The 72089-nt window shown below is 38.8% G+C and overlaps 3 protein-coding genes across 5 annotated transcripts in view; 1 reads left to right on the forward strand and 2 right to left on the reverse strand.

The window, feature by feature from the left end:
• Nucleotides 1-5262, reverse strand: part of LOC121377612 (microfibril-associated glycoprotein 4-like) — a 9259-nt gene extending 3997 nt beyond the window's left edge. The window contains exons 1-2 of the mRNA XM_041505676.1: nucleotides 5106-5262; nucleotides 1744-1883 (exon numbers count right to left, since the gene is read on the reverse strand). Coding sequence (XP_041361610.1) covers nucleotides 1744-1883; nucleotides 5106-5250 — 285 coding nt within the window. The 5' untranslated portion in view covers nucleotides 5251-5262. The remainder of the gene's footprint in view (nucleotides 1-1743; nucleotides 1884-5105) is intronic.
• A 10225-nt stretch (nucleotides 5263-15487) lies between these two features.
• LOC121377255 (lipoyltransferase 1, mitochondrial-like) lies at nucleotides 15488-34338 on the reverse strand. 3 transcript variants are annotated; one of them, XM_041505174.1, is made up of 6 exons: nucleotides 34144-34338; nucleotides 29808-29958; nucleotides 28014-28558; nucleotides 25541-25648; nucleotides 23835-23969; nucleotides 15488-15930 (listed from the first exon to the last, which is right to left on the reverse strand). In XM_041505174.1, the coding sequence occupies exons 2-6, from the start codon at nucleotides 29833-29835 to the stop codon at nucleotides 15517-15519; spliced, it is 1230 nt and encodes a 409-aa protein (XP_041361108.1). In that variant the 5' UTR covers nucleotides 29836-29958; nucleotides 34144-34338; the 3' UTR covers nucleotides 15488-15516. The 3 variants fall into 3 exon arrangements, with proteins under 3 accessions (XP_041361108.1, XP_041361109.1, XP_041361110.1); XM_041505175.1 differs by lacking the exon at nucleotides 29808-29958; XM_041505176.1 differs by lacking the exons at nucleotides 29808-29958; nucleotides 34144-34338 and adding an exon at nucleotides 29740-29794.
• Nucleotides 34339-34588: 250 nt separating this feature from the next.
• Nucleotides 34589-45158, forward strand: LOC121377320 (coiled-coil domain-containing protein 43-like). The gene is made up of 5 exons (XM_041505261.1): nucleotides 34589-34762; nucleotides 40480-40570; nucleotides 41349-41484; nucleotides 42195-42247; nucleotides 44091-45158. The coding sequence occupies exons 1-5, from the start codon at nucleotides 34589-34591 to the stop codon at nucleotides 44279-44281; spliced, it is 645 nt and encodes a 214-aa protein (XP_041361195.1). The 3' UTR covers nucleotides 44282-45158.
• The last annotated feature ends 26931 nt before the right edge of the window (nucleotides 45159-72089 follow it).

Genomic DNA, 72089 nt, shown 5'->3' on the forward strand with positions numbered 1-72089 from the left:
ACGTCAAGATTCATCAAAAACATTCTTCCAGCTGATCGTATAACTTAAGCTTATTCGTTTTTCAGTTTTTCATATGATGACCTCGCTAAAATTGTATGTCGCTAATATGTCACTTATTTTAAGATCGCTAATATTTTATGATTTACAATATATATTTATTTATTTATTTATATTTTTCTTACACCCACCGCCAACAATGAATAAATATAAATATGAAACACAAGTAAAATAGGATCACAGCATTTCAAATCTTTGTAACACTGCACAGGAAATTAATAATAATTTAAAAATTAACATATTTTATATGAAATATAAATATTTTGTAACGGTAATACATGTACGTACATCTGTATGTGAGTTAGTAGAGTTAATGTTTATGTCTGTCAAATTCCTTTCTGTTTCATTTCTATTTTATTTCTATATTATTATTTATTATTATTACTTTTTAAAATTAATTCTTTCTTCTTTCTTTCTTTCTTTTCTTTCTTTATTTATTTATTTATACTTATTATCTTGTTTCTCGTATTTAGTCCCTCTTGTATACCCTAGCCTGGCAAAAACGATAACAGCTTTGTATTATTACATTTATAAACCATTGTGTTATTAATTATCAGGTTGTTTTTTTTACAGTTAAAGTTTGTTTTGTTTAATGACACCACTAGAGCACATTGATTTATTAATAATTGGCTATTGGATGTCAAACATTTGGTAATTTGACATATAGTCTCAGAGAAGAAACCCACTACATTTTTCCATTAGTAGCAAGGGATCCTTTATAGCCTGTGCACCATCCCACAGACAGAATAACACAGGCCAGGTCAGGTCAGATCAGAACAAGTTGTTGTAGCACACGCCTGCTATGTGCGCATGTGTCAACTTTCTCCGGTATATCCGTCCAGGGCAGGAAAAAGTTTGGGGTGGGTGGAAGAGGGGGTCGTCCGTGATGGAAATGAGGGTAGCACATAACACGGCCTATATTTACTCACTCCTACATTCTCAGCTTCGCGGCTTGTTTACCTCGCATTCATGCAGGATGGTTTGACTTCTTTTAGCTTAGTTTTAAAGTAAGTTCTTTTTTATGTTTTAAGATTATTTTATTAAATTTAAATAAATATATATTATTATTATTCGCTGAGCTAGCTTAGTAATTATTTTTTTATCTAATGTTACGTTATATTTAGGCCTAATATTAGTAAGGTTTTTTTTATTTTATTTATATTGTTTTTCTTATATTTTTTACACATATACTTAAGTAACTTTTCGTCTTTCTTAGTTGTACATTATCCAGGTAAATTCCTTTGATGTATTCAGATTGTGTTTGCCATTGGTTTATCTATTTATTCGTTCATTATTATTTTGTTCTTTGTTTTATTCATGGTTTATCCTTAATTATATGCATATTATATTCTATTCCACCTCCCCACACTTCTTTTACCTCAATCATATGGTAGGTTTAGTGTTACCTTACTTTTAATCTTTGACCAGTAGTTTGTTCTGCAGTTTTTTAGCTGAGTTTTACTCATTTCTCGATGGCTTGATGTTTTATCTTACGTTACTTTATTTGTAGGTCCTTTTCTTATATAGACTTAAGTATATTATTTATTATTTTAGTTACAGCTTTAACTCTGTTTCTGTTAGTGGTTTTATGTGCGTGTGAAAATTTGAATCAAAGAGGGATATATGACCTTTAAAGGAGGCTTCTTACTTTTTTAAATATATATATACATAGGCGCACACGCTTACCAACCATCCTCCGCCATCAGAGGTTAGGTCACAATACACGCTGATTGGATCCTTCCCGTCACGTGGATAAACTGTGTACACTCCATTGTTTGTTTTACCTAAGATCTTTATGTCTGCACAGTCTGTCGGTGCTGGTGCTCCTTTGAAAGGGAGAACATGAAAGACTATTACATATTATCTATCTTACTGGGAGTTGTTTCAAAACATTTCTAATAAACAAAAGCGAATTGGATACGGTTTTAAACAACGAGTTTTTAGATAAATGTCATGAAACGAACACGAGTTTCGGATTTTATTTCTTAATTAACCTAAAATAAATCCACGTTAAAAGAAATTTAATCGTCTTTTTCAACAACAATTAATTATTCGTCACAGGGAAATCAGTTTTCAAATGTAGCTTTGGCGTACGAATTTTCACCGTGATATGTGATACAAAAAAACAAAACAAAAGAAACAACAACAACACCTCAAGGTCCTCATAGGGTGTATACCACCAAATCAAATTCAATAGACGACAATACTAACACATGTTGCTAAAACTGCTACAGTCAGTTTTTTAATTAACATAAACACCATGGATATAAATACTACCACCCCTCAAACCTGGACAAACAATCCCAGATAGCCGAGGTTCTTGCCCAGGACAGCGTGCTTGAACCTTAATTAGATATAAGCACGAAAATAAGTCGAAACGCAATGAAAGTTTCATGATTACCAATGCATCCGATTGTATTTGAAAAAAAAAAACGAAGTATTTTAAACAGTACCTATAAAAAATAAAAATAAATAAAAATTAAAAAAACAAACAAAAAACCCCCACGGATATGAAGTGCAAATACGATAAAATATCTAAAACGAATTGAATAGGAAGCTAAATAATGATGACACAATGTACTCTCATTGAGTGTAAGTGAGAATTTAACGGCGTTCGATTGGTTTCGTTTTGGGGTTGTTGTTTTTGTTTGTTTGTTTTTGTGTGTGGGGTTGTTGTTGTTGTTGTTTTTTTTTTGTTGTTTTTTTTTTGGGGGGGGGGGTTGAGGATCGCTTTGTCAGATATGTTTGCACAGCAGTATTATTAAATAAATGTTAATTTAATAATTAAAATTTAATAAAGATAATTTTATTCAAATTATTTTTTAAAAAGTCTATGGTGAAGTGAATTTTCTGGAAAAATTCCATCTGAAGAAATAATTTAGTTCACCAAGGTAAACATCTACGGTCAGTTTTTTAACATTTTGACATTTATTGGACCTCCGATGTTTACAAGTTTAACAGCAAAAACAAGCGTGCGTTTTTCGCCCAGATTTCTGGCGGAATCGATACAACCATGGAATTAATTATTTCGTGGCGAAATATGAGATGTACCAATAAACATAAACACTTACTGTATACAGAAAACTTCCCGAGTTACGTTTTACGCATAAATAGACAGTTTGTCCAAATAGTAATCCTGCATTAATCCAATTTCCAGTTACGAACAAAATCTCTAATATTCCCGCCAGCCATTATAAGCACATTAAAAATATGATTGAAAACTGTTGGCGGAATAGGATTATTTTTTACAATTATTCGTCTCAGGTTCACGAGTGTCTTCCACAATATACGATATTTAATGGAATATCACGTTTAATAACAATAATAATATAAAATAAATAATAAATAAACTAATTAATTAATATTATTAATAATAAAAACTAAATAATATCATAAAATTAATTAATACTTAATTGATATATAATAATATAATAATAAATTACTGAATAATATTAGTAATTATAATAAATAAATAAATAAATAACAATAAATAAATTATTGATTTAATAATAATTATAACAATAATAATAAATTAGTTTAATTGTTAACTAAATGAAAACGTGCTTTTTTCATGTATAATTTTTTTCCACACACACCACACACCACACACTCACACTATTATAATCAAATATGTTTTAGGTTGGGGGTTGTGCAGGTTAATTAAGAAATATTTATAATAATATAAAACTGAATAAAAAACCTTGAAATAATTATGTTCTAATAATCAGTAAATATAACTTTAAAAAAAATTAAAACAAAAAAGAGCAAAAATTAATAATAAATAAATAAATAAAACCCTTAAAATAACTAATGACCTGCAATAATAATTAAACACAGATTTAGAAAAAAGAAAACGAGAAAAACGTCTGAAACACATGTAACTAATGGCCTGTAATAATAATATTAAGAACAATTCTAAAGGAAATAATAAGTTTTAAAAAAGTAAATAAATGAAAGCCTTAAAATAAGTAATGATCTGTACTGACAATAATTATTTTTTTAAAATAAAAATAATATATATTTTTTAAAATTATTATTCCCATTTTTATTGACATGATATCCACACACAGATGTATACAGTACATATGATAAAAAGATCCACATGAAAAAAAAACCGAAGTAGCAAAAGAGATATTTAGCTAAGATCGAATATATATGACTGACAATCAGACATACATGTATGAAAAAATCAAAAGGAGACTAAGGACATAATAAGTATCAAAAAAAGAAGAGAAGAAATACAATCTAGGTTTTAAATATATTGTGACAAATTGACCAAAATTTGGTGAATTTATCATAGTTGCACGCGGAAAAAGCCGCTGCTTTTGTAACATAAATAGTACTCCGTCAACTCTTTAAAAATAAAAATAATAATAATAAAATAAAAAATAAAAAATAATGGCATAAATATTAATAATGCATATAATGCAACCCACACAAAGCATATATATAGAAACAAAAATAACAAAATGAATAATCAGTTCCATTCAGTTCCGAAATATTTCTTTTTATTGGCTGTACGTAAAATGTTTGATACGAATAATTGTTGTTCCGCCATATTTTCATTTCGCATTTTCGATGTGCCAGGATAAAAATAACTTTTAAATGTGAAAATGTGTCATCTTCAAACTTCTAATCCTGGAAAGGTTACCAAAGGTATTGTAATTAATATTTTAGTCTAAAATTTATTAAAATATGTTGTTGTATGTGTTGAGGCTCTTAAATAAAGCACATATCCCTGATTTTATTCAATCGTGATTGCAAACGGAAAATCCGATCCAATGAATAAACGTTACGGCACAGCAATAAACATCACAGTAATAAATATCGTGCCGGAGACGTTTATCTTGATGAACTAGAAATAATTATATCATAATGTTACGTGTTTTCGATAGCGAAAGATATTGTGAAAAATTAGAAAATGTTAATTTTTTTTTAATTTTTTTTTAAATAGACCATTCAATGGTGTGCTTTTTTCGACAAAAACCCATGAAATAGCCTCTATAGAATATATTACAAGCGATGGTATTATGTCTATGTAACCATACCTCCCAAGTATCGTTTCTCGTCCGTGCCTGGAACACCTTGTATAAATAGACTCAACAGGGTGAGTAATACGCCTAGAGTCATCTCCCTTCCTCTTGTAGCGTCAGCGTTATAGTGATAGAAGCTAACAAACACTGTACTCATCATTAGCCGAACTCCTCGATTTATACGCAGTTTGTGAAACACTCCTGCGCAGCTGTTCCCTATATCACACTAGCATGTCCCAGTCGTTCGTTTGTAGAGTTGTTAAAATGTTATATCAATAAACGGATCTCGCACCCAGCTTTGCTGACGTTCAATCTAATTAAAAAGGGTTAGCTCCACTTTTGACATTTATTGGACCCGATGTTTACATCTAACAGCAAAAACAAGCGTGCAGTTTCCGCCCAGATTTCAGGCGGAATCGATACAACCATGGAATTAATTATTTCGTGGCGAAATATGAGATGTACCAATGCCTTACTGTAGTTCCCGACCTTTCATTCGACAACAGTCAAACCTTAATTTTCTTGAAAAAATCTCGATGCCGGCCATGATTTGAAATGTGATTGAAAACTTTGGTGGAATCGGATTATTTTTATTATTATTCGTCTCGGGTTCACGAGTTTATTCCACGATATTTAATGGAATATCACGTTTTATAATAATAAATAAATAAACTAATTAATGAATAATATTTTTTAAAAATCAATTAATTGATAATAAATTAATAATAACAATTAAATTTAACTGAATAAAACTCCTAAAATAACTAATGACCAGTAATTATAGCTAAAAAAAAGAAATGAAATTAAAACAAAAAAGAAGAGAAAAAAAAGAAGAAAAAAAAACACATGTAAGCAATGGCCTGTAATAATAATATTTAAAAACAATTACTAAAGGAAATAATAATTTTAAATAAATGAAGGCCCTTAAAATAAGTAATGACCTGTACTAACAATCATTATTTTTTTAATAATAATAAAAAAGAATAATACACCCCAAAACTTTAATGTGATAATATTATTTATAATGCAACCCCACACAAAGCACATATGTAGAAACAAAAATTTTTTAATAATCAATTCCATTCAGTTCCGCAATATTTCTTTTTACTGGTTGTACGTAAAAATGCTTCATACGAATAATTCTCGTTCCGCAAAATTTTCATTCCGCACGATGTGCCAGGATAAAAATAGCTTTCAATTGTTTAAATGTGTTTTCAAACATCTAATCCTGGAAAGGTTACCAAAGGTATTGTACTTAATATTTTTGTCTAAAATTTATTAAAATATGTTGTTGTACGTGTTGAGGCTCTTAAATAAAGCACATATGCCTGATTTTATTAAATCGTGATTGCAAATGGAAAATTCTATCCAATGGATAAACGTTACGGCCACAGCAATTCACAATAATAAATATCGTGCCGGATTTACTTGAGAACTACACTTTTATGTGCATCTTTTGGAGCTAATGCCAGTTGACCTTTCATTCGACAAATCAAACCTTACTTGAAAAATCATGCCAGTGATTTGAAAAGAATTTGAAAACATTCGGGATTATGCCGAGGGTATACAAAATGATTCGGGTGAATTACGAAGTATGCCGGAAACTAATTTTAATTTTTTTTAAAGAGACATTCCTGAGTTTGCTGCAATTTTTAAGATGTTATCGACTAACAGACTTTTTAACAATTACGATCGGATTCTAATCAATTGTGTACTAGGTTACAGTTCATTTTATTTCCTAAAATTTTTGTTTTCGTACGTACGAAATTATATGAAGACAAAATCCAGTTTGGGCTTCTTACAAATATTAAGACGACCGGAAACACATTGAATATACAGACACTGATATTCTAAACAAGAAAATATATTTAATATGTAAGTTTAATCGTAGAAATATTTTACTAGTCGGAAACACCTTACAATGCAGCAAACTCAGGAATGTCCCTTTGACAACACATTATCATATGAGATGAAAGAAAGAAAGAAAGAAATGTTTATACGGTTATATGGCGTCAGACATATGGTTAAGGACCATACAGATATTGAGAGAGGAAACCCGCTGTCGCCACTTCATGGGCTACTCTGTTTGATTAGCAGCAAGGGATCTTTTATATGCACCATCCCACAGACAGGGTAGTACATACCACGGCCTTTGATATGCCAGTCGTGATGCACTGGCTGGAACGAGAAATAGCGCAATGGGGCCACCGATGGGCATCGATCTCACACCGACCACAGTAAATGGTTACTATTATATAAAATGACTATTTTAACAACAGCGATAAGATGCAGCAAATAACCGACCATCACACCTTCAGGGATACTAGTACCCATTCAGTCCCGACATCTCTACTGTGCATCAATTAAGAAAGTATGACACTGCAAGGCATCTAATTGCCTCTGGGCAGGCTACGCTTGATATTTGTAGATTCACTTACTATGACAATACACCGCATGAAGTAGGAATTAAATAACTAAATGGAAAAAGAAAATAAACTTGTTGAGAACAGTTAATTTAATACATTAAAGGTGCATTTTTTTCTGAAAGAGCCGACATGTCAAAAGTTGATTTATAGTCAACTGTGAAGCACACATCCGTTAATTAGCAGTACAGACGGTAATACAAGAAACAATAAACGTTTTAAAGACTCTATATGTGGCAAGCAGAATTAGGCGCCGCTCTCCAAGAGAACTGAGATAGGATCCCTCAACATGTTAATGGACTTTTAATCAGGAGCACGCCACGTCGGATTCGAGCGTGCTTGGTGAACCGCGGGTGTTTTACCCGTCACTGGTGCAAATATTGAAAATGTCAAACTGACAAGCACCTCCGGACGTACCTCACTATCCTGGCTAGAATCTTTAATGCCAATCCCTTTTTACGTGAGTGCTTGTGTTTTACCATTAATTATTATTGCAATAAATATTAATACATCTCTGTTATATTGTGTTATATTTGAATATTCCCTACTTATTTTGACCAGTATATATTTTAGGATTTATATTAAGGTATTAACTAGTATATGGTATGTGTCAGTACGCAGTTTTTAACTAAATTGCAAACATCTTGTTATATTTTGCGATGTTATCGTTATATAATGTCTTATTGCAAATTGGTTTTATAGTTTATGTATACAGTTAACGATTTTCTTTAACATTGTGTATTGTATATCGTTTTGTTCTTATGTGCCGTGAGGCAAACGGAAATAAAGTGAATTCAAATTGCAACTTCCGTAAAGAAATGGACATTTGAATACGCATACGGATGTACGCAGATTGATATTTTAAGCAAAGAACTCCAAAGTATTTTATAAAATTATTGGTTAGATATTTTGAGGATGAAGTACCTTTAAGAATAGGTATAACTATTTCTATAGATCTCGTCCTCTTCATAGGCGTAAGGACTTCCGTTTTTGTAGGGGGGAGGGGGGCAGGCTGACTTTTGCCCGAATTAACCGAAAATGACCGGTTAATAACATTTATTCATATTAGCATTACTGCCAAACAGCTATATATAGGGTTGCAAATAGCCCGAGTACTCTGACTGTAAGAGAGCTAGACGGACATTTGGACATAAATACGGTCTTTATGTCCAACTGCCCGTCTAGCTCTCTTACAGTCAGAGTACTCGGGCTAGGTTTAAAACAAATCTCTGCGCATGTTAACATGGATTACAACTAATTTTGAGATGATAATGATAGAAAAAGGTCTCAGGTTAACAAATTGTGCTCACCCCTGCCACCCCCCCCCAACCCCCCCACACGCCCCCCCCCCCCACCTCCCCACCCCGGTCGACCCCCCTCACCGGTGGCTTTTTTTTCCAATATGCCTCCGAACCCCCTAACCCCAACCCTAAGCCCCCCCCCCCCCCCCCCCTCAAAATCCTGGCTACGGGCCTGCACCTTATTCGCTTGACTAACGCCCTCAACACTAATTATAGATCTCACTCCCGTTATAAACACAGACTGGTTTCTGGCAAGGAACGTAAATATATTTTATAGAAATATTGCTCAAATTAGTTTAAAGTACCTTTAATATTTTTGGTTTCACGTAGCATCCTGTTGGTTGTTCATACAGAAAGAGGTGTCACATTTCGTTACCACTTGCATCACCTGACATCAGCCATGACATCGATACCATCATACATATTCGCTTTAACACTTGGTACTCAGCGGCTCATAATTAACTTCCACTTGAAAGAATACGCAGATAGATGCATTTTAGATAACATTACAACTGACAACAGCCAGGATCGTAGTTAACTGTATTGTGTAGTAGCGGGTTAGGAAGAGGGGAGGTGAGGGGAGGGGAGTGGGGTGGTGGACGTATCCATGATATCGATTATTGACATATGCTGTAAAAAAAAAAAAAAAAAAAAAAAAAAAACCAAGATATACACTGCACGGTCTTTTTGCATCTCTGTAGAGTATACTACTAAATCAAATCCCATAGACAACAATAGTAATATGTCTGGGTAAAATTCCTACCTGCAGCGTATCAATCGACAGAAACACCACGGATATAAATACTACCACCTCTCAGCCTTAAAGTGAATGAGAAAAAAATAAGGGGGTAGCGTCTATGACTACCATAGTTCTGCACAAAAGTCGAGTACTTTTTCAAGCACAAGGTTACTTGACACAGTGGAAAACCTTTACTGGACAATATACAACCTTCGTACATCGCTCAAAACAGGTCTGCTACTCCAAGACTGGTTTACTAAAGCTCAGCTCAGATGCGACTGTTTGGCCATAATCATCATGTTACTCACGAAATACACACACACACACACAGACACACACACATATATACACACACAGACACACACATGCACACACACACACACAGACGCACACACAGACGTACACACACATACACACACACATACACATACATACACACACACATACATATTGGCTGGAGGAAGGTTTGACAACTCTAAATGTGGTTTAAACCATATTTATTGCCGTTCATAAAAAGTAGCCGTCTGGGGATCGGCCAACAGGCGTTAGCCTATATTATGACCTCTCCCAATATTTTACAATTTGAATATATTACAAGCAGTAAAATAAAACATGATTATAACTTGTTCCAAATTTACTAACAAAGAAGGAAATAGAAAGAAGAAAGGGTAAAGGAAGAAAAGGTAACGACGATGAAGAGGTCATCACCTTTAACAATTTTACATTATTCAGAATTAGATGTCAAAAGAGAGAGAACGAATGCGATTGGTTAATTAATCTCAAAACATTTGCTATTTATAATGAAGTTCTGGACAGAGTTGAATATAGCATTATCTTCTAGGAGTCAAAGATTTGGGTCATTAAATATTGTAAACTATTACAATTAAGATTATGGTAATCTGACAAATTGGTATTTTTAACTACTAGTATGTTGTATAGTGGACAAAAGCGTAAGAAGTGTTCAGCGTGTTCAATTAGGTGCCCACGAGCACAAGATGGATTGTCACTGACGTATCATGAGAATTGATGACCATTTAAGTTACTATTACCCAAACGGAGTCGGCTATGTAATAATATCTGCTGCATTCTATTACCAGTATAAAAGTAAGATGGTATAATCGGATCAAATTGTTTAATTTGAATTTTAAATCCATTTACTGATGAAGAATGCCTAATATCAGCTGATGTGTTGTTCCATAGTTTAACGGCGGACGGAAAGAAAAAAATTGAAAAGTTTTGTTCGACAAAAATATGTGTGTTGACTCATGTTCGGCGGTTGTGGGTGGCGGTGGGTGTTGATAGCCGTAGGGGTCCAAATGTGTAAAGACGGTATTGGCTTGGATATCGAGGTCTGCATGCAGGCGCGGATTCAGGTGCCGGGACCCAAGGGGCCCTTCCCGGCTATTTTTGGTGAAACAATATATATTACAGAATACACAAAAATGCAAAGTCATCCCGTCCACCTGTAAAGGACCTTTAAATTCTATTTTCAAAAACTACAACAGGTTTTGGGCCCCGTCTATTAAAAAGTCCTGAATCCGCGCCTGGTCTGGGTAGAATACATGTTGGGGTGAGAGGCATACTGACTGTGATAACTGGGTGGGTATGGTGTTGGGGTAGTGGGGCTGATTGGTTAGTGTTTGGTTGTCGGTAAAAACATACACCATTAATAAACAGTTTATCTTTCACTAATTTTGAATACTGCCCATCAGCCATGGCTTGACGTAAAATCGGGAAGAGTTCACGTCTCCGATCTGCCATCTCCTTTGGGTATTGCTTGTTCACGCCATACGCTGTTGTCGTGCAGTTTCAACGCAGCAGCCGAGCGTACTGAAGCTGTATTCTGACTGGCCGCGAGCGATGCGAGCGATTATTTTAAATCTGTCGCGTCGCACGCGTGCGGTTAGGATACGGCAATGGAAATCAATGATTTCTACAAATAATCGCACGCATCGTTCGCGTCCGGTTAGGATGTAGCTTTACTCTTTCTGTTTGTACCACTGGAAACATGCAACTATCGTGCGTGGGCGTATTCGGTGTGCATTTTGGACGATAATTTCTTCTTCAATTTCCAGCTTTTCCTTTATGAAATTTTCAAAGACCATTTCAACATTCTCATCCTATAGTTCAGAAAAACCAGTAAATAACAAATAGTTTTTCATACTTCTATGCTGAATGTCCAACACATTTAGTCTCAACACCTCATTCTGTAAATAAGGGCCTTGGTGGCGTCGTGGTTAGGCCATCGGTCTACAGACTGGTAGGTACTGGGTTCGGATCCCAGTCGAGGCATGGGATTTTTAATCCAGATATCGACTCCAAACCCTGAGTGAGTGCTCCGCAAGGCTCAATGGGTAGGAGTAAACCACTTGCACCGACCAGTGATCCATAACTGGTTCAACAAAGGCCATGGTTTGTGCTATCCTGTCTGTGGGAAGTGCAAATAAAAGATACCTTGCTGCTAATCGGAAAGAGTAGCCCATGTAGTGGCGACAGCGGGTTTCCTCTCAAAATCTGTGTGGTCCTTAACCATATGTCTGACGCCATATAACCGTAAATAAAATGTGTTGAGTGCGTCGTTAAATAAAACATTTCTGAAATGGTGAAATATTTTCAAATTGTTACTGGTTGTGTGTAAGGATCTGTTGACTGCCTGCAAAGTAATTATGGGTTTTTCACACTTTTATGTTAGTTTTGTTAAAATGACTTTCTGTTATTCTGTTATTATTTAATTATTCATCGTTCACATTCTAGGCAGCTGAGATGAAATATGCCCCTCATACATGAAGCAGTAGTACCATTAATGCCAAGGTGTCGGGATTTTTAAAATCAACACAATGTCATGACCTTAACTTGACCTCTGGTAACCTAACTATTACACCAATTTGTATGTATTATATATCAGTGTGTAGAGGGGTTTCATATAAATATTTTGAGTGCCAATTTGTATGTATTATATATCAGTGTGTAGAGGGTTTCATATAAACATTTTGAGTGCCAATTTGTGTGTATTATATATCAGTGTGTAGAGGGATTTCATATACACATTTTGAGTGCCAATTTGTGTGTATTATAGATCAGTGTGTAGAGGGGTTTCATATACACATTTTGAGTGCCAATGTGTGTGTGTATTATAGATCAGTGTGTAGAGGAGTTTCATATACACATTTTGAGTGCCAATTTGTGTGTATTATAGATCAGTGTGTAGAGGGGTTTCATATACACATTTTGAGTGCCAATGTGTGTGTATTATAGATCAGTGTGTAGAGGGGTTTCATATACACATTTTGAGTGCCAATTTGTGTGTATTATAGATCAGTGTGTAGAGGGGTTTCATATACACATTTTGAGTGCCAATGTGTGTGTATTATAGATCAGTGTGTAGAGGGGTTTCATATACACATTTTGAGTGCCATTATGATCAGTGTGTATTTCATAGATGCCAGTGTGTAGAGGTGTAGAGGGATTCATATACACATTTTGAGTGCCAATTTGTGTGTATTATAGATCAGTGTGTAGAGGGGTTTCATATACACATTTTGAGTGCCAATGTGTGTGTATTATAGATCAGTGTGTAGAGGGGTTTCATATACACATTTTGAGTGCCAATGTGTGTGTATTATAGATCAGTGTGTAGAGGGGTTTCATATACACATTTTGAGTGCCAATTTGTGTGTATTATAGATCAGTGTGTAGAGGGGTTTCATATACACATATTAGTTGCCAATTTGTGTGTATTATAGATCAGTGTGTAGAGGGGTTTCATATACACATTCTGAGTGCCAATTTGTGTGTATTATATATCAGTGTGTAGATGGGTTTCATATACACATTTTGAGTGCCAATTTGTTTGGCTATGTCCACCAAAAAGCTATTTCTTACAAACGTTTATCATCCTAATTCATTAACTACAGACATAGAGCTAATCAAAAATCAAAAACCGCCATGAGAATTCGCCCGACCAGGTGATACCAATTCGTTAAATTTCGGGGTCTGGCATATGGATTATGGTCCTCTATCAGTTTAAAGGAACATTCCTGTGTTTGCTGCATTGTAAGATGTTTCCGACTAATAAAATATTTTTACGATAAAACTTACTTATTAAATATATTTTCTTGTTTAGAATATCAGTGTCTGTATATTCAATTTTTTTTTTTGGTCGTCTTAATATTTGTAAGAAGCCCTACTTGAATATTGTCTTCAAATACTTTTGTACGTACGAAAAACAATATTTAGGAAATAAAATGAAATTTAATCTAGTACAAATATTAGAATGATCAGAAACATGTTTAATATACAGCGACTAATATTTTATGCAGAAAAATATATTTGATATGTAATTACAATCGTTAAGAAGTCTGTTAGTCGATAACATCTTAAAAATTGCAGCAAACTCAGGAATGTCCCTTTAAGGTTTAAAATGTATTACTGCACAAACATAAACACATGATTGGGGCAGGATGTATATCAAAGGCTGTGGTATGTGCTACCCTGTCTGTTGGATGGTGCATATAAAAGATCCTTTGCTTCTAATGGAAACATATAGCAGGTTTCCTCTCTAAGACTGTTTGTCAAAATTACTAAATGTTTGACATTCAATAGCACATAATTAATACATCAATGTGCTCTAGTGGTGTTGTTACACAAAACAAACTTTAACCACATGATTATGGGTTAGTGTGGGTGTGGCATTGACAAGCATAACTCGTCACATTGTACAATACTTTACCAACATAGGAAACAATTTGTTTAAAATCTGTTTTGTTTAACGACACCACTAGAGCACATTAATTTATTAAACATGGGATGTAAAATATTTGATAATTTTGACATATCGTCTTCTAGGAAACCCACTACATTTTTTCATTAGTAGCAACAAATCTTTTATATGCACCATTTGACAGACAGGATAGCACATACCACACTTTGACGTACCAGTCGTGGTGCACTGGCTGGAACGAGAAATAGCCCAATGGGCCCACTGACGAGCAGCGATCCCAAACCGACTGCATCAAACGAGTGCATCTTGTGACTACTATTTATGCAACACTGTTCTAGAATTGAATCAGTGGGGGTAGGGGTTGAGGCATTTTGAGACGTATAATAATAATTTTCCCACCCCAATCACCCATAAAATAAAATTTTAAAATTAAACCATGTACACTAAGCATAAACAGTCGACGATTAAGAAATCAATGTGCTCTAGTTGTGTCATTAAACAAAATAAACTTCCACCCTCTAATCCCAGGGACAGGGCAGCTGTACTTGATCTAATATCCCCCAACCCCCACCGATCGTGTTATGCACTTACAGACAGGATGGAACCATGTAAACTAAGCATACATGTCCAAAGAAAGAACTAAAATCATGGTATAGCTTATCTTTAATAATTGGGGGCGGGACGTAGGCCAGTGGTAAAGCGCTCGCTTGATGTGCTGTCGGTTTGGGATCGATCTCCGTTGGTGGGTCCAATGGGCTATTTCTCGTTCCAGCCAGTGCACCACGACTGGTATATCAAAGGTCATGGTATGTGCTATCCTGTTTGTGGGATGGTGCATATAAAAGATCCCTTGCTGCTAATCGAAAAGAGTAGTTCATGAAGTGGCGACAGCAGGTTTCCTTTCTCAATATCTGTGTAGTCCTTAACCATATGTCTGACGCCATATAACCGTAAAGAAAATGTGTTGAGTGCGTCGTTAAATAAAACATTTCCTTATTTCCTCTCTGTCTATATGTAAAAATTACCAAATGTTTGACATCCAATAGCCGATGATTAATAAATCAATGTGCTTTAGTGGTGTCGTTAAACGATACTTTTGAGGCAATAATTCACACACCCATCACCCATAAAATAAAATAAAAATTAATCCATATATACAAAGCATACAAAGAAAGAAAAAAAAACATTAAGTATTATTAACGTAACTAAAATCATGGTATAGCTGATCTTTAATGATCATTAATCAAAAACATTGCCTGATGCAAGTTAATATCCATATCAGAACGTCGTTCACTTCACTGAAAGATGTCTTCTCCCCCATGCCCTCAATCTGACACAACACTGATACCACCTCCTCCGAAATATACCTCAAGCCCATCAATTTCGCACAAATACTGTCTGTTTCGGTTACCATAGTTCTACACTGTTCCTTTCCCAAATAAAGATCTATGGTAATCTGTTCTATCCGTCCTTTGTTGATTATCATATTTATTTTCAAATTGTAAACGGTTCCATTACTGTGATTAGAGAAATGTCTGAAAATTGAAAATTTAGGAGTATTTCCAAATATCCATTCCCAAGATTGGAGATTTTCTATGTTTTTTTCCAGGCCAGGAAACACTTCTTCTGTGGGATCGACATGTTCAATGTAACTCTCCTGCAACAAAAAGGAACCATAAATTACAAATGTACAGATAGTAAAAAATATATACAGTAGAATCTCTAAAACCAAAAACAAAGTTCCGAGTTACATGTACACTTATACATTGTTCACCAAATGGTTGGGTTGAACGACCCGTTGGGTTGAACACTTTCTCGAGCACTGACGGGGTTCAAGCCAACGGGATTCAACTGTACTACCTAAAAAAAAATTGTTGTTTATATTTTATTTTTGTGCTTACATGTATATATTCAATTATATTCAATTCCATGTGCAATTTATTGTGCACCTTTTCACATGTGCATTTTTGCAAGTGGATTACTATACAAAATTTGATATGGTCCAAGTGTACTTTCAGAAGTTAAATTTAGATCACTCTTACAGTCATTCACAGATTACATGTATCTACAATCCTTTGAATATCTAATCACAAGTTTTAAGTAGGCCTTGAAGTGTTAGGTCTGTGTACATGTGAAACATGCTGAGAAATAATCAGAAGTCCAAATAAACAGATTGATATTAATATTAATTACATGTCTGCCATTATGTACGAAATCGGGGGCGGGATTTAGCTCAGTCGGTTGAGTGCTCGCTTGAGGTGCTTGTGTCGCAGGATCGAACCACCTCGATGGATCAATTCAGCTGATTAGTTTTTTTCTCGTTGCATCCAGTGCACCGCAGCTGGTCAAAGGCTGCATATAAAAAAATCCCTTGCTGCATTAGGAAAAATGTAGCAGGTTTCCTACGATGACTACGAGTCAGAATTACCAAATGTTTGACATCCAATAGCCGATGAATCAATGTGCTCCAGTGGTGTCGTTAAACAAAACAAACTGTTTTCTATATATGAAATCATATTGTATTAAACTAAGTACTGTCATTTTTATACCAGGAAAGGGACATAGCCCAGTGGTAAAGCGCGCACTCTATGCACGGTTGGTCTAGGATCGATCCCCATCGGTGACCCCATTGGGCTATTTCTCGTTCCAGCCAGTGCTCCACAACTGACATATCAAAGGCTGTGGTATGTGCTATCCTGTCTGTCGGATGGTGCATATAAAAGATCCCTTGCTACTAATGAAAAAATTTAACGGTTTTCCTCTGTACGACTGTTTCAAAATGACCATATGTTTGACATTCAATAGCCGATGATTAATAAACAATGTGCTCTAGTAGTGTCGTCAAACAAAACAAATTTTTGGTTTTATGCCAGGTGGTAAATAATTATAGATGGTGGTGTGGTCAGGAGAGTTCCTGCAAACAATTTGACTGGTAGCATCGTATTCTATCACAAGCAGATAGTAAACACCATGTAGAAAATAGAGGATATTTCATGTTTTTTGCCAACTATGATTCATATCTCATCAAGTGATGTTTGCAATGATATGATTGGAGAAAACTTGAGTGTTTTCTCTTTTATAGATACATTACCTGTCCTCAAACAAGTGCACCTCCCCCCCACGCAAGTGGTCTGGTCCGAACATCCCAACAGCCAATGGGATGGCCTAAATTCTTCTACTGCATACTGCTCTCTAGTTCCGGTCACATGACTGTAACTTCCTTCTTTTTCCCTGAGCGCATCGCACGGAGAACAGGAAGCGGGGAGGCCCGGGCGGGATGAATCTTGAGGACAGGTAATGTATCTATAAAAGAGAAAACACTCAAGTTTTCTCCATTTCTATAGACATTACCTGTCCTCAAACAAGTGCAGCATTCAACAGATGGTGGTGGGTGCCGAGATCCGTAGATGCTTGTGATAACTCCCCAACCGGAAAGAGGCTGACTAGTGGAAGAATAAGGCCAACCTTGGTAAGCCCTCATCCTAGGGATGCCCGTCACAGACCAATGCAGGTGATGTTAGTAACAACAACCAGAATGGTGGCATCCGTCAGCAGTGGCAGGTACGGCTCCTAGAACACATGGACCAGGAGGCGGAAGCCACATCTCATGCTGGTTCTGACAGGGTGGGAAGACGTAGCCACCAGGGATGCAGGTGTTAGGTAACCCTCACGTATTGAAGTGTTATAGTTTTTCAATAACAAGCGACAACCTAATGAGGTGCATCCGTCAGAACATTGAACAAAACAAGACCCCCGAGTGTTTTCTGTCTAGTACACCAAAGATCTGTTAGTTCAATAACGACAACCAATAACCACATGCAGTGCAGGGTAAAGGTTATCGAGACAAAAGTTCCGGCACCAGTACGTGAACTGTGCAAAAGAACAAAAGTCTAAGCAATCCTCATCTGTCTATTCGATGGACATCTCGGTATGCAGCCCAGAATCAGACAGACATCAACGGCGACGAGGACGGCTTGTATTCAACAGAGTCTGTGCAGCAACAACCGGACCCAGATGATGGAACCCCTCAACGTCTTCTGTGGAGACATCCATCAGATAATAGTTGGCGAAGATGGAGTCCGTAGCCCAGAACCAACCAGTGATAATGTGCTGAATGGGTGTGTTGCAGTGCAGGGACATCGTGGCAGCCAAGGCACGGAGTTCATGCGGATTAGAAGCAGACGGAGCAGGTAAACCCTCCTTCTGATAGGCGGTCAGGATAGAAGACCGGATCCAGGTGGCCACCGTGTTCTTGGTAAGGTCCCTCAACCGACTCTGGTTACAGGAAAGGAAAAGTCTTTTGCGATGTTGTCGAAAAGATCTGGTCCTCTCGATGTACTGGTGCAGGGCTCTGACAGGGCACAACGCCAAGTCCTCAACGTCCGCCGGACCAACGATAGAGGAGAGGGCCTGCACAACATACGAACGAGGCGCTTGGTCTGGTAACTGATTCTTTGCAACAAAGTTCATGAGTAACCCCAAGTTGACTGCACGCCGATCTTGGTGAAAACGTACCAAGTCTACATCAAGAGCATGGAGTTCTGAGACACGGGCAGCCGTGGCAAAACCGAGTAAAAACACCGTCTTCCGCATCAAGTCTTGCAAGACGAAGTCCCATCTGGGTGGCCGAAAACGGTGTACTTGGATATCTGGATCGTCTGAGGTTTGAGGTTTTGCCGGACACACCCTCGGTGAAAGCAAAGCCATCTGACGTTGTAAGCCACAGTAGTAGATGATCTGTGCGCTTTCAAAATGGCCGCCGTAGACTGTGAAGAAAAACCTTTCTTTCTCAAACTCTTGGCGATAAAGTCCACGCGTGCAGTTGGAACAACTGCGGACGTGGATGGTATAGTCTTGACGTGGGATGCAGCAACAGATGATCCCAGTCTGGCAGCGGTAAAGGATGTGGATCGGCAAGACGTATTAGATCTGGATACCACATCCTGGATGGCCACATTGGAGCAATGAGTAACAGGCGACAATGGTACAGCTGAAACCTCTGAAGCACCCTTGGAAGGAGGATTCGTGGAGGAAAAGCGTACGCGTCCATCTGTTCCCAGCTGATGGCCAAGGCGTCGAGATCCAGAGCTTCGGGATCCAGCACCGGAGACACGTAAACCCTCAGCTGATGGTTGAATCGTGTGGCGAAGAGATCGATGTTTGGTGTCCAAAGTCTGTCGCACACCCATCGAAACGCTTCGGGATGGAGCATCCATTCCGTCGGCTGTGGAGACGACGGCCGAGACAGTGTGTCGACTAGTACATTGGAAACCCCTGGAATATGGCGAGCCCGAAGTTGCAACGGAATCTCGTCAACCAGCTTGTAGAGACGATAAGTCAACTGCAGCAGACTGCTGGAGTGGGTTCCGCCCTGACGGTTGATATAAGCCACCGCGGTAGTACTGTCTGTGGCTACCATGAGAGAGGCGCCTGACAGCATCTCTCGCCAATGAAAGATGACGTAACTGACAACATCTCCAACAGGTTGATGTGTAGATCGGCTTCATCTGGAAACCACAGCCACCAACAGGGACTGGACTGCAAGGCGACTGGTAACCGGATCAGCAAATCTGCGTTATTGTACTGAATGCATGGATTCAGAAACAAACTGGATACCGCGACCTCTAAGCATAAAATGTTGCGCCGACGTCAAAATTACTCTTGCAATGATACTTCATGAAACAGTAATAGAGTGATTCAGGAATCAAGACATCGGAAACAGCGACCCCGTGATACAGGCAAGAGCCAAGACAGCGTAGCAACTCGCTACGCTACATGCCCGATATACCTGGAAGTGAAGCAACGCAAAACAGCAACCGGCTAAAATCCACGGCCGTCACACCACCCGGTGCGAAACAGCAGCAGAGACCATCTAGACAGCATCGGTCACGAACTCTGGCGGTAACAACAATAAACGTCAGTGAGTTGATAAGCCGCAATGAACCATAGGAAAACGGTGACGGTAAAACCCCCGTACCACGTGATGGCAACTGGATAACTTCCGGAACCAGCGGAAGTAGCGACTGTCTTGCATCGCCACCGGATATAGAGAACGATCTGCCGAATGTCGCTGAACCTTCCTCGAACAAGAGAATATCGGTGCACGGGATCTCAACACAAGTGACCGGACCAGTAGACTTTCTTCGTCACCAACCCGGAACGCTTGTAACGTCGACCCCTTCACGGCAAAGAGCCGTATGTAGACCACAGGTCTGCCAAGATTACCGGCTTGTGCTGAAAGTCAAGAATGGATCGCTTCAGGCAAGTCGGTTGACGATAGTGTGCAATCGTAGTGCACATCGACGTCACGGAAGATATAAGGTAGACCAACATCAAAGTCGACGGCTAGAACAAGGCATATCCTCTGGCATCCTGCACATGAGGAGTTATGGTCGCCATGTACAACATGTACGCTGAACTGAAGCCATCGACAGGACGTGCCAATCTGTAAGTTCTAGGAAGACGTCTGGTCCCGCCGGAAACAGCGTCATCCAAGGCCGGCGTCACACCGTTGAAGGATAGGTTGAAGACGGGATACGTTCGTTGTGACGAATGGGGAACGGCACAAACGAAGTCTACTCAAGTAAACCGACATCGGATCAGTCCTCAAACGGAAACCTTCTAGAATGGTGCGAGTGGACTGTGAAGTGACGAAAGCATATACACCGCAGCGAGACAAACAGTCACAGCCATGTGGGTCACTGCGTCCGGATCTTCTATAACGGAAGGTGCCGACGCATCATCTGGAAAATCGGTCAGTAACCTGGCACAGGCACTTCGATCCAATGTACTGGCTGCATCGGAAACACGGACCGTGGACGGTCCCGTCAGGAGCCGGTGTAACCCTGAACGCCGAATCAGCTGCCGACTGGTGTGGACGGTACGATGTACACGGACCGGCAGGAGCCGGTGGAACCCTGGACACTGCACCACTTCGATCGATCACGGGACGACGGTACCGAACGGTGAGCCGATGACGCAATTTTCCAATTCGTTACAGGGCTCCGTCTGCTTGCTGGAACAACGATACGCACGGGCCAGTTACTGGTAGCCGTGTAAACCGACGGGGGCCTGTGGCAGCCAACGATCGAATGCCGATATCTGCCGGTGGAACCTCCGTGGCGATCATCGAACCCGGACCCTTCTTGGCTGAAACCGGTGGATGGGCCAGCGGCGGTAGCATATCAGATATGACAGCCAGACAATCCCTCAGTGACAAGTGGTCCGCCGCATCCAGATCTTCCAGCACCGCATGAACCGATACATCATCAGAAAGTCACGTAGCACCCGTGAACAGGCCAGTCGCTCTGGTCATGGCCCGATGGAGATACCGGAGAACCGGACCGTGGGCGGTCCCGTGTGGATACCAAGGAACGGATGACCACATCGTCGTTGGATGTGGCAAGGACGGCAACATGTCGTAGACAGCCGCCAAGCAATCCCTCATAGTCATATGGTCCGTAGAGTCGGGCTCTTCAATGACAGATGCCGCAGGCGCTTCATCACCAAAGTCTCGTAGAACTCGAGCACAGGCCAATCGATGTACCGTAATGGAAGCCGCTGGTTAAACCGGACCGTGGATGGTCCCGTCTAGCCCTCGGAGGCCTTGGAAGCCACATCAACTGAAGGTTGGCGCTGACGATCTGTGGAACCCGTAGGGAGCCATACAGGTCATGTGGAACGGCTACGGTCCCGGCTCCGATGCGCCGAAGGGGACTTCCCCGCCGAAGATCGGTGAGCCTTGGAATCCGTGGAGCGTCTATCTGAATGAGCCGGCTTCTTAGAGGGCTGCGTAGAGACCGCAGGCCTGTCATCCGAAGTCTTAAGTAACGGTGGAGCTGAAGAAGCCGCACCCCCTGAAGAGGGGACTGGAACCGGACCTGACCCCGAACTCGCCGATTTAGGTAAGGTCGCCATTGACGCCATTGTTTCTTCCAGCATGGTCGGTAGAATTGAACGTAACTCTTCCGCCACGGAGTCAGCAATCGAAGGCGAAGATTCCACCTTCTTGGTCCTCGAAGATTCCACCTTCTTGGTCCTCGCTGACACCACCTTCAGGTAAGCCGCGAACTCGACATCAGACAAGCCCGCACAAAGGTCGCATCTAGAAGTGAGGCCACACGAACACGACAACCTGGGTCGCCGCCGGCTAACTTCTTGCAGCGTAACACGCTCGAACTAGTCGCCTGAACATTATCAGATATGATAATAGTAATTTTTCAATCTGTGAAAGAAAGAAAAACCAACCATAACACAAATACAAAGCCGGTAAATAAAGACGCCATTTTGCAAATGGCGTCCGACACGACAACCGGCGATATAACAACATTTCATGTAATTAACACTTGGCAAGTCAAGCGAAATACGCGAAAGACATATGAAAGCTAACGAAAGCTAACGAAAATTAAGGTGAAAAACATTTCACCCAAACACAAAGCCAGTCAACACAGACGCCATTTTGCAAATGGCGTCCGACACGACAACCGGCAATATAAACAACATTTCATGTAATTAAACGCTTGGAAGTCAAGTGAAATACGCGAAAAGAACATACGAAAGCTAATGAAAACGAAGGTGAAAAACATTTCACCCAAACACTAATACAAAACCAAAGGTCTTATAAAAGTTGACTCCAAACAGAGCCAAGCAAAAGGACGTCCAGACCCTTTAGCGAAGAGAAAAAGAAGGAAGTTACAGTCATGTGACCGGAACTAGAGAGCAGTATGCAGTAGAAGAATTTAGGCCATCCCATTGGCTGTTGGGATGTTCGGACCAGACCACTTGCGTGGGGGGGAGGTGCACTTGTTTGAGGACAGGTAATGTCTATAGAAATGCAAACGTCACAAGAACTTTCTATTTATTATATAACTTTTGGCAGTTTACCTTTATTTTTAAAATGCCAGCAGCAAAATAGTCCTGGCTTTCTTACAGTGAAGATAACACTTTTTACAGTGACGATAACACATTTTAGAGTGAAATAGTGAAATTTTAAAATGTGTTGTCGTCACTGAGGGACTGATAACACTTATTTCACTAAATGTTATATAATGAAATAGATCATCTATCAAAGTGGAAAAACGTGTACGGAAAAGGTATGCAGTGTATACTGCACTATACCAATAAACTCCTGCGAAGAATCGCACGTGAAATCACATTATAGGGACATACCCTAGTTTCAACCCGTGAAAATTAACACTAAGTTTAGTTAATATACAAACCTGTAACACATTTGGATAACGTTACAATTGAGTGAAACATGAGTCTGTGACTTTGAAAAGGTAAAATACCCTCTAAAAATAGACTAAAACTCGACTCCATAACTGTTACTTCTCAGACGCACGTGCGTTTTTAAAAATATTAGAAATGCATTTTGTGATATTAAAAACACCAGGATGACCAAAGACACTTCGAATGTATGGAAATTGATAATCTAAAAAATAAAATCTAAGTAAAGTATGATTTAAGTTATCAAAAACGGTTATAATAGTCAAAAATATGCGTTAGTGTTTAAAAACTAGGTTATGTCCCTTTAATGGAGAGCGAGCCTAATACTATACAAACCTTATTCAGATTATTTTGAAGAAATGAATGTCCAACAGAACCGACAACTTCTTCAAAGGTCATTTGCGGAGTGACCTCCCTTACATTCATCACACTTGCAGGGACACTCTCAGTTGCTTTACTTTTAACACCAACCTACACAAATAAATACAGTTCATTAATAAACACTTCGATAATTATACACTCATGATTGTTGCCTTATCTCATTATACCAACCTATAATCCTTCCCACAGGCAATGACCTTTTTTTCAAACTACGGAATTTACTTCAAGGTCAGGGCTTCTAGATTTCTTTTTAAGTTCACTAGCCATGGAAACAGTAATTTTTAAAATTTACTAGCCACAATTTAAGTTGATATAATTTTACTAAATAATAGTAATAATCAGATATGTCACCTTAACAGGGAGATATATAGCTTAAAACCACTAACATTGGGGGTTGGAGTGGGGTCAGTATATTCATATTTACTAAGTAGATTTATTTAACTGCAACATTTGACAATTTTTGTTTTCACTAGCCATCGAGCATGGCAATAGTAGTTATTTACTAGCCCAACACTGAATATCACTAGCCATGGGAGTGGGGCTACCATAATCTAGAAGCCCTGTCTGGCATGGCAATAGTAGTTATTTACTAGCCCAACACTGAATATCACTAGCCATGGGAGTGGGGCTACCATAATCTAGAAGCCCTGACAAGTGGGTTTTTTTTCTTTTTCTGAGTAGATTGTTTTCTAAATTGCAAGCAAAAAAAAAAAAAAAAAAATTATTTATTTCCAAAACACTTTTACTTTTCTTCAAACCAAACTAAAATTATTTTTAAAAAAACCAAACATTTTTGTTGGGAGGATGGGACAAACTATTAATTAAATTAATAAATAATTAATTAACAAATAATTAATTAGCTCCCTTTAGCATGTTAATTTATAAAACAAATTTAAAGTGTACTACAAAAGAATTAAATATCAATGCTCATTATTAGGTTTGATGCCCATGGCTTTGACTTTTGGAATTTTAGTGGGTCTTTTTTTGTTTTTAAAATGGGAATAAGTTATAATTTAAAAGAGTAATACCAAAGTTTGTATTTATTCAAATTAATATATCCATTTTGCATTAAGAAAGGGAAGGGGTGTTTGTCAAGTGTTACGTACCATATTGATTTCAAAATATATCTTTATATAATAATTTTTAAAAAGGAATTATTTACATGTACATTCAGATTGGGAAATTTTCATTAAATTGCAAAAATTTAATCCTGCAAAAATAAAGTATTTTACAGTACTAGACACAACACTTATAGTTGCATCTTGAGAATGAATGAATGAATGAATGAATGAATGAATGAATGAATGAATGAATGAATGAATGATTTAACGACACCCCAGCACAAAAGATATATCGGCTAATGTGTGTCAAACAATGAGTGTTTTGTGTATTTATCCTAAATGGTGTCAACAAAAACACTAACCAGTTTTCTTGTTCCAACCAGTGCACCACAAATGGTCAAAGGCCATGGTATGTGCTTTCCTGTCTGTGGGAAGTGCATATAAAAGATCCCTTACTGCATTAGAAAAAATGTAGCGGGTTTCCTCTCTAAGACTATATATCAGAATTACCAAATGTTTGATATCCAATAGCAAATAATTAATAAATCAATGTGCTCTAGTGGTGTTGTTAAATAAAACAATTTTTTTTTTTTAACTAACCAGTTTAGACTGCAGAAGGTGACTGAGGTTTTCTTTGTTGACGTCTAGGAGAAAGGTGAAATGATGGTATGTTTTATCACCACTCAGCTTAGCCGCTGTTCCAGAAACCTGGATGGAAATATATAAAAGAAAGGAATGTTACTTTAATAACAATTCAGAACATTTTAAAGGCATATTGCCACAGACCACCGACCTATTTAATGGTCTAACAAAGTATTACCTGAACAAAAATCATTTGATTTGTCCCTAAATGTACTTTATTCAACCAATTTCATAACCACCATACTCCATTTATTAATGTTATTTTGTAAAAATAATTGAATTATGGCCATGGTTCATAATTCAAAAACTAAAATTGCCGAGAGGGTTGACATGGATTTCACTCCATTATGGTTCAGTTAATGTGATGCGATAGCTAGATTTGGTTTCCAACAATTAATGTAATTTTTATTTATTATCCATTTTCACAGAAATAAGGTTGTTAAATCCGTGACAGTATGCCTTTAAACTACTGTATAGTCATTTTGTGTCTAACATATGGGTACACTCACTCACTCACTCACTCGCTCTCACTCTGTCTGTGTGTCTGTGTCTGTCTCTCTGGGGCGGGACATAGCCCAGTGGTAAATCACTTGCTTGATGTGCAGTCAGTCTAGGATTGATCCCCATCAATGGGCCCATTGGGCTATTTCTCATTCCAGCCAGTGTACCACGACTGGTATATCAAAGACTGGTATGTGCTATCCTGTCTGTGAGATGGTGCTTATAAAAGATCCCTTGCTGCTAATCGAAAAGAGTAGCCCATGAAGTGGTGACATCAAGTTTCCTCTCTCAATATCCGCGTGGTCCTTAACCATATGTCCGACGCCATATAACTGCAAACAAAATGTGTTGCGTGCGTTGTTAAATAAAACATTTCCTTATTTCGGTTTAGAAACGGTTGAAACATGGTGCCATAAGTTTTGAATACCAGCTATATACATGTATAGGGTATGTAACAACATTTGGACGTAGAAAGAACCACACTTTGTATGTCCCTTCGGACTATAGATTAACCAAACTTGGGTGTCCATTTTCATGGGCTGTTAGAAGGAAGAAGGAAAAGTTTTAATTAACGACGCACTCAAGACATTTTATTTACGGTTATATGACATCAGACATATGGTGAAGGACCACACAGATATATAGAGAGAAAACCCGCTGTCGCCACTTCATGGGCTACTCTTTTCGATTAGCATAGACAGGGTAGTACATACCACGGCCTTTGATATACCAGCTGTGGTGCACTGGCTGGAACGAGAAATAGCCCAATGAGCCCACCGCGCATTGAGCGAGCACTTTGCCATTAAGCTACATCCCCCCCACCCCACGGTCTGGTGGAGGTTTTTTTTAAGAGTTTTGTTTAGCAATACATCTTGAGCAGCTTGTAGCTTTGATCATCAGCTACTGGGTGTCAAACATTTGATCATTTTGACTCGTAGTCTTCATAGAAAACCCACTGTATATTTTTCCAGGTGAGCTAGAACCCGGCCCCTTAAAAATACTCAACACCTTGCAATTATTAATGAAATTGCAGGGTTTTAGAATCATCAAATCCACTAGCCATGGGATCAGTGATTTTAAACATTTGATCATTAAAGATTGACTAGCCCTACTTTACTAAATAATGGTAATAATCAAATATGTCACCTAACAGAGGCAGATCTAAGGGGGGGGGGGGGGGGGGGGGGGGGGGCCAGGGGCCCGGGCCCCCCTAAATTTTGCGAGTTATAATTTTATTATATATTAATTTTACTTTTTTTATGATCCCCCGCCAAACCTCCCCCAACATTCCCTTGGAATTCCCCCTCATGTCACTGGGGCCCCCCCATATGGATTTTCTGGGTCCGCCACTGCCTAAAGAGGGAGATAGAGCTTAAAAACACAAATATTGAGTGGTTGGGGTGGGGAAAGAATATTCATATTTTCAAAATAAGACTTAACAGCAACATTTGACTCGTTTTTTTCACTAGCTGTCGGGCATGGCAATAGTAGTTATTTACTAGCCTAACATTGAATATCATTAGCCATGGGAGTGGGGCTACCATAATCTGTGGGTGGGACATAGCCCAGTGGTAAAGTGTTCGCTTGATGTGTGGTCAGTCTAGGATCGATCCCCATCGCTGGACCCATCTGGCTATTTCTCGTTCTAGTCAGTGCTCCACAACTGGTGTAACAAAGCTCGTGATATGTACTATCCTGTCTGTGGGATGGTGCATATAAAATACCCCTTGCTGCTAATCAAAAAGAGTAGCCCATGAAGTGGCGACAACGTGTTTCCTCTCTCAATATCCGCATGGTCCTTAACCATATATCTGACACCATATAACTGTAAATAAAATGAGTTGAGTGTGTCATTAAATAAAACATTTCTTTCCTTCCTTCCTTCCTACCATAATCTAGAAGTCCTATAAACTGCCACACACACACACACCTTGTAGGCCCCATTCAAAATGATGTCATCGCGTTTATTGAGTGTCAGATCCACGTCCCACCTTGATAATATCGCCTGAACAACCAGTTCCAGGTTGGCCTTGCGGTTGTATCGTGGACGCGCCATGATAAAGGAAAAATTGACGTTTCCCTCATCGTGGTAAACTGTGCCGCCCCCACTCCTGCGACGAACGATTTCAACCTTTCTCCTTCTGGCTTCAGAGACGTTACACTCCATCCAGGGATTCTGGTGACGGCCGATAACAACCGCTGGAGAGTTCCTCCACATGAGGAGATAACTCTTGGCACGCAAGTCTCCATGATCAAATATCCAATCCTCCAGAGCCAAGTTGATGAAAATGTTGGTCGAATCGGAAACCAGTACAACGTGTTCCACTGGAGAACTAACAGAGCTGGAGCCCGGTGTTTTTGATGAAAAAGAAATGATAGATTTCGACTGTAGATGTTTTAAATGATGATGTAGAGTCAGTCGGGACAAAGTGGTCAAGTTGAAAACTTTAGTCATCAGCATACACATTTTGGAAGCTGGAAAAGAAATGTAAATAATGTACAATAATGTTAATATAAATTTATAAAAAAAGAAATGAATGTTCAAATTGAAAACTTTGGTCTAGGCTTTACAATGATAGAAATAAGCAGAAATTTTCACTAGTCCACCGGACAAATATATCTAGAAATCTACTTGTCCACCAATACTTTCACTTGTCCACTAGACAAATATATCTAGAAATCTACTTGTCCGCCAATACTTTCACTTGTCCAAATATGTTTTTAGTTTTATTCAAGTACAAGGACATTAGTTTTGATTCTTCAAAATGAAATTAACCGGCCTCGGTGGCGTTATGGATAGGCCATCGGTCTACAGGCTGGTAGGTACTGGGTTTGGATCCCAGTCAAGGCATGGGATTTTTAATCCACATACCGACTCCAAAACCCGAGTGAGTGCTCCGCAAGGCTCAATGGGTAGGTGTAAACCACTTGCACTGACCAGTGATCCATAACTGGTTCAACAAAGGCCATGGTTTGTGCTATCCTGCCTGTGGGAAGCGCAAATAAAAGATAACTTGCTGCCTGTCATAAAAGAGTAGCCTATGTGGCAACAGCGGGTTTCCTCTAAAAAACAGTGTCAGAATGACCATATGTTTGACGTCCAATAGCCGATGATAAGATAAAGAATCAATGTGCGCTAGTGGCGTTGTTAAATAAAACAAAACTTTACTTTTTTCAAAATGAAATTGATATTGAAAATGTTCACTTGTCCACTGGACAACCACTGAGGAACATTTTGCTTGTCCGAGCAGACTTGCAATTGTCAGGACACTGCTTTAGATTGCACCAAAGATGAGAAGATAAAGGGTGTGGCCCAAAATAAGCAAGCTCAAATTAAGTAAAAACATGCTAAGCTAAAATCAATGCAATGTTAAACTGTAAATTGATTAAAATAATTTGAAATGCATTTCTAAAAATGTACATCGATCTCTTTACCAGCTATTATTAACATTACTGCACTACAAGGACTTTACTAGTGTCCTCAGATGTTTTATTTAATGGTGCACTCAACATATTTTATGTACGGTTATATGGCGTCAGACATATGGTTAATGACCACACATATTGAGAGAGGAAACCCGCTGTTGCCACTTCATGGGCTACTCTTTTCGATTAGCAGCAAGGGATTTTTTATATGCACCATCCCACAGACATACCATGGCCTTTGATATACCAGTTGTAGTGCACTGGCTGGAACGAGAAATAGCCCAATGGGCCCACTAACAGGGATTGATCCCAGACCGACCGCACATCGAGCGAGCACTTTGCCACTGGGCTACGTCTTGCCCCCTTAGAACGCAAACAAATAAAACTTCTTGTGCCCAAATTAGTGCGATCTAAAGCCCCGTTGGTCATCAGCATGCACATTTTTGAAGCTGAAAAAGAAATGTAAATAATATGAATAAGAAATGAAAGGAAGAACCAAACATTTCTTCAACCAGTTTTGTTCTGTTGATCCGCCTCGTGGTGTAAATAAGCGTTATTTGCATGTCTGTGAGCCAGTCTACTATTCAGTAGTGTACTGCCAGCTGCTTGTTGTAAAGTTAGAAAACGCGATTAAATAAAATTAAATACTCTTTAAGTCATGTTACATTGTTGATACTAAATATTTGATTACTAGCGACAACAAGTTTTCAATTTTATTAGTCGTGTTTTGTTGTGTTTTGTCGTACGATGTAAATCTAGGTCAAGTGGTTGAGTTCATTTCCACGAAGTAGGTACGTTGTGAGGAAGACATTGTTTCTCACTTATATGCAATCATTATTAGTTTAACCTTTCTACGTTTACAGATTATATTTCAAACATATTAAATGGCGAAATTATAATTCATATCTGCTATAGCTACTGATATAATATAAACGCCAACATGATACATCCCTCCGCCCCTTGCACAGAAATACAAGTCTCAAAACCGACGTGAAACTGAATGAGCATTTTTCCACTTGTGAAACAGTCGCGAGCCAGTGTTTTGATAGCAATGACATATAACGACGTTTCCTTTGTCTTTATTTTGGATGACTGGACACCATAGCAATTATGAACAGTATTCAGTAAACTGAGTAATAAATCATACAGGTAAGTTTGGAGGGTAGTTACAAAATGAGGTCATGGGGTAGGGTATGATCAAGATACATTTCTCGAGTCCGTGGCCCTTCAATCCAGGTGCTAGTGACATGGTCCATCAGTAATGTTACCTTTTCATTCTGAGGACTGTCAGCAATTGTGTCAGCCCAAACGTCCTCACTTTTGTCCATCGGAACCATCGGAAGGGCTGAAGCATACCTTACCACCTTTTGTACATCATCGTGTTCAATATATTCTGATGCTAATCCTACTTTTTGCGCGTACAACGCCAAATACACTGAGTTTAATGGGAAATTGAAAACAAAAAAAATCTATCAATCGTGTGGTGCGTACAGCGTTGTGAGCAGATATAAAATACTACCCAGGACAGTAATCCTTTAAAACACTTGAGACCAATACGAGCAAAACAAAACAAAACTGAGGAGAAAAAGAAGAAATAACAATAAAAGAAAACACACACACAAGCGCCTGCTTACTTTCTACCCCGAACAGTAAAGCTAGACTATAAACGCTTCTCATTTCGTTGGTAAAGAAAACACACACACAAGCGCCTGCTTACTTTTTACCCCGAACAGTAAAGCTAGACTATAAACGCTTCTCATTTCGTTGGTAAAGAAAACACACACACAAGTGCCTGCTTACTTTCTACCCCAAACAGTAAAGCTAGACTATAAACGCTTCTCATTTCGTTGGTAAAGAAAACACACACACAAGCGCCTGCTTACTTTCTACCCCAAACAGTAAAGCTAGACTATAAACGCTTCTCATTTCGTTGGTAAAGAAAACACACACACAAGTGCCTGCTTACTTTCTACCCCGAACAGTAAAGCTAGACTATAAACGCTTCTCATTTCGTTGGTAAAGAAAACACACACACAAGCGCCTGCTTACTTGCTACCCCGAACAGTAAAGCTAGACTATAAACGCTTCTCATTTCGTTGGTAAAGAAAACACACACACAAGCGCCTGCTTACTTGCTACCCCGAACAGTAAAGCTAGATTATAAACGCTTCTCATTTCGTTGGTAAAGAAAACACGGCTCACACTGCAATGCAGAACATGTAAACCAATTAGTTTCTTCTACTTCCCGGGACATTCATAATTCGGCAAACCGGTACTACACAAAATAGAATTTTCTACGTCCTAGGCCGACACCATCAAGAGTCATGCACTTAAAAAACAACAACAAAAAACCCAAACAATATATATATATATATATATATATATATATATATATATATATATATATATATATATATATATATATATGTTTTTCATAAAATAAAACAGCCTGTCTGGTCATTTTGTTTTTAAAAAAAAAGAAGATTTTTCTATTATATATACAATAATACATCTATTTATTAAGATATATGCATATAGGCCGGTGGCTTTGGAGCACTCTGAAGGGGTAGCACAGTATCTGGTGTGACTGGTAACAGGTCGTTTCGCCCCTGTTACTAGATCGCCCGCGTCGTTTCGACCCGGATCCATTTGTACTGTTAACTGAGTCAGTTCACCCCCATGTAGGGTCGTTTCGCACTTTTCTTTTAATTTTGTTAATAAAAACATTTATTCATTGCTTTATCATATATGCATCGGGATTTTTTTTTGGTGGGAGTGGGGGGTGGGGGTGGGGGTGGGAGTGGGGGGTTACACACTGCCGTCGATAACCACAGAGTTTGGTCTAATACGCGGATAGTTTATACTAAAATTCGAGAATATCTAATTAATTTTTCTTTTCAGGTTGAAACATCTGCTAAAAAATAATCCCCTAAAACAGTGTCATACCAGACGTAAATTGAATAATAAGTACATCATAGCATGTACTATATTATCATAAAGAACAGGATTAAAAACAAAATATTTTAACTGAAATGCCAAAAAGTAATTGGCGAATACATATTTAGATTGGCGAAAGAAATTGAAGATTGGCGAATTTTTTGGCGAACAAAAATAGCCACCCAGGGCTAGCACTGATTTACTAGCCCAACATTGAATATCACTAGCCATGGGAGTGGGGCTACCATAATCTAGAAGTCCTGATGTACATGACTTTCTCTGTTCATTATATGGAATTGATTATTATTTGAACAGGTATGGAGATCATCCTATAAGATGTTAAGAACAACATCCCGTAGAGCTCTCATATTATAGAGCAGTTTGACACCCAATAGCTGATGTATTTATCGTGCTGGGGTGTTGTTAAACATCTATTCTATTTATATTAAATACAGATGTTTTAAAAACTAAATGATGTCAGTATTCGAATAACAATCACTTAACTCCCTATGCAGAGTTTCTGCCAGAGGGTAAAACGGGTATGGCCCCATACCCAATTTTTTTTATTTTTAAGTTAACCTTTTAACAAAATTGAATACTGTATCATTTTCTTAACCCTAACCCTAAATTCTTTCTGGGGGATGTTCCCCATATCCCATGTTGACTGTAGTTGCATTCAATTCCATAGCACGTACCAGAAAATTTCTTCCTGGCAGAAACACTGCTATGTTAACAATATATTGGGTGCACAATGCTGCCAGTTCGTAGTTCACCAATGTTAGGTGCAAATTGCGGGGTGGGGTATCAAATACCTCTTACAATGTCTAGCGCCCCTCCCTCTTAACAAACCCCTTATCCATGCCTGAAGGTAAACATTGATCTATGATTCCTTTTTTTTTTTTTTTTACATTTTGACATTAGTTGAGTTGTTATTAGAATTGTTTGAAGATTAATAATTAATGTATTTGTGTTTGAAGAAAATATTTTAATTTTTAAAGCTGTACCATTTAGTAAACAAATAAAATGAAGTGAAATTACAAGTGTTACACTGTGGTCCTTTTAAAATGTAATAAGTACCAGCATATCATGTATACAGTAGGCCTACAGTATGGGAATGCTGGTCAACTCCCCCCCCCCCCCCCCCCCCCCCCCCCCCCCATCAACTCATCCCCTACCAACTCGCCTCAGTGTTTGGACAACTCGCTCCAAACTTTATTGCACATTATTGCTTAAAATATTGGTATATTTAATTAAAGGGACATTCCTGACTTTTCCGACTAATAAAATATTTCTACGATTAAACTTATATATTAAATATATTTTCTTGTTTAGAATATCAGTATCTGTATATTCAAGGTGTTTCTGGTCGTGTTAATATTTGTAAGAAGCCCAAATTGGATTTTTTTTATTTCGGAACTAAAATGAAATTTGACCGAATACAAATATTAGAACGATCAGAAACACGTTTAATATACAGCCACTAATATTATATGCAGAAAAATATTTTTAATGTGTAATTACAATAGTTAACAAGTCTGTTAGTCGATAACATCTTAAAAACTGCATAAAACTCAGGAATGTCCCTTTAATATAACTGAAATGATATGTGTTGACTAAACAGTGTGGGGCGAGTTGACCAACAGCTGCGGCGAGTTGGTTTTGGGGCCAGTTGATCTGCTCCCCAGTATGGTACTCACCGATACTTGGCGAGACCTAAAGCAAATCGCGTCTAGCACAATTTCCAAGTCAAATGAATTGTTAAATTTATACCAAGTGGCTTATATCCATCAATCAAATATAATAACTGTGCTGCTGGTGTGGCAGACTAGAGGAGGTGAAACTAATTTCTTGTTAGGTGCTTTGAAGTTTTAATATCACAAGCTTCCGGTTAATGTTATTCATCGTAACTGACTATTAGTTATATCGTTACCTAAACAACTTACTGTCTGAGACATTCAACAAACTAATATGTCTACTGTAATAAAGACGTTTTTAGAAATACAGTTCTCAAAGTATTGGTAAATAATTTATAGTGGTAAAGAATAATATTATTATATTTTAATGTGTCGTTACTTAAAGAACATTTTTATTTTAAATGCAGTTGTTCAATATAATGTAATAAAATACAACAGAAGAGGAATAATGGCAGCCTCCAGTAGTCCATATGATTTGTGGCTGTCAGATAAACTTTTGTCGTTAAATCCTGATTGTGACACAGATGTATTTGTTTCTTATATTTCTGCAATATTGGATGAAACTGATACGCCAATAGAAGAAAAGAAAGAAAGTCTGGGGAGCATTATTGGTGAAGTTGTGGTTCGTTTTTTTAAATTCATTATGTAGTCCCATACAACAAGCATTTTTTTTAACATACTTGTTTATGACTTTTGTAATGTAAACTAAAGCTAATGGACCTAATTAGAAGAAAAACACACAAAATGTAATAATATTTTATCATAAATCTTGTTCAGCATAGATGTAAACATGACACGTCAATGGATATTCTAGAGGCCGATTTCGCAAATTTGCAAAAAAGCGTCCCCTCCTCACCAAAGCAAGATATAATACTTTAACAAAAAACTAAAATTAGCACACTTTACTTTGTTATCTTAACTAGTTATCCTCCAAGTTTCAATGTGTTTGGTTAAACCGTGTATTTTTAATTATTAAGCAAATGTGTTACCAGTCTGTCAAAATTGTCCACAGCCGGGCACAGAAACACAGAAATGTTGGAAAATATTATAATGTTGTCACATAGTGACAATCATTTTACAACTGATTTGTTCTATAGACAATATCATTGTGTAGTCTTTGTATTTATTAATAATATATAAAATACATCAGGCCCGTAGGAACTGGGGTGGGGTGTGTGGGGGGCGGGGGGTGGGGGGGGGGGGGGGCAAGCCTAGGGGCTTTTTCTCCATGCCACACTTGAGGACAAAAATGTATGTTTTAAATTTTCACTACTCCACATAAAAATGATATAAAGATGAGACTGTATCTCCCTCCCCCACACACTTCAAATATCGTTCCTACAGGCCTGCACAAATGTAGACAATATGTAGAGGCTGAGATTAGGAGCCAGTTCCTTTGTCTTTAGGATTTTGTAATCATGATTTCAAACCAACTGTATCAGGTAGTTTGCTCCACATACTGACATAAAACACATTTGTTATTATATTTTGGAATAAAACAAAAATAATTAAAATATATCCAGTGTTATTTTCTTTAATCATTCATGGAGGTAGAAGGAAGTCTTGGTGAAAATATATTACAGGTGAAAAAAAAAAATATATATATATATATATATGATGCTTATTCCAAGTGGTAACTATTGCAAATTTTGCTTTAAATTGCTAGATGCCAAAAGTGATTAATTATATTATTTTATGGTAACAGTCGAACATTAGGCGACCAATTGTTTCAACCTCTGCCAAAGGTAGCAGGCTTTATGCCAGAACATAATTCGAGGATACGTAATAAAAACTAAATATATTCAAAGGCATATATTGGGTGGTTATGGGTTTGAAATGTTGTTTTATTGGACATTTTATTTTATGCATTTTTACAAATTTTAAACAGCAATTATCTTACTATAATCTGTCTAAAAATTAAAACAAAATATATCCATTAATTTCCGAGATTTTTGAGTACATACATCTAATTTTACCCTCCTTACCCTCTGGCAGAAACCCAGGGTAGGTAAACAATGATTTGGTGTAGAGTATTTTTAATATGACATATAGAAAGCATTGAAATGTGCGATTTTATTATGCTTTAAAACTAATTAACCATCATTCATTCTGGCCACAGTACATATGTTGTTCTTGCCAAAGTGTTAGCATTTTAATTTTAATGACAATATACTGAACTGACGATAAACATTGTTAACTAAACATTAAACGTATCAATTCATGCTTTGAAGCTGTTTTGTTATGAGGTTAACAAACCAACTAGACCAAGAGGCATTAGTATATAGTCGTTATGGGCTGTCGGTGAATATTAATTTGGTAATTATAGGTAAATAAATATTAACTATAAATATACACATGTGAACAAATTTCAATAACTTATTTAATGTATAATTTAAGTACATACTTGTCTTTTATTTTCACATTGTAAATGTACCAAATTGTCATGTTTATGTATTACATTTATACTTTTGGTTTACAACTGTCACACTGAAAACATTTGGCTCATAACTGTATTTAGTCAAATATGAGGCAAAATCTAGACTGAAAATGATTTATGCTCATTAAATCTTTTTTGCAATTTATTTATTTTATTTTTGGCACCAATCAGTCTTGTTTATAATAAGAATATGTATGCAAGTTTGAGATTCTGTGTGCGCTATGAAAGAAACAATCTTAAAATTAGTGGCGAGAATTTCAAAAGTTATGTCCCTTGGTATAAAAATGCTGGTCAATCATAATTACTTTAATAAATCAATTCTTTTACTTACAGTGGTTTAAATTTATGTTAGTGACATAAATCGGTTGTTTAAAATATTGCACATAATATCATATACATATAAATAGTGTTTATGGCTGATAAAAGGTTACAAATTGATAACCTATTAGGGGCCTATTTGGGAAAATAATTTTACCACTTTTGATTTCCAACCAAGGTGCTAGAGTCATATAAACCAATTTATTCATCATTCTAGTTTACGAAAACTACTGATTTTTAACAATTAAGTCGGTCGTTAATGACTGTAAAGCCGTAACCGACATGTAGGTATTCGGGGTCGCGTTTTTGGCGAAATGATAAAACGCATTTAGAGTTGCGGCCCTTTGCTTGGTGGTCACTACATTATGATTAGGCCAAGAGAATGAAAGTTATAGATTTGCGTCCGAACAATTTTAAATACACATGAGGCTTTTTTTCATTTTTCATTATTCATTATTTTTATTGATCTATTATTTCCATAGTAGATTCAAGTCCAAATGAGGTCTTTGACATGTTTGAAGGTGGAATATAAACTATTGAAATTTTTTAATTGCATTTTAATTGAGCTCTAACTAGCTAGCTAGGGCCTATATGATTCAGTGTCTCCTTTGGATTGGTGGATCAAGGCAGTCTTCGCACTGAGGATAGGTATCTGCTTCATCTTCGACACCATGGAGGTATTCTCCACACTGTATACAGCAGGGCTCATATCCACAAGCACAGTACAGCTTCTCTATGTGGTCGAGGCAGTCATGATCCTTCACGATCATTAAGTGCCTTTTTTGTAAATAATGAAAATTTTTAGCGGTACCTTTCACGGCATGCGGGCGGTGGACGCTAATCTATAACTTTCATTCTCATGGCCTTATGTTTTATGAAGTTTGAAGTCAACAGTATTTCAAATTGTAATGAATTAAAGACGCATGTTCAGTCTACAAAAATTTTAAAATTATTCAAAAAGAAATTGAGGTAACCCGTTTTGTTTTTGTGAACCAATCTGATCATGACCAGGTAAATGATGGCCCAACATGTCCTTATTTTGGAAGAATTAAAGTTTTGTCGCAATTGTCACAATTTTCAGATATGGCAGGTACTAGCATAGCACTTTGTGGAAATGAAGAAGTATGCTATAAATAGATTCATTCCTAAGATGGGGCAAGATGTAGCCCAGTGGTAAAGCGTTTGCTTGATGCACGGTTGGTCTAGGATCAATCCCCGTCGGTTGGCTATTTCTCATTCCAGCCAGTGCTCCACAACTGGAGTAACAAAGGTCGTGGTATGTATTATCCTGTCTGTGGAATGGTGCATATAAAAGATCCCTTGCTGCTAATCGAAGAGTAGTCCATGAAGTGGCGACAGCGGGTTTCCTCTCTCAATATTTGTGTGGTCTTTAACCATATGTCTGACGCCATATAACCGTCAATAAAATGTGTTGAGTGCGTTGTTAAATAAGACATTTCCATTCCTAAGATGCAACATGCCTTACGGACATCACTCCATGTTGAAACAATAAACAAAGCATTAAGTATGACCATAAAAGATGTAGTTATAAAGAAAAGAAAAAGTATATATATATAATAATGTGGTCGAACTTAATACTGAAAATAAAATAATAGAAAGTGAATGCAGTCCTACTTGTACAGGCTACACACAGAATGGTTATCACAACAAAAGAAAATGACATCCTTTTGTGTGAAGCATGAACAGCTTTACCAATTCACCCAGTTTGTGTATGCTTTTTCTTTCATACACCGATGAACCTAAAACATAAAAGAAATAACAGGCAGTTCTTAAATGGTATTAAACAGCCACTCGTTGTATTCTCTATACCTTGTGCACTCTACACGTGTGCATGCATGTGTGTGTATTTATGTATGCATGCACAGTGCATAAAATTTTGAATTTTTTAGACAACCAATTTGTCATTGGTCCGCTTTTTTTTTTTATTCAAACAATTTTCTTCAGTAGTTCAGATACAAATGAATAGGTTAATGGGCAACGATATTCAAACTAGGGGTGCAACGATACGGTCAAAAACGATATATTGCGATATAAGAAACCGTATTGCGATATGTATTGCAATATAGTTGATATTATTTAAATTTAATGTTTATGGGTGGGGTTTTTTAATGAAAGCAGAATGCATAAACTTATTAATGATCTTTATTAGTTTCAGCTGTTAGGCTAAACCCATCATTACAAACATCAAACACGTCAACGTTTCTTTGATGGTCAGTTGCTTAATAATTGTTGCATGTGTTTTTTGTGAATAAAACTTGACATAGCTAGTTTGAGTTAAATAAGTAATACTAAGTACATGTATATTTATAAATCGAAATATTTGTAATATTCATTCCATCATAGACCTAAATGATTATATAAACCACGACATTTATTAGTTGCATAATGTTCTTCTTGGTCATTTTTATTTTTTAACAAAATACTAGTCTACTAGAACACCGGTGTGACGGTGTCAAACTGTTTTTAAATTGTCACATTTGGAAATCCTTGCTATCGGGTTTTTCCGTTGCTGCTCGCATGACACGGAAATGTACGTATTGAATCGCAATATTTCGGCAGATCGACCGAACCAGAGGTTACTGGCCTATGTGTTTTGAACGATCGGCCGAAGTATTCCGATTTCAGTGAAAAACAGCGATGTGTGATTCTCACTTGTTGTTTTATTTCTTTGAAGATGATAGCCGTAGCCGTAGCCGTATTCCAACGTAAATGAACAATGAATGATAATGAGTAAGTAACAAAACATTTATTTGTAATTATCGTTAACTGGTTATTTTCATTGGACTTCTGACACGTTTTGTTTAAAAGTTAGAACCAGGTATAACCGACCTATCACTTTGTATGCCAACAAGTAAGCCGACTACGCTTGACGTGATTGTTACATTTCCTGTCATCACTAATTAATAAAATCATGTGGTTTTTGTTTGTTTGTTTGCCTATTTCAAGTCAAATAAGATACGAGGAAAAAAATAGTGTATAAAAATCGCGATACGCAAAACTGTACCGCGGTTCGTATCGAGCTGATCAATTATCGCGGTATACTGGTATACCGGTTTATCGTTGCAGCACTAATTCAAACAAGTGATTTTCGTAGCTTTTCTCCTATCATAAATATGAAAATATACCTTTTGTGTGCTTGGACTAAGTTAAAAGCTACCAGGTGAAAATAAAAATTAGGTTTGTTTGTCCTAACCCGACCGACCCACGAAAATCGACCCATGTCAAAAAAAATTTTCACTTGTTTTGGAGAAGATTTGGATTTAAATTTTTTTTTTTAACAAATTTCAATTTAGGCTTAAACAAATATAATGTTTATTTGCAGATGATCTTCGTCAAACACAGATACATTGTATCTTTCGCATACAGGCAATGTAGGCCAATTTTCTTCCAAAAAAAGTGATAATTTTATTTAAAGATTTTCTGTCGAACGATTACAGCTTTTGCACAAACGATCTTTCATTTATGTTGATATTGGTTTTGCATAACGGACAGACAAAATCGTTTTTGCCAAATTGTATGCCCTGATGCATGCCTGATGTTATTTCTTATTTGTGTCTTTTCAGTCACAAGACCAAGATGCAGTGTGTGAAGAGTTGATTCAGAAATGGAATGAATTTCAGAAACAAAAGAAAAATTCAGCAGAAGACAATACAGGTATAGTAATGAAACGACATGAAAATCAACTAGCCATCCATTGTTGGTTTTTCAAAGTTGGTAATTACCACCCATTGTTGGTAATTACCACCTATAGTTGGTTTTACCACCCATAGTTGTTAATTACCACCCATAGTTGGTTTCTCAAAGTTGGTAATTACCACCCATAGTAGGTTTTACCACATAGTAGGTTTTACCACCCGTAGTTGGTAATTACCACCTATAGTTGGTTTCTCAAAGTTGGTAATTACCACCTATAATTGGTTTTTCAAAGTTGGTAATTACCACCCATGGATGAAAGTTGGTAATTACCGACCATAGTTGGTTTCTCATTCTAGCCAGTGCATCATGACTGACATATCAATGGCCATGGTATGTGCTATCCTGTCTGTAGGATGATGGATATAAAAGATCCTTTGCTACTAATGGAAAAATGTAGCAGGATTTCTCTCTAAGACTAGATATAAATTACCAAATGTTTGACACCTAATAGCCAATGATGAATAAATCAATGTGTTCTAGTGGTATTTTTAAACAAAACAAACTGTAACTTTAATTTAATTTAATTTAATTTAATTCAGACAATATAATCTACAGACCTGTGTATCTGTAAAGTCAATTTTGCTTGTAATTCAATCATAACATTAATGTTTAAGGGATGATTTTATTTTTTTTAAATTATGATTCATGCCATCATGGTACCCTAAAAATGTATTGGTAAGTCTGTTACTATCAAATTCAATTTTGTAAAAAAAAAAATTTTTTTTTTTTTTGTCAGCTGATTTAGGTGATAAACTGTCACAAATACTCAGTGAACGGAAACTAACTGTAGCAAAGGAAAGACAACTCACCAGCGAAGAGCTCGCGAGAAAAGAAGCCATTTTAGCTCAGTACAGTCAAGTGTCTGATGAGGAGTATCCTTAATCAATTATTCTCTTCAAAAAAAGTAGGGGAACCTGAAATATTAATGTTAATATCAACTATTAGACCGAACAAACGTTTTGACCATAGACATCTTAGTAAAGAATGTTCAGGTCTGTTTATCAACACACCGAAACACATTCCATAGTTTGCACGTGCATCATGCAGTTGCCCGTACACGTGCGTGGGGTGTCATTCTTGATTTTGACAATTTCCAGGAAGGTCGATTAATCACTGTGGAACATTATTTCTGTCTTTTTCATTCTGTTGATCATACAGTTGTTATTCTTTTGTTTTTAGTCATTTTTATTGTTTGAATTTGCGATTTACTGATAAAAAAACGGTTAACTTTCAACTTTCATTTCTGACCAAAATCGTCCTTCAAGATCTTTGGTGGTCATAAAACCTACTGTAATACTGAACTACTGGTTGTAATGCTTGTCCAATTAATTCACTATTATCCTATAACCATTCCCCACAGCTAATATACCTTACAATTTTGGCAATAGTAAATTCTTATTAGAGTTCCCCTACTTTTTTTGAAGAGTATATATAGACAAGTATATAGACAAGACTTTGAAGTGTCACGCAGTTGCCCAGTGGGCTACCACTGAAAAAGGTTACGGTCAAGGCCTGGCAAGTGCCAGAGCTAGACTTGAATTCAGTCAAAATCGTCAGGTATTTTCCTTAATTTGCTTCCTAGAGATGCCAGCAGGCCTGAGGAATCGACAAAGAAGACAGAAGCAGGTGGTGACTGTATCCTTTTTGTCAAATCACTTTCATTGTACATGGGGTATGGTGGGGGGGGGGGTCATAATCCAATGGTACAGTGCTCACTTGATGCATGGTCAGTCTGGGATCGATCCCTGTCGGTGGGCCCATTGGGCTATTTCTCATTCCAACCAGTGTACCACAACTGGTTTGTCGTTAAAACATTTCAGGGCCAGGGTGTAGCCCAGTGGTAAAGAGCTCACTTGATGCGCAGTCGGTTTGGGATCGATCCCTGTCGGCGGACCCATTGGGCTATTTCTCGTTCCAGTGGTATGTGCAGTGGTATGTGCTATCCAAGCTGTGGGATGGTGCATTTAAAATATCTCTTGCTACTAGTGGAAAAATGTAGCATGTTTCCCATCTAAGACTAGATGTCGGAATTACCAAATGTTTATAAATATCACAATCCCTCAAGATATTAAGCTGATATTTTGTGTAGAGCTTTAGCATAATCTGAGTTAGGAGAGCAATTCATCACTCATTGTTAGTCATTACTGTTACAGATCAAGTTTAACTTTCATGACGATTTATACATTTTTCACATTATGGCTCTTGAACTTAGTTTTTTAGACTATGTTTTAGCAAAGAAAGAAATGTTTTATTTAACACGTACTCAACACATTGTATTTACAGTTATATGGCGTCAGACATATGGTTAAGGACCACACAGATATTGAGAGAGGAAACCCGCTGTCGCCACTTCATGAGCTACTCTTTTCGATTAGCAGCAAGGGATCTTTTATATGCACCATCCCACAGACAGGGTAGTACATACCACAGCCTTTGATATACCAGTCATGGTGCACTGGCTGGAACAAGAAATAGCCTAGTGGGCCCACCAACAGGGATCGATCCCACACATCTCACACATCATTGGGCTATTTCTTGCTCCAGCCAGTGCACCACGACTGGTACATCAAAGGCCATGGTATGTGCTATCTTGTATATGGGATGGTGCATATAAAAGATCCCTTGCTGTTAATCAAAAAGAGTAGCTCATGAAGTGGTGACAGCATGTTTCCTGCCTCAATATCTGTGTGGTCCTCAACCATATGATCCGCCACCATATAACTGTAAATAAAATGGGTTTTAGTGTGTCGTTAAATAAACCATTTTCTTCCTTCCTTTAGAAGATATGAAAATTTGTTGGGCCTGTTAATGGACATGTATTGCTCAAGCAGTACTCTCAGAATGCTTGCGGGGGGTTCATGTCGATGTCTGAACCATACTTTAAAATGTGCTACGGTCATAATTGTACGAAGCAGGTGTAGGTGTGTGTGTGTGTGGGGGGGAGGGGGGGGGGGTGCAACTGCCCCTTAGTGCTGGAGCAAAACTTCAAATTCAGGAATAAATTATAGAGATATTTGGGCAAAATGTGCTAACCTGAGACCTTTTACCATGTATTTTCATCATTCTACCCTCAAAATTAGTTGTAAAAATGCGTAGTGATTAATTTGCAACCCTATATAGCTGTTTAGTAGTAATGCTAATATGAATAAATGTTGTTATCCACATTTGGGCATTTTCGTTTAATTCGGGCAAAAACCAGCCTCTCCCCCAGCCCCCCCCCCCCCCCCCCCCCCCCCCCATACAAATTTGGGAACCTGTATGCCTATGGCTGTCATTAAACATTTCTTTTCTTGGCTAACACACACTCAGAGGCGGATCTAAATTTTGCGACAGTTATAATTTTATTAGATATTAATGTTCATCCCCCTCCATATCTCCCCCAAAGTTCCCTTGGCATTCCGCCTCATGTCATTGGGGCCCCCTAAATGGATTGTCTGGATCCTCCACTGACATTGATTACGATTTCTTAACTGTTTAGCTCTTGTCACTAAGAACGTAAACAAAGAGGCTGTCCTGAAAGCGGAGAAGGAAAAACGGGAAAAGTCGAAACAGGAGCATGAAAAGAAGAAGGAGAAAGATAAAAAAGATCGTGAAAACCAGAAACAGAAAGTGCTGGACCGCAAAGATGGCGAGAAGAAACGCACACAGAAAGGAGAGAAACGGCGGTAGCAGGAGTCGAAATTAGCATACTTAGAATAATAAATTATACAAATAAATTATTTATGAATGTCACACCAAGATTGTTATACGAAAGAGGTTATGTATGAATATCTTCTTCTTCTTTAAAGTTAACAATTATTAAATCCAGCATTGGCTTCCACATTTTCAAACTTTGCTAAACTTGTAAAGGGGTTATGTTCGAAAAAACATTGCATAATTGTTGTTTTTTTTTTTTTTTTTCGAAAATGAAATTTTTAAAGATGTATTGCTGTGACTGATCATTCAATAAATTTTACACAAACGAAAAATCAGTTGTGGGAAAAAATAATTGCGTAAATGATGTACAAACAAAACTACTATATTATGTAAAATGGGTATTATTCATGGCAGTAAATTTTAAATTTAAATTTTTACAATTTGGAAATTACAGATGGCTCATGCTTTGGGATTTTTGCTGTTGCAAAACATTTTTTATCTTGTTTAATTAAATATATAAATCCATATTGTGAAACATGCATGTATGTACTGTTAAATTAAAATAAATACCTCATGTAATACCCTTTTTTGGTTGACTCGACAGATAATGCAAAATTGCTGCAATTACTTGTTTTTTCCGTGAGTCACTACATGGTGCATGTCAGGGAACATTTTATTCAATGACTCGTCACGATTCACTACGCAAATTTCGGAAATCACTACACAATACTAAAATGTTAAACATTAATTGTTACTCAGTTTTCAACTGATCACCAACTGTCGCTAAACATTTTTAAAAACGCACCAATTAGCTGAATTTACGAAGCCTGTTTTTCTTAAACAAAGGTGTTTAAAGAGACGGACCCTAGTTTCAACCCGTGAAAATTAACACCAAGTTTAGTTAATCTACAAACCTGTAACTCATCTGGATAAAGTTACAATTAAGTGAAACAAGAGTCTGTGACTTTGAAATGATGAAATACCCTCTTAAAAATAGACTAAAACTCGACTACATGACTGTTACATGTACTTCTCAGACACATGTGCGTTTTTAAAAATATGAGAAATATATTTTGTGACATTGAAAACAGACCAGACCAGAAACACTTAAAATGTACAGAAATGGATAATCTAAACAATAAAATCTAAGTAAAATATGATTTCAGTTATCCAAAATGGCTGTAATAGTCAAAAATACGCCTTAGTGTTTTCAAACTAGGGTTTGTTCCTTTAAGCACTGTAAATGTATGTAGTTACATGTGTGTAAGACATAAACAGGCTTTGTAAATTGGGTTCAAATGTTCTCTGCCTGTGCAATGAATGAATGAATGGATGTTTAACGACAGCCCAGCACGAAAAATACATCGGCTATTGGGTGTCAAACTGTGGTAAATGCAAACGGTGAATGAATGTAATCATAGATTTACATAGATAGTTTAATCGTCTCTTCTGCAATTGTTAAAGAAAGACGAAGTACACTATATTTAGTAATCCTGTTTTAATTCATCTCGGTGGTTTTGTGTTCATAAATTCTCAAAAAGCCCTGTGACTTACCAAAGTTTACAAACACACCACACAGGTAGTGTCCCGTATTTTGATTGGCAAGTTGCAAGTGGCTGTTGTACTTGTTTTCAAAGGTGGGGGCGGGATTTAGCTCAGTCGATTGAGCTCTCACCTGAGGTGCTTGCGTCGCAGGATCGAACCACCTCGGTGGATCCATTCAACTGATTGAGATTTTTCTCATTCCAACCAGTGCACCACAACTGGTCAACGGCCGTGGTATGTGGTTTCCTGTCTGTGGGAAAGTGCATATAAAAGATCCCTTGTGGCATTAGGAAAAAATGTGGCGGGTTTCCTCTGATTACTACATGTCAGAGTTACCCGGGGGTGGGACGTAGTCCAGTGGTACAGCGCTCGCTCAATGCGCGGTCGGTGTGGGATCGATCCCCATTGGTAGGCTCTATTGGGCTATTTTTCATTCCAGCCAGTGCACCACGACTGGTATATTAAAGGCTGTGGTGTGTACTACCCTGTCTGTGGGATAGTGCATATAAAAGATCCCTTGCTGCTAATCGGAAAGAGTAGCCCATGAAGTGGCGACAGCGGGTTTCCTCTCTCAATATCTATGTGGTCCTTAACCATATGTCTGACGCCATATAACCGTAAATAAAATGTGTTGAGTGTGTCGTGAAATAAAACATTTCTTTCTTTTTCCATCCAGTAGCCAATGATAAATTAATCAATGTTCTCAAGTGGTGTCATGAAACAAACAAACTAATTTAATTGATCAACAATACATGATCCTGTAATCCTGGTGAATCTCAATATCCCTTCTTGAAATAAAAATGTATACGGGTAAAAATTATATTTGTGTTTGAACTTTCTGTTAGTGTTAGCATATTTGGGTTAGCAGCTTCAACAGTGGTCTCATTTTCTCATTTTCAAATATTTCTTTCATTGGATTGTGTCGGTCTTTATAGCATGGGTGGAAATAAAATACAGATGTATTAGTACTTAACATTTTATTGTTTGCCAAATAAAATAATAAAAATAAAGTAATTGTGTTGCTTTAATTTGTAGTGTTGACTTGGTAGTCTTTGAAATGAATGATAATAAAATTTCAGATCTGTATTTGTCTAGTACTTATAAAATAATAATTGGGATTATTTCTTTGTGAGAGAGAGAGAGAGAGAGAGAGAGAGAGGAGAGAGAGAGAGATAGGGAGAGGGGGGGAGGACAGAGAGGGGGGGCAGAGTGTTGGGGGGGGGCTGGGAGAGAGGGGTGGAGAGAGATTTGTTGTTCTACACCAACACTTACCCCCTCCATATACGATTAGTACCGTACATGATGTCTGACAACACCCCCTCCACACACCCCACACACATCCCACCCCACCCCACGTGAGTACTAAAGTTAAAAGTTGTTTTGTCTATTGGGTGTAAACCATTTGGTAATTTTGACACATAGTAATTTTAATAGAGAGGAAACCTACTACATGTCTTCCATTAATAGTATGTGATCTTTATATGCACCATCTCACAGACAAGTACATACCACAACCTTTGATATACCAGTTGTGGTGCCCTGGCTGGAATGGGAAATAGCCCAATGACGGAGATCGATCCTAGACTGACCGAGCATCAGGCAAGTACTTCTTTACCACTGGGCTACGTCCCGCCCCCTGTGAGTGTACTAATGCAGTGGTCGAAATAATGCTGTTATGATCGGTGTTTTGCCAAACAAAATCACTACGGCCCGGAGATCCTTCTGTCGGATCGGCAATTATTTTGTCTTTATACTTTATGATTATGTTTGGTCAGGCAGAATTTGTAGCTTGATGGACCAAATGTCTCCTCTGCATTTCAGCCAGTTTCGACCCCAGCAATCGTTGCTCCAACCAATGTCATGGACAGTGAATAGGGAACGGTGGTGCATCCGTCCACTGAAAAAATCGAAGGAACATGCGGTGGTGGATCCAGAAAATCCATTGGCGTGGGGTGTGGGGTCAATGACGTAGACAAAGGCCACAAACGTCCCCGAAGTAACCCGCTTAGATCCGCCACTGACATGTTACTTCCCCAGCCTCCCTCAGTTGCTGTCATCTTCCACCATCTCTGCAGGCACATATGCAAGGGGGAATAATATTTTTAACAGTTTGAAACCCCTAGGTACTTTGCTTTTGGACCCCGTCGGTGGGCCCATTGGGCTATTTCTTGTTCCAGCCAGTGCACCACGACTGTCTGTGGGATGGTGCACATGGAAGATCCCTTACACAGGAATGGAAAAATATAGTGGGTTTCCTATCTAAGTCTATATGTCAAAATTACCAAATGTTTGACATCCAGTAGCCGATTATTAATAAATCAATGTGCTCTAGTGGTGTCGTTAAACAAAACAAAGTTTTTTTGTTTGTTTTTTTCGTTCTTGGACATCCTCCACTACATAATGCACGCAGAAATTATCGAGTGAAATGAACTTAACAGACTATGTTACTAGGTGAAATAAATTTGACAGACTGTGCCTTCATAAATGGCCGGGGCGGGTTGCAGCATGGTGGTAAATGAAAGGAAATATTTTATTTCACGACGCAATCATCATATTTCATTTACGGTTATATGGCGTCGGAAATATGGTTAAGGACAACCCGCTGTCGCCACTTCATGGGCTACTCTTTTCGAATTAGCAGCAAGGGATCTTTTATATGCACCATTCCACAAACAGGATACTAGTAGTATATACCACGGCCTTTGATATACCAGTCGTGGTGCACTGGCTGGAGCTAGAAATAGTCCACTGACGGGGATCGATCCGAGCACGGTGGTAAAGCGCTCATCTGAGGTGCATCCCCATGAAGTTTTAGTCGGTGATTTTTCATTTCAACTTATTTTCGTGCTTATATCCAGTTAAGGTTCAAGCAAGTTGTCCTGGGCACACACCTCAGTTATCTGTGCTGTCTGTCCAGGGCAGCGTGTTAGTTGTTAATTGATAGTGAGACAAGAGGGTGTAGTGGTCTTGCACCTACCCAATGAGTCGTTAAAACTCGCTCTGGGTGGGAGCCGGTATCGGGCTGCGAACCCAGTACCTACCAGCCTTATATGTCCGATGTATCAACCACGACACCGCCGAGGCCGGTTCGGTGACCACTACGTCATATCTGGAAATAGTTTCTACAATGACAAGCAGTATCTGCGTCACGTGACGTTACGTATTTGTGGTGAAAACTTAAGTTTCTCACTCTTGTACAACGGAAAGCCGATTTCACTTTATTCTAGTGTCGAACCTAGTCTAAATTAATTGGCAGGGAGGGTTGAGATTTTCTCCTAACAAACAAAAGGGGCATTTTTACTAGTATCCGACCACGAAAAAAATGTTTCTTAAAATTTTACAATGCGACATCTTAAAATATATATGTTGCTGTTGTTTAAGTGGGTTTTTTTTGTTTTGTTGTTTGTTTGTTTGTTTAATTATTGTTTAATTGTTGGGGGCGGGGGGTTCTTTTTTTTCTTCTTTTTTGGGGGAGGGGCGGGGGGGGGGGGGGGGAATTTGTTAAGAATGCGGGGTTCTTTTTTGTTTTTTGGGCGTAGTAGATTTTTTAGGATTTATTTTTGAGAAGGTAAGTTTTTGTTGTCTGTATGTGTGTGTGTGTGCGTGTGTGTGCGTGCGTGTGTACTATTAATACGCTGTATATAGTAAGCGGTGGTCATCTGTATTTTGTTTTCAATTGCCAGGGTGTGAACCACGTGATCAAACTAACTGTAGGCTACATACTGCGTTCTAAAATAATGGCGTCATCGTGATGAAATGTACTGTATATAATGCGACACGTTGCAGCTATTTCCGAATCCGACGCAATCCAGTCCAATATTTATTTACATGCTCATATACCACTAGAGTTTCGAGCATGTCTGTCCCGGGTCCGGTCTCTGGATAGTCACACTGACTGCTTACAGGGGTAGGAACGTAGCTCTGTGGTACAGCGCTCGCCTGATGCGCGATCGATCTAGGATCGCTCCCCGTCGGTGGACCCATTGGGCAATTTCTAATTCCAGCCAGTGCTCCACAATAGGTGTAACAATGGCCGTGGTATGTACTACCCTGTCTATGGGATGGTGCATATAAAACATCCTTTGCTGCTAATCGCAGTGTAGTTCCATGTCTGTGTGGTCCTTTTCCATATGTCTAACGCCATATAACCGTAAATAAAATGTGTTGAGTACGTCGTTAAATAAAACATTTCCTTCTTTCTTGACTGACTGTTTACATTAATACATACAGAACAAAACTGTAGTATAATTTAAATTCTGATTGTTTAGAGATAAGCCTAAAATGTGGAGGGTGCAGGTAAATTTTATTGTTAAAAATCTACTAGAAGATTTAAATATTGGCAGCCATGTATTAACGAGTTTCTTGTACAAACAGTTCAAACGAATCCATCTAGCTATCCGCCCCACAAAAACAATGTTGTATACTAATGAATCCACCTTACAGAAGCAATATTGTATAATAACGAATCCACCTTACATAGACAATATTGTATACTAACGAATCCACCTTACATAGACAATATTGTATACTAAGGAATCCACCGTACATAGACAATATTGTATACTAACGAATCCACCTTACATAGACAATATTGTATACTGACGAATCCACCTTACATAGACAATATTGTATACTAACGAATCCACCTTACAGAGACAATATTGTATACTAACGAATCCACCTTACATAGACAATATTGTATACTAACGAATCCACCTTACAGAGACAATATACTAACGGATCCACCTTACAGAGACAATACACTAACGAATCCACCTAACAAAATTATTATGGTATACTAACGAATCCACCATACAAAAACAATATTGTATACTAGTGAATCCACCTTACAAAAACAATATTGTATGCTAACGAATCCACCTTACAGAGACCAATTTTTACATTAACGAATCCATCTTACAAAATGAATATTGTATACCTACGAATCCACCTTACAAAATGAATATTGTATACTAACGAATCTACGAATATTTTATGATTAAAAAAAGTTCGTTTTGTTTAACGACACGACTAGAGCACATTGATTTATTAATCATCGGCTATTAGGATGTCAAACATTTGGTAATTTTGACATATAGTCTTAGAGAGGAAACCCGCTACATTTTTCCATTAGTTGCAAGGAATTCTTTTATATGTATTATCCCACAGACAGTGTAACACATACCACGGCCTTTGATATACCAGTCGTGGTGCACTGGCTGGAACGAGAAATAGCTCAATGGGCCCAACAACGGAGATCGATCCCAAATCGACCGCACATCAAACGAGCGCTTTATCACTGGAATACATTCCACTGCAAACTATAGTATACTTTAAATTCTGATTATTTAGGGATAAGGCTGAAATGGGGAGGGGGGAGGTAAATTTTATTGTTAAAAATCCACTAGAAGATTTAAATATTGGTAGCCATGTATTAACGAGTTTCTTGTATAAAACGTTCAAACGAATCCATCTATCTACCCGTCCCATAAAAACAATATTGTATACTAATGAATCCACCTTACAGAAGCAATATTGTATAATAACGAATCCAGTTTACAGACACAACGTTGTATACTAATGAATCCACCTCACAGAAGCAATGTTGTATACTAACGAATTCACATTACAGAAACAATATTGTATAACGAATCCACTCCATTTACTAATTACAAAATCCATATTGTAGGTTACCGAATTTACCCACTATACTACTACATGTATCTAGATATAACATTGCGTGGGAAAGTTTAGACGGAAGGAAGGAAATGTTTCATTTAATGACGCACTGAATACATTTTATTTACGGTTATATGGCGTTAGACATATGGTTAAGGACCACACAGATATTGAGAGAGGAAATCCGCCGTCGCCACTTCACGGGCTACTATTTATATGCACCATCCCACAGACAGGATAGTACATACCACGGCCTTTGTTTCACCAATTGTGGAGCACTGGCTCGAACGAGAAATAGCCCAATGGGTCCACCAACGGGGATCGATCCCGGACCGACCGCGCATCAAGCGAACGCTTTATCACTTGGATGTTTAGACAGGGAGTGGTGGCCTTGCACAGGGCGTCCCACCATAAATACGACTGCCATTTATATAGACAGCACTCATTAGTCTAGGATACTGACAAATATTTTTCTCGTTCCAACCAATGGACCACAACTGGTAAACGGCCGTGGTATGTGCTTTCCTATCTGTCAAAAACAGTATTGTATAATATCGATTGAAAACTGTTAAAACAGAGGAGGGATGTTGTTGTGTCTTGGTCGGCTGGAACGGGCGGGATTTAGCCTAGTGGTAAAGCGCTCGCTTGATGCGCAGTCGGTATGGGATCGATTCCTGTCAGTGGGCCCATTGGGCTATTTCTCGTTCCAGCCAGTGCACCACGATGGTATATCAAAGATTGTGGTATGTGCTAGCCTGTCTGCGGGATGGTGCTTATAAAAGATCCCTTGCTACTAATAGAAAAATGTAGCGGGTTTCCTCTCTGAGACTTAATATCGAAATTACCAAATGTTTACATCCAAGCTTTTCAACTCAACTCGCGATGAGAGTAGACGTGGTTAGCTGCGCTCTTGACTTACCCCCCCCCCCCCCCCCCCTGGGGGGACTGCTCGCCAGTTTTGGAAAGCTGAGTGAGTATCGCGTCACGCACACCGGGTCACGGGCTTCCGTGACCTTGGTGTACGGGGACGCGATCTCACCGACAAGGAATCGGAAGTGGAGGAAGAGGAAACCTGCGCCAGGAGCGGCACGGGGGGGATCTAAGCTGGCGGCTCAACCGCCAGTGGCGGTCCCTTCTGCGACGCCGCCCCCAGTTCAACCTGAGACGACGCGAACCGTCGGCCACCGAACTGGACGAGCTCAACACTGCGGTGTGTGAGACGCCCAACGACCCTCCATCACCGACCGTCACGTGGCCCAGGAAGAACTGGCCGGTATCTCCGGTACAGCCAGTCGCCTTGCCATCGGCCCGATCGACCACCGTTGGAGAAAAAAGGAAGGCAACACCACCGACCGACCGGCCAGCCAAGGCCGAGAGACCAGCCCCGGTAGTCGCTCCCCCTGAAGAGTCCGAATGGACCGTCGCGGTGAACGGATTGAATAAACAACTTCACCAGTACATGCAGGGGGACACGACTAACCCGACGCAGCTACGAGGCAGCCACTTCAACACAGACTGGAGATCCCTGGAGGACGGCAGCAAATACGAACTCCACAACAAGATGTTTGGAACTCATGACCCCGTAGTCGTGACGCACCAGAGGGACAAGACCTACCGCCAAGTCATACTTCCGGCCAAGTTGGACAACAAGAACATCCACAAGATGATCCGGGCGGTCTGTGGCCCCGACTACGGTGCTGTAGTGCGTACTTTGCTACGACGCCAACATCTCCTGCCTCTACTCCGGGAATCTTCAGGCTCGCCAAAGTAGACGCCAACCTCCTTTTTCTGTTTTTGGGCTTAGTTGGACTTTAAAAATTTTCGGCCGCGGCTCAAAATTCTTATGTTTATTTTTTTATAAATAGTCCAACGCACTTTACTTGGGTGCCCGATCAATTGCTCAAATCACCTTAAAACCTTTTAGGCCGAGCAGTCAAAAACGTTTGGTTTTAAATTCTTAGTCCGGACATGTGTAGAAGTGTAGAATGTCGTTAGGATTTTAGGACTTAGGTCTTTGACCGACCACTAAATATTTTATTCCAAATTCCGCCCACCTCAAACGTACCCCTCCCCCCTCCTGGCCCGGACTTAGTCACTGGCGAAAGTCAGAGATTAAGCCCGTGACAGGCGTGCGTGAAACCTTCGTGGTATATACGCACGTGTAAAACTTTTACTCACTCACTCACTCACATCCAAATAGTCGAAGATTAATAAATGAATGTGCTCTAGTGGCGTCGTTAAACAAAGCAAACTGTTTTGGTCGGCTGGATGTTTTTGTTTGTTTTGTTTTGCATTTATGTTGTTTGTGTTGGGGGTTTTGTGGGGTTTTTTTTGTTTCTAATTAATCATCGGCTATTGGATGTCAAACATTTGGTAATTCTGACTCGTAGTCATCAGAGAAAACCCGCTACATTTTTGCTAATGCAGCAAGGGATATTTTATATACACTTTCCCACAGACAGGAACAAACCAAGTAAGCCTACTAAAATCCTATATTTAGGGGGCGGGAATCAAAATTCTTCAAACTAAATACCTAGATTGGTGCATATATGTATACAATTGCTACTTGCCACCGTTAGTTTCGTTTATTGCATTGGTAATAAAGTTAAGTATGCCAAGCACTAGGCTTTTTAAGCTAATACCTACACTATAAGGGTTTAACCCTTCAAATTAGATAGCTAGGCTAGTTTAACTCCCCCTCCGTCATTGTATTCAATGATATACAAGGACGGAGGGGGATGGGTGGTCATGAATGACCGTTGAACTCACTAGAATAGGGACTTAAGACAATTAGGTACAACCTTAACACAAAACTAGGATTCACACACAGACTACACGCTCACTGCATCAGTACATAGGGTGCACTGACTAATAATAACAATGCACCCGCCCCCATTTAATGGCCCAGCACGTACTCTAATAAGGAACCGGACAAAAGAATACCGTTCCGAGTACACAAGTGCAATGCACCCGGGGGAAGCTGAACAAAAGAATATCGGCCTTCCCCACCCAAACCCCCAATACTTGCTGCTGGTAATAACTTGGTACTTGGTGATGCCTCGACCAGAAGCGGTCAGGCCCTTTATAAGGGCCCTATGGGCAACCTAGGGAGACACCACAGCATCGTAAAGGTCTAAAATTAACGAGCTACTCCCGATTCACTAATATCAAAACCTATATTAGCTCGGCCATTTACCTTTCGACCGACCGTTCAAAATTGCGCCAAATTCCCTCAATCAAAATTGCGCACCCTTTTCTCTTTGGCATTTAACTGCTCCATTCAAATTCCATAGCACCACCACCACCCCCACCCGCCTGCTACCGATTTGATCGGGCTGCTGGTGCTCCCTTGCACCTGCCAGTGCAGGCGGTCCCTCCTCTCCTCTCCCCCCACATTTCCTGTCATGGACGACAGGCGTGCGCTACAACAGCTTGTTCTGAATGTGCACGTCAAACCCTATGACATGACATGACATGACAGACAGGAAAGCTCATACCTCGACCTTTGACCAGTTGTGGTGCACTGGTTGGAACGATAAAAAAAAAAAATCAGCTGAACTGATCTACCGAGGTGGTTCGATCCTGCGACGCAACCACCTCAAGCGAGCACTCAACCGACTCAGCTAAATCCCACCCCGTATTGGAACGATCACCGAGGAATTCGGGAATTAACGCATTACGCATTTAGCATCACGCACTGCGTACACATAGAAGCGCTCAAATTGATTTGTATGTAAACTGTTGTTTACGTATCACGCACTATCCATTACGCACGACGCACAACGTATTACGTACATATATATTCCTCGCTTAATGGTTAGTTGTTAGTGAGAAAGAAAGAAAGAAATGTTTTATTTAACGACACACTCAACACATTTTATTTACGGTTATATGGCGTCAGACATATGGTTAAGGACTACACAGATTTTTAGAGGAAACCCGCTGTCGCCACATAGGCTACTCTTTTACGACAGGCAGCAAGGGATCTTTTATTTGCGCTTCCCACAGGCAGGATAGCACAAACCATGGCCTTTGTTGAACCAGTTATGGATCACTGGTCGGTGCAAGTGGTTTACACCTACCCATTGAGCCTTGGGGAGCACTCACTCAGGGTTTGGAGTCGGTATCTGGATTAAAAAACCCATGCCTCGACTGGGATCCGAACCCAGTACCTACCAGCCTGTAGACCGATAGCTAACCACGACGCCACCTAGGCCGGTCTAGTGAGAAAGAAGACGGCGTAGTGAACTTTCGCTTCACCATTGACCTGTTAAAACTCGATCTGCGTGGCAGGGGCGGGACGTAGCCCATTGGTACCGCGTTCGCCTGATGCTCGGTCGGTCTGGGATCGATTCCCGGATGTGACCCATTGGGCTATTTCTCGTTCCAGCCAGTGCACCACGACAGTATATCCAAGTTCGTTGTATATGCTATCCTGTCTGTGTGTGATGATGCATATAAAAGATCCCTTGCCACGTATGGAAAAATGCAGATGGTTTCCTCTCTATGACTATATGTCAAAATTACCAGATGTTTGACATCTAATAAATGATTAATATATCAATGTGAGCTGTACTAGTGGTGTCGTTAAATAAAACAAACTTTAACTCTGGGTGGGAACCGGTATCGGGGTGCGAACCCAAAACCTACCAGCCTTGTTGACACGATTATCGCGTTGCGTACACAACGACACGTCATTAATGTCGCTAATCCATCCAGTCGGAGTTCACGTCAGTACACTCGTGTTTCCGGCGCATCACCGTGGTCCTGCGACGCATGTACGTAAATATAACACGTCGGCTCCTTTTGTTTTGCCGATCAAAGACAAATGGATAAGACCGCAGAAATGAGTTATTTTTGAATCGAGATTTATGAGTCAGTTTTACATCTGTCATTTTGTCAGACGAACATGTGGTTGTTTCCTCATGGTGGTTGTACCTGTGGCGAAGTTTATTTAAAACGATAATAATGTTGGCATTTTGAAAAAAGAAGAAAAAGAACGAAAGAAAAAGAAAAGAAAAGAAAAAAAGAGAAAGAAAAGAAAGAAACGGTAAAAAAGATAAAATAAAAACAAATGAAGGTTTGAATTTTCGGGGGTGTAGGTCTTGTTTATTTTGGGTGTTTTGGGAGGGGATTTTTTTTTTTTTTTTTTTTTTTTTTTTTGGGGGGGGTTTGGTTGGGGTTTTTAATTTTTAATTTTTAATTTTTTTGGAGAGGGTTTGAGGAGAGGTGGGGTTTTTTGGGGAGGTGGGGGGGGGGCGTTTTCTTGTTTATGTGTGTGTGTGTGGGGGGGGGTTGGTGGGGTGGGTTGGGGGGGTTGTTTGTTTTTGTGCTCATATTTCTTTCTACGTTTAAACTAAGCAGGTTCTTTGTAAAGTTTATAACAGAAACAACAAAAGTTAGTAAAACGGATCAGGGATTTCTGGGCGGGGTGTACCCCTAGCTTACGGGAGTTGCCAATAAAACACAAAATAAATTTACCAAAAGAACATTATTGTAAATAATAGCAAATATAATTTATCTCGCATTTCTAGGGTACAAAGTGTAACACGTATATAAAATCGAAGACAGGTACTGAGTAACATTGTAAACAAGCCAATTCACTTGCGAATCTGTTAAAATAATCGCAATATAGGAAAAATAAAAACCTAAAAAGCATAAAATTGCATAAATAAATTTGCTACATCAATACATTTGTTTTCACTGCACGTGGCCCGGTGGTAAAGCGCTCGCTCGATGCCCCGAGTCAGACCACAGATCTTATCGAAGGCCGGACTCGGGATAGGCGTGCCCGAAACCATAGAAGTACATGTATATGGGCACGTTAAAAACATATCTAAGTCTAAGCTCGCTTTATGCGCGGTCGGTCTGGGATCGATCCCCGTCGGTGGGCCCATTAGGCTATTTCTCGTTCCAGCCAGTGCACCACGACTGGTATATCGAAGGCCGTGGGATGGTGCATATAAAAGCTCCCTTGCTGCTAATCGAAAAGAGTAGCTCATGAAGTGGCGACAGCGGGTTTCCTCTCTCAATCAGTGTGGTCCTTGACCAGGTGTCTGACGCCATATAACCGTAAATAATATGTGTTGAGTGCGGCGTCCAAAAGATGTAATTTTAATATACATGTACATTATTAAGTATGTCGTTTTGATGAGAAGTGAACCAGATTTTAAATCGTTGTTCATCAATTCATATCCTTTATCAGGAGCAGCTGCAGGATTTTTTTTGGGAGGAGATGCCAGTGGCGGATCCAGAAAATCCAATTGGAGTGTGTGTGTGTGTGTGGGGGGGGGGGGGTAATGACATGTGGCCAAAGACGTTCCCTAAGGGATTCCTCGGATTCTCCAACGTAAAAAATGAAAACATAAATAAAAATATAACCTTCGCAAAATTTAGGGGAGGGGCTGGCCCCTGCTCCCCCCCCCCCCCCCATATCCGCCACTGGATGCAATGTCCAAAAAGGGCGCTTACTGTTTTGGAGGTTTTTTCAAAAATACACTACTATGTATTATATGAATAATTGCACTGCACAGTACTATGGAGTTTGGAGGAGGGCTCCGCACCCCCAACACACACACACACACACCCCGGATCTGCACCTGATAAATACTGATTATAGAATGCCCCGAGGCTGTTTTTAATTTTATTTTTCATTTCCTTCCTCCCCACTCCTATAATGAAGATACATTGTGTGTGTGTGTGTGTGTGTGTGTGTGTGTGTGTGTGTGTGTGTGTGTATATATATATATATAAATATATATATATATATATATATATATATATATATAGATAGAGAGAGAGAGATACGAGAGAGAGAGAGAGAGAGAGAGAGAGAGAGAGAGAGAGAGAGAGAGAGAGAGAGAGAGAGAGAGAGAGAGAGAGAGAGAACGATAAAAGTATTCTATCTTCCCACACCCTAACATACCCACTCTAAAACTGGGTTTGGCTACTGTATCAAACTCCAGCTCTGATGAAGACCTAAGAATGCGTCTACATTGTGACCGGGGCACTTAAGGACCCCCCGGTTCAAGGAGAGTATCCGTTTGTTTTCGGAACACGAGGGTAGTATGTCAAACGTGATGCGCCATGTTTGTTTAAACTCACGACTGTTTCGCCGAGATCCGCGACGTTGTTAAAGCGCTATACACTGTTCATTTTGTTTGCATTTCATTTCAACTTATTTCCGTGCTTATATATGTAGCCAATTGAGGTTCAAGCACGCTGTCCTGGGCACACGCCTCGGCTCACACACCTCAGTAAACACAGTGTGTGTGTGTGTGTGTGTGTGTGTGTGTGTGTGTGTTGCACTGGCGTAGGAAGCGGGGGCGGGGGGAAGGGGGCGTGTGCCCCCCACTTTTCAGATAATTTGTTTACATGTATATTTGCTTTATAATAGTGTAAAAGTGTGTAAATATAAAAATGTGCCCCCCCCCCCCGTCATCTTCCTACGCCACTGGTGTGTGTGTGTGTGTGTGTGTATGTGTTTGTGTCTGTGTGTGTGTGTGTGTGTGTGTGTGTCTCTGTGTGTGTGTGTGTGTGTGTGTGTGTGTGTGTGTGTGTGTGTGTGTGTGTGTGTGTGTGTGTGTGTGTGTGTGTGTGTGTCGACCTACTCTCGACATACTAAAATTTAAAAAAAAGCTATACAAAAACTCCCCTTTACTTTTCGGCAGATCGTTCAAAACAGCGCCCAAATTTCTTCATTGAAACTTCGCAACCATTCTTTGGGGAGGGGGGGGGGACTTTTCAAAACATACCATAGCACCAAAACCCCACTCCCCACCCCCACCCTCGCCCGCTACCGACCCCGGTCAGGCTGCTGGTGTTCTCTTACACCTGCCAGTGCAGGCGGTCCAATCTCCTACCCACCTCAACCCCTTTCCTGTCCTGGACAGAGGAGCCGGCGCCTGTGCCCATGACAGGCGTGCGCTACAACAGCTTGCTCTGAATGTGCACGTAAAACCCTGTGATATGACACGAGAGAGAGGAAACCCGCTACATTTTTCCATTAGTAGCAAGGGATCTATTGTATGCACTTTCCCACAGACAGGAACACAAATACCACGGACTTTGATAAGTTGTGGTGAACTGGTTGGAACAAACAAACAAAATCAATTCAATGGATCCACCGAGGTGGTTCGATCCTGCGACGCAGGTACCTCAAGCAAGCACTCAACCGACTGAGCTGAATGTACATGTATAACTAACCAGGGACGGGACGTAGCCCAGTGGTAAAGCGCACGCCTGATGCGCGGTCAGTCTGACATCGATCCCCGTCGGTGGGCTCATTGTGCTAGTTCTCGTTCCAGACAGTGCACCACGACTGGTATATATCAAAACGGGTGGTATATGCTATCCTGTCTGTGGGATGGTACATATAAAAGATCCCTTGCTACTAATCAAACAAAATAAAAAAATGTAGCGGGTTTCTTCTCTAAGACTACATATCAGAATTACCAAATTTTTGACATCCAATGACCGATGATTATTAAATCAATGCGCACTAATAATGGTGTCGTTAAACACACTAACTAACTGTTTTATGATTCCTCTATTGATACGCAGGGATTACGCCATGTGACTAGTGCCAGTTTATCACCAATATGTAATCTGTCCTCGTCATCACAACCGGCCTCGGTGGCGTCGTGGTTAGGCCATCGGACTGCAGGCTGGTAGGTACTAGGTTCGGATCCCAGTCGAGGCATGGGATTTTTAATCCAGATACCGACTCCAAACCCTGAGTGAGTACTCCGCAAGGCTCAATGGGTAGGTGTAAACCACTTGCACCGACAAGTGATCCATAACTGGTTGAACAAAGGCCATGGTTTGTGCTATCCTGCCTGTGGGAAGCGCAAATAAAAGATCCCTTGCTACTTGTAAAAGAGTAGCCTATGTGGCGACAGCGGGTTTCCTCTAAAAACAGTGTCAGAATGTTTGACGTCCAATAGCCGATGAAAAGATAAAAAATCAATGTGCTCTAGTGGCGTCGTTAAAAAAAACAAACAATTTACTCTTTTTTTGTTCGTCATCATATGACAATACAAACGGTAAGAAGGATAAAATAAAATAAGCTATAATATTGGTTGTCACTGCATTCGTGAACCGTAACAATCATCAAGTAACTAAAAAAAAGCATTAAAAGAATCAAATATCCTGGAACGTGCCGGGAAAAACAAAAAGTAGCGTCGGTCGATTTTTTATTTGTTTTTATTATTTATTTTAAAGTTGTTTTGTGGTTGGTTTTGTTACTGTATTTGTACTCTTTTTACCTAATAACTTTTTTTTTAAATCGACAAAAAACAAAACAAAACAAAACACAGAAAAAGAAAAAAAGAGAATACATTATGTGTGTGTGTCATCGTCAGCATATGCCAATACAAAAAGTGTGTGTGTGTGTGTGTGTATATATATATATATATATATATATATGTGTGTGTGTGTGTTGTGTGTGGAGAGAGAGAGAGAGAGAGAGAGAGAGAGAGAGAGACGCGAGAGGGAGAGAGAGAGAGAGAGAGAGAGAGAGAGAGAGAGAGAGAGAGAGAGAGAGAGAGATGAGAGAGATGATGAGAGAGAGCGAGTGGAGAGAGAGAGGAGAGAGAGGAGAGAGAGAGAGAAGAGAGAGACGAGAGAGAGAGAGAGAGAGAGAGAGAGAGAGAGAGAGAGAGAGAGAGAGAGAGAGAGAGAGAGAGAGAGAGAGAGAGAGAGAGAGAGAGAGAGAGAGAGAGAGAGAGAGAGAGAGAGATCCCTTGCCTCCACTTCCATCTCTCACAAATTTTCTACCAGCAGTTAAAGTTCAATTTGTTTTGTTTTATTGGTGTTTGTGTTTGTGTATGTTATTTTTTCTGGAATCTTCGGTACATATCAACACGAGAGTGCTTTCCCTTGGTCACCACTGCTGGAATTTGCACCCTTTGACGTGTCAGGTGGGTAAATAAATATCTTATGCTGATGTCATACGTAACGCCTTCCAAATGCTTGGGCGCTTTTTCACTGAACATATTTCCCAACCAGTTATCGCCCGTGGTTACTTAACCTATCGAACGTCTGGTCTCGAAGCTCGATAACCCCTTAATCATTAGTTCGGGTTTTAGTGGAAGAATGTCTGTCACGTTTTCTGTATCGATCCAATCGGATTTGCTGGCTCATGACACGTAATAATGAAACTACGTAGAGCGGAAGAATACCGTCATCTGTGAAAGTGTGTCAGTTGTGTAGAGCTTGGTTAACAACCTGGTACTTCTTTTTCTAGAACATATTTGTTTTGACAATGATGTCGTAATCTACTACGTGTTACAGATTAGTGCTGACTGTTACTAAAGTGTTTGAACTTCTTGCATGTTCTGCTTTTAGAATGAAACCATCATCATGTATAATTATAAAGTCGTAATATTATTTATTTATTTATTTATTTTATTTTTATTTATTTTATTTTATTTGTATGAATAAAAAAAGAAGCAAAAGAGACGTCCTTTAATGTCACCTCAACACATTAAAAGTATAAATGTTTCAGATTATATAAAATATTGTCGCTTATAACCGAATTTTTTTGTTTTACCGCCAACACATTATTTAAACTTTTTTTAAAAGCCCAGTGGTAAAACGCTCGCCTGAGGCACGGTCAGTCTGGGGTCGATTCCCGTCGGTGGGCCCATTGAACTATTTCTCGTTCCAGAAAGGGCATCAGGACGATTAGGCAAAGATTCCCGCTCTAATACAACAATAATCCTATATTTGACGTTAAATATCTTTACATTTCATCATTTTCGAGTTCGTCCATAACAAATATTTCACATTTTAATTATATACCTACCGTGTGGTAAGCAGCAATTCCGTGCCTTTGCTATAGAGTTATCTCTGGCTGATAGAGTGATCATAACCGTCCGTCCAAATGTCCGTCTAGCTCTACAACGGCATAGTACTCTGGCTATGTCGCTCCATACTACAACTCATAGTGCGGGTGCCCCCCCCCCCCCCCCCCCCCCCCACTGTGAGTGGCTCTCGGCATAAAGTACTTATACCGTAGACAGGACAGTACAAACCACAGTATTTGATAAAGATAAAGAAGTCCAGTGGCAGCGATCGACCCTACAAGCCATCACCTCAAACGAACGCTCTCTCACTGATCGTCATGAGCTACATTAAAGCCCTTAAAATGTATAGAAAGGATCTATTTACAACGTTCTAATGAACCTCCCTAAAATTGTCAGAAATAAGAGAGAGAGAGAGAGAGAGAGAGAGAGAGAGAGAGAGAGAGAGAGAGAGAGAGAGAGAGAGAGAGAGAGAGAGAGAGAGAGAGAGAGAGGGGGGAGGAGGAGAGAGATTGGGAGGGAGAGAAAGAGGGGGTAGGAGAGAGAATGAGAGCGAGATACAGAGAGGGAAAGAAAGACGGAGGGGATACAGATTGGGAGGGAGAGAAATAGAAGGCGAGGGAGAGAAAGAGAAACGGAAAGAAGGAGATTGAGAGAGGGAAGGAATGAAAACGAGATACAGAGAAGAAAAAAAAAGAGAATGAGATAGTGTGTGAGAGAAAGAAAGCAAGAGTGAGACTCGGTGAGTGAGTGATTGAGTGAGTGAGTGAGTGAGTGAGTGAGTGAGAGGTCAAATATAACTTTACCTAGAAAGGTCATCACCAAAAATAACAAACCCCCCTATTTCAAGATCAACCCTACGGGCATGTTATAGTTGCAAAATAGCACGGCCTTGACATTCTCTGTTTTTATTTTTGTTTTGTTTTGCATTTATGGAAACTGTCAATCACAATAATATATGTGCATGTACATAATGTGTAACAGGTGTGCAATTTACAATGTGGCTGTCACACGTCAGCAAAACCCATTTACTATATGTGCGATTAGTCATACCATACCGTATTAAATTAACTGCATAGTCGCTCTGGACAATGACCACTTTAAACCAGGTTTCTATAAAATATGTAACTATGTCGGCGTCCGACGCAGAATGACGAAGATCGACGCATACCAAAGACAACTGTTAAGCTATTTTTACATATACATGGATATGTATCCGATCATGCGACATATGTATACGGAAATGGTATCCTACAATCGGAAATAGTGTTCGCAATAGTGTTCGTATATGTATTATTATAAGGGTGCGGAATTGCCCAGTGGTAAAGCGCTCGCTTGATGCGCGGTCGGTTTGGGATCGATCACCGTCGATGGGCCTATTGGGTTATTTCTCATTCCAGCCAGTGCACCACGACTGGTATATCAAAGGCCGTAGTATGTGCTATTTTGTCTGTGATATGGTGCATATAAAAAGATCCCTTGCTAGTAATGGCAAAACAAATGTAGCGGGTTTACTCTCTGTAAAACGTGCAGAATGTTTGACATCCACTAGCCGATGATTAATAAATCAATGTGCTCTAGTGGTGTCGTTAAACAAAAACAAGTATGATTAAAAATGCAATAGACGTACGTGTACGGCAACAGGTTTTTCCAAACTAGCCTGGGAAACTATTTTTGTTGCTTGATGCGTGATCGATCTAGGATCGATTCCCGTCGGTGGGCCCATTGGGCTATTTCTCATTCCAACCAGTGCTCCACAACTGGGGTAACAAAAGCCGTGGTATATACTATCCTGTCTGTGGGATGGTGCATATAAAATATTCCTTGCTGCTAATCAAAAAGAGTAGCCCATGAAGTGGCGGCAGCGGGTTTCCTCTCTCAATTTCTGTGTGGTCCTTAACCGTCTGTCCGACGCCATATAACCGTACATAAATATGTGTTGAGTGCGTCATTAAATAAAACATTTCCTTCCTTTTTATTTTGGTTAACTTTCGGCGTGCGGTTTGGGGAGCGGATACGATTTTAATCGCTACATGGAACGATCGAAATAATCGTGTCCGCTTCTGGTAGCCGTTTCCGTATCCGTGTGTATGTGAGCACCTCCATTATAAAACTACAGTTAGCGATTTTTGCCGTATCCGTATCCGAATCCGTGTGTATGTGAGCACTTCTATTAAAAACTACAGTTAGCAATTTTTGCTGTATCCGTATCCGTATTCGTATCCGTATCCGTATCCGTATCCGTATTCATATCCATACCCGTACCTGTATCCGTGTATATGGGATCACAGTCGCAGAAGGTCTGCGTCGGATCCGCGACGGGATCCGGACAGTTAAAACCTACATGAGACAGCTTTTAGTATATCAGTCGTACAGCACTGGTTGGGACGGGCAAAAACTCGTGTCCACCGAGGACGATCGATCCTGCGACTCACTGCACGTCAGGCGAGCGCTCTATCACTGAGCTACATCTCACCAATAAACCCATAGGAATAAATGAACGAACGAAAGAAAGAATGAATGAATGAATATTTATTGACAGAATCCATTCAGCTGATTGGGTTTTTCCTCGTTCCAACCAGTGCACCACAACTGGACAAAGACCGTGATATGTGCTATCCTGTCTGTGGTATCGTGCATATTAAAGATCCCTTGCTGCATTAGGAAAAATGTTTCCTCTGATGACTACGAGTCAGAATTGCCAAATGTTTGACATCCAATAACCGATGATTAATTAATTAATGTGCTCCAGTGGTGTTGTTAAACAAAACAAAACAAAACAATCCTATGAAATAGGAAAAACATGCCTTGGTGCTGTAAAGCCATCAGATTTAAAGGGACAGACCCTGGTTTCAACCCCTGAAAATGAACACTAAGTGTATTTAATCTACAAACCTGTAACACATTTGGATAAAGTTACAATTGAGTGAAACATGAGTCTGTGACTTTGAAATGGTGAAATACCCTCTAAAAATAGACTAAAACTCGACTCCATAGCTGTTACTTTTCAGACGAACGTGCGATTTAAAAAAATAAGATAAATGCATTTTGTGATATTAAAAAACACTAGGAAGACGAAAAATACTTCGAATGTACGGAAATTGATAACCTAAACCATAAAATCTCAATAAAGTATGATTTCAGTGATCATAAACGGCTTTAATAGTCAAAAATATGCCTTAGTGTTTAAAAACTATGTTATGTCCCTTTAAGGCTGGTAGAGGTATGGGTTCGCAACCTGATACCGGCTCCCATCCTAAGCGAGGTTTTAACGACATACTAGTGAGTGTAAGGCTACAGCCATGACTTTTCTCTCACTAACCACTAACTCACTGTCACCGACAGCAAGCCCAGGACAGCGTGCTTGAACCTTAATTGGATATAACCACCTGTCCAATCTAATTAAAATTAGCTCCACTATTACATGTGGATCTAACACCAGCCAGTTGGAGCTCATGTCCACCAATCAAAACCTTACTTGCAGAATCCTGTCAGTGATTTAAAAATAATTTGAAAACATTCCGAATTATCCTGAGGGTATACGACATGTTTCGTGTGAATTACGAATGCCTTAAAACATGTTTTATTTTATAAAATAAATAATTTGTAATGTAAAACTGAAGACTGATTTAGTTAGGTTTTTTTTAAATAAATAAATAAATAATTTTTAATGTAAAATTGAAGACTAATAACCCACCCCGTACGTATTGGTATGGTTCGCTGGACTGCGGCCACTAAAATAGACTCGCCCGATATTTTTAGAATTTGTATGCTCCCAAATAACGTTATAAAAGGCGAAGTGTGATTGGTCAATATTTAAATTATTATTTACAGACGAAATGTTACATTGACATTGGGGACTACGCAGTGTTGTTAGTTTTAAATCACTGGCAGGATTCTGCAAGTAAGGTTTTGATTGGTGAACATGAGCTCCAACTGGCTCGTGTTAGATCCACATGTAATAGTGGAGCTAATTTTAATTAGATTGCCACCTGTCTTAAGTAGCCATTATTGAATAATTTCGTGGGTGACAAGTATGACTGTAAAAGATGTGTGTGTCTAGAAATAGAGACGGAGTTAAAAAAAAAAAAACCCATCAACATATAGCCTTAGAGAGGGAGCGCTTTACCACTGGGCTACATTTCGCCCTTTCCAATTAGCAGCAAGGGATATTTTATATGCAGCATCCCACAGACAATATAGTACATACCACAGCGTTTGTTACAACAGTTGTGGAGCAGGGGCTGGAACGAGAAATAACCCAATAGTGAGTGAGAGGATTTTAATTTAAAAATATGTTCGTGCTTATATCCAATTAAGGTTCAAGCACGCTGTCCTGGGCACTCACCTCGGCTATCTGGGCTGTCTGTCCAGAACAGTGGGTTAGTTGTTAATTGTTAGTGGTCAGTAGCTAGTGAGAGAGAAGAGGGTGTAGCGACCTTACTCCTACCCATTGAGCCCTTAAGAACTCACTCTGGGTTGGAGCCGGTACCGGGCTGCGAACCCTGTACCTACCAGCCTGTAGTCCGATGGCTCAACCACTGCGCCACCGAGGCCGGTGAGTGGAAGGAAGACATCCCAGTAAACAGAGATCCAGATCAACAGTTCGATATGTTCGGTCTACCGTGAAAATGTCGTTCACCCGAACCGGAAGCACGTACACCGTACACGAAGTCTAATCAGCGTCATTGTATACGTACACCAAGCAGAACTCTGCTGTGGGTACGAAAAGGTTCTTATATTAGCACACGAGTACGAAGAAGGAAGGAAAGAAATGTTTCATTTAACGACGCATTCAATACATTTTATTCACGGTTATATGGCGCCGGACATATGGTTAAGGACCACACAGATATTGAGAGAGGAAACGCACTGTCGCCATTTCATGGGCTAATCTTTTCGATTAGCAGCAAGGGATCTTTTATATGTACCATCCCACAGACAGGGTAGTACATACCACGGCCTTTTGTATACCAGTCGTGGCGCACTGGCTGGAACGAGAAATAACACAATGGGCCCACAGGCGTGGATCGATCCCAGACCAACCGCGTATCGAGCGAGCGCTTTACCACTGGGCTACGTCCCGCCCTTGAGTGGGAGGAAGACATCCCATTAAATAGCGATCCAGGTAAACAGTTCGATATGTTCGGTTTACCGTGATAAAAGTCGTTCACCGAACCGGAAGCACGTACACCGTACACGAAGTCTAATCAGCGTCAATATACATGAGTACGAAGAAGAAGGAAGTTTTACTTTCAACTCCGGTCTCCGCCAGCCGCCGTGTTTTTCGTTTATACTCGTGCATGTACATGTATTAGTAAGTGGGAGCTCAGCCGGTCGAGTGCTAGTACACCACAATTGGTCAAAGGCCGCTGTGTGTGCTTTCCTGAAGGGCGGGAGCAAATTGCTATGACGTCACCAAGTGGTGACCTATCACTATCCTTAAAGGGACATTCCCGAGTTTGCTGCAATTTTTAAGATGTTATCAACTTTCTTTCCGTCCGCCGTTAAACTATGGAACAACACATCAGCTGATATTAGGCATTCTTCATCAGTAAATGGATTTAAAATTCAAATTAAACAATTTGATCCGATTATATCATCTTATTTTTATAATGGCAATAGAATGTAGCAGATATTACTACATAGCCGACTCCGTGTGGGTAATAGTAACTTAAATGGCCATAAATTCTCATGATACGTCAGTTAAAATCCATCTTGTGCTTGTGGGAACCTAATTGAACACGCTGAACACTTCTTACGCTTTTGTCCACTATACAACATACTAGTAGTTAAAAATACCCATTTGTCAGATTACCATAAACTTAAAGGGACATTCCTGAGTTTGCTGCAATATTTAAGATGTTATGGACTATCAGAGACTTTTTAACGATTGTAATTACATATCAAATATATTTTTCTGCATAAAATATTAATGGCTGTATATTAAACGTGTTTCCGATCGTTCTAATATTTGTACTAGGTTAAATTTCATTTTATTTCCTAAAATATTTTTTACGAAATTATTTGAAGACAAAATCCAGTTTGGGCTTCTTACAAATATTAAGATGACCAGAAACACATTGAATATACAGACACTGATATTCTAAACAAGAAAATATATTTAATATGCAAGTTTAATCGTAGAAATATTTTATTAGTCGGAAACATCTTACAATGCAGCAAACTCAGGAATGTCCCTTTAACAGTAACTGTGCCTTGTAAAGCTCTGTAATAACTACCAATAATTAACCATTAGCAGACTGTCCCAGACACTGAGTCAAGAAAACTTGGGTATGTGTGTCCAGGACAGCGTGCTTGGACCTTGATTGGATAGAAATGTTCATTAATTTATTTTAACTTGAATGGACACTCACTATTGTGGCATTTTTATACAATTAAAGTAACGACCAAATTTTCTTCTTTTTCATTTTCTTCTTCTTTCTCTTCTTCTTCTTCTTTCTCTTCTTCTTTCTTCGTCTTCTTTCTCTTCTTCTTCTCTATTCTTCTTCTTCTTCTTCTTATTCTTATTCTTCTTCTTCTTCTTCTTCCTCATGTTCTTCTTTCTATTCTTTATTTCGTATTCTTATTTCTTCTCGTGTTATTATTTTTAATGCTCAATCGATTACTGGAGATGTAATTCTTGATTCATCTTTACCTCTTCCTCTTTTGGTCTTCTTTCTTCTTCTTCTACTTCTTCTTCGTCTTCTTTCTCTTTTCATCTTATTCTTCTTCTCTCATCTTACTACCTCTTCCTCTTTTGTTCTTCTTCTTATTCTTCTACTTCTTTTCGTCTCTTTCTCCTTTTCTTCTTCTTCTTCGTCTAATTCTTCTTTCTTCTTTCTCCTTCCCCCTCTTATTCTTCTTCTTCTTCTTCTTCTCTCTTTTCTTCTTCGTCAGTTCTTATTTAATGCTCCAATCGATAACTGGAGATGTAGTATTCCCATATTTCTACCTCTTACTCTTTTTGTTCTTCTTTCTGATTCTTCTATTCGTCTTTTTCTTCTTCTTCGTTCTTCTCTTCCTCTTTCTCTTCATTCTTAGTTCGTCTACTCTTTCTTCTCTTCTTTCTATTCTTTCTTCTTCTTCTTTTCTTCTTCTTTTAATGCCCCAATCGGTGTAGTGGAGATGTTAATCTTCTTTTTTATTCTTCTCTTCTTCTTCTTCTTTTCTTCTTATTCGGTTTCTATTTTAATGCTCCAATAGATCTACTGGAGATGTACTTCTTCTTCATCTTCTACCTATTCCTCTTTTTGTTCTTCTTTGTCTTATTCTACTTCTTCTTCTATTCTTTCTCCTTCTTCTTCTTTTCGTCTATTCTTCTTCTTTCTTCTTCTTCTTCTTCTTCTCTCTTATTCGTGTTCTTATTTGAATGCTACAAACGATATACTGGAGATGTAATTCTTCTCATCTTTACCTCTTCCTCTTTTGTTCTTCGACTTTTCTTCTTTACTTCTTCGTCGTCTTCTTTCTCCTTATTCTTATTCTTCTTCGTCTATTCTTCTTCTTCTTTTCTTCTCTTCTTCTTCTTCTTTCTTATTAGTGTTCTTATTTTTAATGCTTCTAAATCGATATACTGGAGATGTACTTCTCTTCATACTTCTAACTTTCCTCTTTTCTTCCCTTTCTCTTTCTTCTTCTTCTTTCTCTTCTTCTATCGTCTTCTTTCTCCTCTCTTTCTTTACTCTTAATCTTCTTCACTCTATACTCTTCCCTTCCCTTCTGTTCTTCTTCTCTTATACTTATTCTTGTTCTTTCTTTCTATTCTTCTTATTCTTCTTCTTCTAATTCTTCTTCTTTCTCTCTTCTTCTTCTGTTCTTCTTCTTCTTCTTCTTCTTTCTTCCTTCTTCTTCTTTTCTTTTCTTCTTCTCTATTCTTCGTATTCTTCATTCTTCTTCTTCTCGTGTTCTGATTTTAATGCTTTCGATATAATTGTACTTCTTCTTCATCTTTACCTCTTCCTCTTTTGTTCTTCTTTCTTCTTTCTACTTCTTCTTCGTCTTCTTATCTCCTTTTCTTTTCTTATTCGTCTACTTTCTTCTTCTTCTCTTATTCTTCTTATTCATTCTTTATTCTTATTCTTCTTTCTTCCTCTTTTCTTATTTTAATGATCCTTCCGATATAATGGAGATGTACTTTCTTCATCTTCTCCTCTTCTTTTCTTCTTTCCTTCTTCTTTATACTTCTCTTCGTCTTCATCTCCTCTCATCTTCTTTCTTTCCTTTTTTTTACTTCTTCTTTCTCTATTCTTCTTAGGTTACTCTTCTTCTCTTCTTCTCCTTCTTTTCTTCTTCTTCTTCTTTTCTTATTTAATCGTGCATCTTCTCGATATACTGGAGATGTACTTCTTCTTTTATACCTTCTTAAATCCCTTCTTTTTTCTTCTTTCTTATTCTTCTACTTATTCTTAGTCTTCTTTATCCTTCTTCTTCTTCCTGTTTACTTCTTCTTCTTCTTCTTTCTTTTCTTCTTCTTCTTATTCTTCTTATTCTTCTTCTTCTTCTTCCTTTTATGCCCCAATCGGTGTAGTGGAGATCCTATTCTTCTTCTACTTATCTTCTTCTCCCCCCCTTTCTTCTTCTTCTAGGTTCTTATTTTAAAAACCAATCGATCTTATGTGAGATGTACGTTTTCTTCATCTTCTTCTCCTTTTTGTTCTTCTTTTCTTTCTACTTATCTTCGTATTCTTTCTTGCTCTTCTTCCTTCTTCTTAGTTACTCCAATCTTCTTTTTTTCTTCTTCTTCTTAGTCTTCTTTCTTTTCTATATTCGCGTTTTATTTTAATGCTCTGTCGTTCGGGAGAGGTATCTTCTTCTTCATTAATACTCTTACTCTTTCTTCTTCTTATTCTTCTTCTTTTCGTCTTATTCTTCCTTCTTCTTATCTCTCCTTCTCTAGTTCTTCTTCTTCTTCTTCTTTTGACTCTTCTTTTGATCTTCTCTTATTCTTTCTCTATTCTTCTTCGTTGTCTTATTTAATGCTCAATCGATTAATGGGAGATGTACTTCTCACATTCATCTTTACCTCTTTATTTTTGTTTCTTCTTTCTTCTTCTTCTACTTTTTCTCGTTTATTCTTACTCTCTCTTTCGTCTTCGTCTATCTCTTTCTTTCTTTCTTATTCTCTTCTTCGGTTCTTATTTAATGCTCAATCGATATACGGAGATGTACTCTTCTTCATCTTCTACATATTCTAAGAATTGTTCTTTCTTCTTCTTCTACTTCTTCTTCGTCTTCTTTATCCTTTTTATTCTTCTTAGTCTACTATTTCTTATTCTTCGTATTCTTATTATTCTTATTCTTCTTCTTCGTGTTCTTATTTTATGCTCAATAGATATACTGGAGATGTACTTCTCTTCTCTTCTCCTCTTCCTCTTTTTGTTCTTCGTTCTTCTTCTTCTACCTCCCTCTCTTAGTCTTCTTCTCTTTCTTCTCTTCTTTTTTCTCTACTTCTTCTTCTTCTCCTTTTCTTCTTATTATTCTTAACCCCTCGTGGTTCCTTTTTTTTAATGCTCCAATCGATATACTGGAGATGTACTTCTTCTTCATCTTAGACCTCTTCCCTTTTGTTCTTCTTATTTCCCTTCTACTTCTTTCTTCGTCTTCTTTCTCCTTTTCTTCTCTTCTTCGTTCCACTTCTTCTTCTTATTATTTCTCCTTCTTTCTTTTCTTCTTCTTCTTCTTTTAATGCCCCAATCGGTATAGTGGAGAGATGTTTTTTCTTTCTCTTCTTATCTTCTTCTTCTTCCCTTTTTCTTCTTCTTCTTCGTGTTCTTTTATTTAATGCATCCAATCGATATATGGAGATGTAA

The sequence above is a fragment of the Gigantopelta aegis genome, chromosome 7 (assembly GCF_016097555.1).
Source record: "Gigantopelta aegis isolate Gae_Host chromosome 7, Gae_host_genome, whole genome shotgun sequence".
NCBI classification, from domain to species: Eukaryota; Metazoa; Mollusca; class Gastropoda; order Neomphalida; family Peltospiridae; genus Gigantopelta; species Gigantopelta aegis.

What these genes read in the sequence shown, in the direction of transcription:
- LOC121377320 (XM_041505261.1), top strand. Translation starts at nt 34,589, where the DNA reads ATGGCAGCCTCCAGTAGTCCATATGATTTGTGGCTGTCAGATAAACTT. An exon ending in GCATTATTGGTGAAGTTGTG is followed by an intron (nt 34,763 to 40,479) that starts GTTCGTTTTTTT and finishes GTGTCTTTTCAG; the next exon opens with TCACAAGACCAAGATGCAGT. An exon ending in GACAGAAGCAGGTGGTGACT is followed by an intron (nt 42,248 to 44,090) that starts GTATCCTTTTTG and finishes TTAACTGTTTAG; the next exon opens with CTCTTGTCACTAAGAACGTA.
- LOC121377255 (XM_041505174.1), bottom strand. Translation starts at nt 29,835, where the DNA reads ATGTGCGGTCGGTCTGGGATCAATCCCT. An exon ending in ACCTTCTGCAGTCTAAACTG is followed by an intron (nt 23,970 to 25,540) that starts GTTAGTTAAAAA and finishes TTATTTGTGTAG; the next exon opens with GTTGGTGTTAAAAGTAAAGC. An exon ending in TTCAAAATAATCTGAATAAG is followed by an intron (nt 15,931 to 23,834) that starts GTTTGTATAGTA and finishes TTTTTGTTGCAG; the next exon opens with GAGAGTTACATTGAACATGT.